General features: G+C 41.1%; 2 protein-coding genes and 3 non-coding genes across 5 annotated transcripts; 1 reads left to right on the top strand and 4 right to left on the bottom strand.

The window, feature by feature from the left end:
• Window positions 1-4,392: 4,392 nt before the first annotated feature.
• On the bottom strand, window positions 4,393-11,760 carry LOC105699520 (phenoloxidase 2). The gene is made up of 9 exons (XM_012425001.1): window positions 11,650-11,760; window positions 10,975-11,167; window positions 10,645-10,868; window positions 10,186-10,388; window positions 9,391-9,808; window positions 8,791-8,919; window positions 8,240-8,567; window positions 7,493-7,725; window positions 4,393-4,638 (listed from the first exon to the last, which is right to left on the bottom strand). The coding sequence occupies exons 1-9, from the start codon at window positions 11,758-11,760 to the stop codon at window positions 4,393-4,395; spliced, it is 2,085 nt and encodes a 694-aa protein (XP_012280424.1).
• A 7,147-nt stretch (window positions 11,761-18,907) lies between these two features.
• On the bottom strand, window positions 18,908-40,859 carry LOC105700186 (somatomedin-B and thrombospondin type-1 domain-containing protein). The gene is made up of 5 exons (XM_012426244.2): window positions 40,552-40,859; window positions 27,006-27,203; window positions 25,693-25,756; window positions 20,489-20,556; window positions 18,908-19,654 (listed from the first exon to the last, which is right to left on the bottom strand). Exons 1-5 carry the CDS (start codon window positions 40,784-40,786, stop codon window positions 19,446-19,448), a joined length of 774 nt encoding a protein of 257 aa, XP_012281667.1. The 5' UTR covers window positions 40,787-40,859; the 3' UTR covers window positions 18,908-19,445.
• A 3,759-nt stretch (window positions 40,860-44,618) lies between these two features.
• On the top strand, window positions 44,619-44,780 carry LOC111673888. Its single transcript, XR_002762144.1, has one exon. It is a non-coding gene; the product is annotated as a U1 spliceosomal RNA (small nuclear RNA).
• Window positions 44,781-45,741: 961 nt separating this feature from the next.
• Window positions 45,742-45,903, bottom strand: LOC111673887. Its single transcript, XR_002762143.1, has one exon. It is a non-coding gene; the product is annotated as a U1 spliceosomal RNA (small nuclear RNA).
• Window positions 45,904-46,673: 770 nt separating this feature from the next.
• On the bottom strand, window positions 46,674-46,835 carry LOC111673886. The gene has a single exon (XR_002762142.1). It is a non-coding gene; the product is annotated as a U1 spliceosomal RNA (small nuclear RNA).
• Between the last annotated feature and the right edge of the window lie 25,254 nt (window positions 46,836-72,089).

Raw genomic sequence — 72,089 nt, forward strand, 5'->3', positions numbered from 1 at the left:
CAGACATGAGGACGATTTTCGATAATGCGGCAGCAATTTTATACCTTGCATTAATTTCGCCCACGTTGTTAGATGGTCCAAAGCAAAGCGGCAACTTCAGTTAGTATTGGCGAAACAAATAAAAAAGCGGAATCCGCGTACCTTTGTTGCACGTACCGAAGGAACGGATAAACCACAGCGATGATACCAAGCAAATGAAAGGAACACAAAGCGAGCGGAGTTTCTTTCATTTTCAAGCACTCTGTTTTCCATTAGTCGATAGAAAAAACAAAAAAAAAACAGAAAAGAAACTTTGATGAAAAAAATCTCCCTGCAAAGGGAACTAATTTCGTAGGCAATATTGTCAGTTAGCCTGGCTTAGCGGTGGATCGTAAAGTGAATTCAAAATGGATTTAATGGATAAGTATTGAGCAATTTGAAAAATCCCATAATCATTGCAATTAGTTTCGTATTCGCTTCCATTAACGAGTTACATTTCGAGCCACATTCGGATCCGCTTAATAACGCATCACTGAAGTCCATGGATATCCATCCACTAGATGCAGTTTCGATGAAGACCGCAGGGCGGCGATCGATCGATCGGCACTGGTTCGGTCGTATAATTCCCTCGAGACAACATAACCTATGCAGGAACTGGATCCTTTGTTCTGGCCGAGCGATTCTGTTCCATTGTACATGAGAGGTTCGTTAACAGGTTATGCGATAATTAGGCAGAAACTTGGTCGAACGTCTTCTTTTGTTAATTTCCTGGATTTCGGGGCGACGCCATCTTGTATTTTGCGCAGTCATACTTCATAATTGCAGACGCTTAATTAGTATCTTTCCAATGCTCGTTGGAGGAGAACAGAATTCTGCCAATCTGGAACTTTGTCTATTTAATTTCTGGATGACGAAATTATGGAACAGTCTATATTGACACGCGTAGTTCTGATTTTAATAGGAATATTATTTAAATAGTTCATTTGTAGCTTGGTTCATGTTTTACCTTTCCGACTTTTTGTCAGTCTTATCGCCTGTGTGGTTGTCCTCCTCAGCCCGTAAGATCATATCGAGGGGGTTCGGAGGAAAGTCGGAATAATTAGCTTCGGTTAATTGGGTCATATCGCGCTTTTGGAGCCACTTTGGTCTTCGAGTCGCCGTTCGAGTGCTTCTTCCCGATCGCAGCGCCTCTCGTGGTGGTCGACGCAGGCTGCGAAATGCGCTCCCATCTTCTTTACTTGTCCGACTCTAAGCTCCGACATGGAAGCAGTGAAAGTTTTGGAAAATTATCCGCGATCTAGGTCGAATCTTATTAATAATTACCTAGGTTAGATTCTGCTGATTTAAAATATTACTATAAACACGCTTTTTAAACTCCCTTAAGTCAATGTACCGAAATAAATTGTACATAAGTCGCCATTGTTATTTCTGGCGGCGGATCGAAGACCCGATGACGTTCTGTTTTCCTCTTTTCTAAACGACAGTATTTTCGACACCTTCCCGCGAATTCGCTTCCGAAGGGCCTGCGCAAAGTCGGAATAATTAGCTCGAGTTCAATTGGGGCACGCCGCGCTTTCGGAGCCACTCTGGTCCTCGAGTCGCCGTTCGAGTGCTTCATCCCGATCGCAGCGCCTCTCGTGGTGGTCGATGCAGGCTGCGAATTAACGCTCCCATCTTCTTTAATTGTCCGACTCTAAAGTCCGACATGGAAGCAGTGAAAGTTTTGGAAAATTATCCGCGATCTAGGTCGAATCTTATTAATAATTACCTAGGTTAAATCCTGCTGATCCAAAATATTACTATAAACACGCTTTTTAAAATCCCTTAAGTCAATATGCCGAAATAAATTGTACATAAGTCGCCATTGTTATTCCCAGCAGCGGATCGAACGTTGTTTTCCTCCTTTCTAAACGACGGTATTTTCGACACCTTCCCGCGAATTCGCTTCCAAGGGGCCTGCGGAAAGTCGGAATAATTAGCTCGAGTTCAATTGGGTCACGCCGCGCTTTCGGAGCCACTCTGGTCCTCGAGTCTTGCCGATCGCAGCGTCACTCGCGGCGAGCCGCAGAAGCCGCGAAGCGACCCGACCTTTCGGCGTCGCTTTTCCGGCTCTTCGGAACGAAAACCCTCGACACCCGGTCGAGCTCGGCTGAAAACCGGCGGGGCGGTTTCGGGGCGGAAAGCTCATTTAAATATAATCTAGCATTTAGCCGGGTCCTTTGATCGCCATTCATTACGCGGCATCGCCTTAGAGGCGTCGCCGACGCTCTGATGTGGATATCCGCACTGTAATGGCGTCCGCGCCCAACTTCACGCTCTAGACCCGATCCTTTAATCGCTTCGCGACTCTATTCAATCCTGCCAACCGGCACCGCTCGAAATAACGAGAGAATAAATAAGTACGTCCGAATATGGAAACCAATGGAAACGAACGATTCCTCTCCCATTTAGCGGCCGTCTCGTGAAAGGAACCAGGTCGCCGACTCGACTCGCTTAATTGACAATTAGTCGTGCTATTAATTATCCCGGAATGTGTTCCGTCACTGGGTCACTTCATTCTGCGATTGTCAAAAGAACTGACCCCCCGGAACGATGGAAAAAGTCAAACGAAACCGAACTCCATCGATTTCGATCCTCGACAAGTGCGCCATTCTGACATTCATCGAGACTCGAGTTTAACACCTTGTTAATCGGCAATTTTAGAACGTTAGTCGTTCCGCCACGAGTTACCTCGTGACTGGTCAACAATGTGTTAACACATTCACGACCGGCAAATTTTTCCCGTTTCAAATTTTGAGTACCGGCGAAAATAATGAAATTCTGAAATTGGTTGCCGCAAACTTTTATCGTGTATCGTCATGGACGTGATTCATGTCAGCGGCACTCAGGAGTAGAACTTGAAAAGACGTGAATTCACGTCAGCGGTAACCAGAAATAGAACTTTAAAACGACGTGAATTCACGTCAACGTCAAAACTGAAAAGACGTGAATTCACGTCAACGTCAAAAACTGAAAAGACGTGAATTCACGTCAACGTCAACCTGAAAAAGACGTGAATTCACGTGAGCAATCGCGAATGTGTTAAGTGACCGGAGGACAATTTAGTAATCGCGATCGGATGTCCATTTTCCGTAAAGAGTCCGTCGCCGCTCGGACATCTCGTGGGCACAATACGGCGCTGGAAATTGAATTTTCTTTCCCCCTCGAAATTGAATCGCTGAGTCCAGTCGCTTAGCGTTTAAAGCGAGGGACTTTTATTTCCTGTTTCTAAGTCGTCAGCTCGGATGAAAAAAGTCGACCATCACCGCTGCCCCTTGGGAGGGAACTTTCATCCGCGGAGAATGTGTACGCGGACGATCAACGTAACGAGATTGTGTCGGGAATAAATTCGCTCGATGGACCGCCTTCCGAGCTGGGGAGGCGCAGAGCAAATATTTTCCGAGAGGACAGTGTCCCCTTTAAGGTACATACGTACACTCGCCCAACGAGCAGTCCTCGAAACATTTGGGAGGGATCCTGCAGAGGGAAAACAGAAATCACGAAGTCGAAAGACATCGTGCCCCACCCTCTGCCCCAGAAACGGTGGAAACGGGAAAAGAAAAGCGCCATTATTGTCATATACGCCATTAATTGTTTACTGACGAACATACAGATAATTTTCGATACAATGAGTAATACAATTTTGTCATCAATCTGAATTCCCATTATTTCCGGGAAGTCCAGTCAAATTCCGCGCCGAGGTCGTTTTCCTGGTCCATAATCAATAACCAATCCCATTAGCCAATTGTAGTGCGTTGCAGGGTCGAAATCGATACACCTGGTCCAGCTGCGTTAATTGCGGCGGTAACAATAATTAACTTCGCTATGTCGCTTCGTTTAAAAAGCTGCTGCTCGGGGAGATACCTTAATAAACAATTATCCTGTAGCAAGGTTCTAAACTAATCGTTACGTTTTAGGACTCTAGACTCCGATGAGACGTTAAGCATGATTAAAAATGACCATTGATGAACTCGCCGTTAAAGGCGCTGATGATTTTGCCGAATCGCCGGTATAAACATTGAAATTGTGGGGTAAACAGAGGTATGCGCGACATAAACAAAGAGATAAACTCAGCTCGATGTTTAACGTGTCCATGGTACTAAAACCGCGAGCGATTAATCAATTCTTTCGAATGAATCCTCTCTTGGTTCTTTCCTCGCGACTTCATGGAGTCTAGGTTATGGCGTCCTATTCTGCGCCACGGAAATGGTAGTAAAATGCAAACCGGAACGTTTCTTCATGCCGTAAAACTAACTGCCGATAAGAAGGGAACCCGTTAAAAGAAGTATCAAGCATAACGCTCTGGCGGATCGAGTTTCGCGGCCAGATTTCGAATCGAATGGCTGGTCGCGGGTTTCGGGATCGATGGGATTTTTATGAGAAGGTGAGGGCGTTGCTGAGGCTCCCGGAACGCGTCCTTGGCATGATGGTGTCGGCAAATCGGATGGAGATTTCGGAGACAGCCATATTCCCCGTGAGGAATTGAGCCAGGGTGTCCACCCCTTGTCGAGGTCGCCGATCGAATGGATATCCCATGGAACGGGCGTCGGGATACTTGCGGTCCCTTAATCCGCAAAAACTGGACGCGTCTTTGCACCCCGACGGCTCGTCCTGCTGGACCTGCGCAGACGAAAGCAAAATGGCGGCGGAAAGCCACCGTTCATTTCCGAAATTACCCCGCGCTAATTTAGGAAATTAACCGTTCCCTAGTAGCATAGAATCATTTATAAATATTTCTTTGTAATCTTTGCTAAATATCTCAAGCGGCAGATTTTTTAAGACTTCTTATAGATTTCATTCGACGATATTTGAAATATTTGTGAAAGAACTCTATGACATATTTAGTTTCAATAATTCATGAACATGTAATAAAAATACATTTTTTACTTCACGACTATTATCGAACACTTCATTTTGGTATCAAAAAACGCGAGAAATATTTCTAATATTTTCGTTCCGCTATTTCATTATGGGAGCGGAACGTGTAATTTTGATTTTAAATATTTTTAAAACGTTTATAATGTATTAGGTAGATAGTATTTAAAAAATACTTGTATTAAAATGAAACGAAATGTTTTGTATATCTGGTAGAAAAATATTATGAAAACACATGGAGGTAATATTATATAAATATTATAGAGATAATATTCTAAAATAAATGTTTTGCAAATATTTCAAATGTCTGTTAAATATTTACAAAATGTACGATATTCGACGATATGTTTTTTTTACTATTGCGAGGTGATTGGCGAGTCGGAGACGAATTGTTTGTTGTTCTGTTCGTCACGTCCTGGTCAAGAGTTAGTGCTTTCGACAACTGTAGGGTTTGACAACAAATAGATATCGGAGTATGTGATTTTTGTCAAATACCCTTTAGGGAATGATTCAGAAAAGAACTGCCATGTCCACTTGACACGCCCGGAAGACATTTCTTTATCGAACAAATTTAATTGTATTTTGTTCATTTTAGAAAGCATTTTGATTGGGTAAATATGGTTCACTTGACCGGTTAAATGGTTCCTTAAATCGTGCTGTTAATTTCAGAAAAGATTTTCGTCAATTAACCTGACATTTTGGTTAAACGTACCAAAGTACTTGACCGGTACGAGATATCGTAATACGTGACATAATCGACCAAACGTAATAAATTAAAGAAACTTATCGCGTCAATAAAATATTCAGTCATTCACGTAATAACCATATTTTATAGTCGTCCCAAGAAAATTATTCTGATGTCTCTTTTATTCCGAATTTCCAATCCTAACGTCACAGTTCTTTCAACTTATGACAGTGAATGAGGAAGTGTCATGACAAGGAGTGATTTCCTCATTTCCCGGGCTCATGATCGTCTCTCGTAGGGGACTCTTCCGTACACCTTGCGGTGTTCAATTTGCGGGTACATTTAATGGTGCAATGAGCCGATCGCAATCGCCCTGGAAACCTGGGAAATCCTGTTCCCGGTGCCGTGGAAGTGTCGAGGGTTTTCCGGCATTACCGGAACGTTCGACGATAATGGCTTCCCACTACGGTGGAGTCGCGTTATTGCTTCCGGTTCCAGAGTCGTCCACGCTCGCTTTCGCGTCTGGCCATCCGTCTGAATGGAAGACCTTCCTGGGCACTGGCCGATGAAATTCAATTTTGACATACGCCGACGTCACTTGCCGAGCAATGAAATTCAATTCTGTGTACCGCCTCCTTCCGAGCGTTCATCCGGGGACCTACTTCTTTTCATCCCAGGACACGTTCGGAGGTATCTCGATGTACCGAGACCAGGAACAGGAATTAGAGTCGGAACGACACCGTTCCGCATCCTTTCGAAGCGGACAATGGAACGGAACTTTGCTAGCAACAAGTTTCGCCGGGGCTCGTAGCTGAGCATCTATGCGACAATGAGAGTTGGAATTGAATAAGGGTACGGAAAGTGGAGTTTAGAAATTCTTTCTCCAAGACTTCATGCTAGAATTAGGGCCCTCGTGCTTCAATTCAAGGAAGAAGAACTTAACAATGTCTACCATGAGAAGAAAAATGTTTCTTTGACTAGTACCAAAGAAATACTTTCGATAATTCAAAGAATAATTATTTGACTTCAATGAACTTGAATGAATTGGACCCAACGTTTCTTCCGAATTAGGACAATTTATTTCAAGTTATTTGAGGGAAATAATAATTCTTTGAATTAACAGTATATTTCTTTGATTCAATGAATTCTTTTTTTCTTTTTTCTTAGTGTGTATTAATTCTCGGGTGCAGTTTTTAAGCTACGGGGTGCATCTCATTAGTGTCTTTCTTAGATGCATACACGGACGCGACTGCACTTTCGGGCTCCTCTAATTATTTCTGTAGATGTGTGGAAATTTCAGGAGTAACGATGATTTAATTAATGCACCGAACATGTAATTTCCCTTCAAAAGCCGTCCATTATCATTCTGGACGATAATTCTATCGTGATCAATATGCACAGCGACGTGGCATACTCTAGACCATGGAACAACGTGCTCCTGGAAAGGCGCATTAATTGGAAACACATCCCTTTCATCTAAATGAGATCATACCTCCGAGTCGATGTCATTTCTCTTATTCGTCGTGAAGTATCGATAAAAATGAACATTTGGTCTTTCCTACATTTCTTAAGAATTTTTCTGTATTAAAGTCTTCGTATTTAAGGTCGGAGATAATCATAGTTGTGATGGGACAATTTATGTTTTGTTATAAATTAATTTCTGAGGCAATTTTACCCTGAGATAAGAAATTCATGGAACCAAAGAGATATTTCTTTGAACGGTACCAAAAAAGTATTTTGTTAATTCATTTCGCTCAAACTCGAATAAATTGGATGCAATGTTTCTTTGGAATGATGACAATTCATTTGTAATTATTTCAGACAAATAATTGTGCTTAGAATTAATTCAAATATTTCTTTGGTTAGATGAATTATTTTTCTTTCAGGGTAGAAATTAGGAAAATTGAAACTTACCGCGTCGTCCTGATAATCGGAGATCATGACGAAGAGATCCATAGGGAACGCTTCTTTGTTTCCTTTGGGAAGAAGCATGTGTTGCGGCCATCCACATCCGCAGAAATTAAACTGCTCCAAAGCGTCGCCCCCAATCGGACGATTTGCATCAAGATTGCGGAAAGTCCGCTCGAATGGGATCGTTAGCGAGGATTCTGTCGATTTTCGCTCGATGACGTTTTGTCCAGGTCTGACTGCAAACGAAGCGGCACGTAAAAGAGATGAATTTTCAAGAGGATACTTCCAAAGCATCGACATTTCCCCTCCCATCTATATTTCATTTGTATTAAACTCCTATAAACGGAATAAAAATTAATTAACATATCTAATACCCCTTTTCCGAAATTTTAGGATGACCATCCGACATATCGATAACACCCACCACCCTCGGATATTCTTCACTCAGGTCGGAAACACGAAACGAAATTGGATGGAAGTAAAAAAAAGAAATATTTCATCCCGGGCACATTATGCCGTAATGGGAATGAAAATGAACACCAGAGATCCCAGAGGCCAGGAGCTGCGATATGTAACGGAAGTGGGAATGCATCAGCGATTTTTTTTTATTACGTGGGAGCGAAATTACCGGCATGAAAAAAATAATTGGAAATGACCTCCCCGGGAATGGGCGAGCCGCGTGCCGTGTAATTTTTCGAAATCTGGGCAGATTTAATTATACGGCATAAAATGGGGAGGAAATATACTCACGTGCCACGGTGAATTTGTCCATTTCGATCATTAGATTTTTCTGGGTCAGGAAATTGAAGGACAGTCCACGCTCGTCTCGTTTCGGCGCTATGAAGATGCGCACCGTTCCCGTTCTCGGTGAGTTATTCCGATTAATCGCAGTGATTCTGTATGAGAATTCCGCGTGATTCAGGTGCGTGAATCTTGCGAGGACTGGACCTCTCGGGGTGAAATCGAGACCTCTTGACATGTCGAGGTCGCTTTGGGTCCAGAAGGTGTGCAAAGAGTTTGGTGCCTGGTTCGGCGTGGCCACCTGGACGCCCGAGATTTCCACTCCAGGGAAATTGAGCTGAAATCGAGTAATAATATCGAATCATAAAACTATTTACTTCCGGACGAGTTAGAAAGAAGATAGAATTAGAAACCGGCGGAAAATGTTCACGTGCGGGATCCTATGAGGCAGGGGAATAAAACATGCAGAGTAACGCAGTTCAAATATGCAGTGACGACAATGGCGACTGGAGTACACTTTAAACCTAACATAAAGATTGTAATTTGTTCCTAATTTTTACCTGATCGACGGTATATTCCTGCAAGGTGTTCTTGTACTCCTGGAAAACGTCATCCACGAATGCATGCCATCTGTAGAAGATGGGGTCTCTCATGGCGGTGGCAGAGTCACCCATGATGCTGAATGATTCCTGAAATTAATTAATTAAACCTCAGTTGAAAATAATTCTTGAATAAAGCTAAGAGCTTAAGTTTCATATCTGCCGGAACCATTGTAAACTTCGAAACGCGTAATCAGGGGAGAGATCGTATCAGTTACCCATTGTAACACGGAATTAATTGTGAATTATAGATACATCGACAGGAGCAGTTTAGTTAGAGAAATGTAGGATTAATAATCGACCGAACATGACCGTCGATGAAATACTCCGCGCAGCTAAAACAGCAATTAATAATCGCGACCATAGAAACCCATCAAAGTATGAATTATTAAACCGCATTAATTACCTGGCATGTTAAATAAATGTGGGCCGAGTAAACGGGGTGACCGGATTAATATATTATTTCTCGTTCGAGTGCATTAGCGAATATTGAATTAACGTTGCGATATAATACCCGGGAAATTGTACGCAATTAAAGAAACGGGGAATTGCAGGATATACCAAATATCGGTGGTCGGGGTCGTGGCAGTAGGAAATGGCCACGTGGCCAAGATTATGCAAATCTCCATAGACGTTGGGGTTGATGGAAAGGATGCTGGACTCCATGATGTTGCCAAGGATGTCGATGCCTGACTTTTCGGTCAGTGGGACTCTTTCTCCCCTGGAGTTAATTACGGATCCTGTATGAATGGCCTCGTAGATCCGATCCCTCCACCTTTCCAGGTCCTGGAGGTCGAAAAGGAGCTGATCGACGGGTCGATTGATGTCTTTTAGGGTGGCTCCACTGGATCGAGCTGGCCAGGATCTACTCGCCACCAAAGAGTCCAGCTTTGGGAAATATCCTTCGGGAATTGGTTCCCGCCAATTGATGAACCTCTTCACGCGGCCAAGGTAATTGCACATACGCTCGCAGTTGTACCTACACGGAAAAAAAAAGACAATTGAACTTTTAGGAAGGGACATAATTGCTAACAAGGATTCGCTCTTCCTGCAGGAATAATCACGCCAACAAGAAAAATATTTGCAATGGTGTCGAAGAGTAGATATAACCATTCGAAAGCTCTCTTTAGAAGGAATACTTGCTAGATTAGGAAATGGAATTAGTTGCAACAACCGAAAGAAATATCGCAACTATGGATAGAATTTCTATTGTCCCATGAAAGTAATTTTCAATAGTACACATTTGTTTTAGCAAGTCAAATTTCTTCTTGTAACTGCGAATTGGTTTTCTCTGGGTATCGATGTTGTCCTTTGATTGGTATTAAATGAAATTAATCCTCGGAAAGTAATCGGTACCTCGCTATGATTTGTTGATGCATGTAGTAGAAGAGTTCTCCACGCCTGTCCTTATTAACGATCCTGAAGTCAGTCTCGAAAGGATAGACGAGATGCCAGTGCCAATGATGAAGATTGATGCCAATATCCTCTCTCCAATAAGCAACTCGGTGCTCCTCGTCAAGATCGGAAGCCGTGTAGTCTCGAGGAATCTCGATTGGTTGCTGATGAAGAAAGGATGTGCCAATTAAGGAGCAGGAAAAATTGAAAGCCGAGAGAACCTCGGAAAACGTCCGCATCGAGACGTCTTCAACATCGACCGAGTAATGAAATATCTATTCACTCTTCAAGTACTTCTTGAAGAAGTTGAGGAAAATATTTCCAGGATATTTAGTCAACTCCTTGTAGTCTCCTAAGTGATTTTCTAAGGTTCATCAAATTCGCACGCGATTTTTCTATTTTATTTTGTGCCATACGTACTCTGGATCCTGTCGGGACGATATTAGCCTCTTCCTTAGCTCTGGAGAAGATCCCGCTGTCCACGTATTTATCCGGAAATACCTCGGAAAGAGGAGGAATCGGCAAATTCTTCGTGTCAGGACGATGAAGAATCGCCACAGAGAGGGCGTAAATAAACATGTTCGGGTTTAGACGATCGCGACAATAAACGGAGACGGAAAGAAAGTCCTCGTAGGTCCTCATGCCTGATGAAGGGAAAAAAAAAGAAAATGTTTTCATGGTACAGAAATATCGGCTTATGTCATGAAGAACACTTTAAATCAGTTTTTATAGTAATCATCAAGAACAAACCCATGAAAATGTCGATGAGTCTTGCAGCCAGTTTTCGATGTTTCGGGATGAACAGAGAAAATGGATCCCGACGACCCAATTGCATCGGAATACTCAAATCGGGAAGACTGATTTGTTTGACGGGTATTTTCGAATCCGTGTCATCATTGAAGCGGTTCAGAACTTGTACGGCGACGGATTTGTATCTCTCAGGCTGGAGAAAAGAATTATTTCAGATTGAAATTATATAGCTATTATTAACCATCGAATTTTCGAATCATGAAGAGGAGAATAATTAATATTTTGAACGTCGGAGTATTTCTCCTTTTATTTCTGCTTAGAGAAAGGTCAGTAACATAAATAATAAGCAAAAATGACCAAGAGGGATCAGCGACTCCTTCAGCAAAATTGCCTTTGATAGAATATTTAACGAATTTTTGCAACATTCCAGGATTTTTACAGAATATTTGATAAAGTGTACTATCTACTACTACTACTTTAGGCGTCGCGGTAACTGGGATATTTGTACACGTTACGAATTTATCTATTTTTGCTATGTTTTCAGTGGTTATATCGTCCCTATTCATGATCGACGCGGTCTGAACGGAAAAATGACCGTCGATCAAACATAATCGAAATGATGCTTGATGTGTTTATTTTTCACAAAAAGAATGGAATACAAATTGGGAAACTTACCAAGTAGTTCGATGGGATGTCAAAGGCGACCTTTTTGTCACCTTTTGGCACGTAAACCGGCTCCGCAGGACGATCGAATAAGTAGAGGATTCCAGAGTTTTGGGCGGCCATCTTGAACTGATCTCCAGAAGATTTCGCGCCGTTCAAAGGGGAAGAAATGGTTAAAACTCCTTCCAGAGATCGTAAAACGAAGATGTGTCGGCGAAAGGGCTCGTATTGAACCCTGGGAGCGAACGAAGAGATCTGGTAAGAGGTTTAGAGTCATCCTTTCATTTTATATAAGTCGCGCAGGATGCGGCGGTTTTTCGATAACCCTGGAAGCAGATTGAAAACATCGCCACAAAGCCTTTCCTGAGCCGCTTTCTTCCTGTTTTTCGGAAAACCACAGAAAGTGTCAGTGAATCGTTTGAAATAATTTGGAGATTATTTCGTGGCGTCTCTTTATCACTTGTGGTCGGAGCATTGTCCCGTCCACGTGTTTATTTCTTTTCGGGAAATAATGCTAATGATGAAATGTAAACATCAGCGTGTCTGGAAATAAATTGATATGGAAGATAAAAAAAAACATACTATCGATTACGGAGTGAGCATCCGATAGGCTAAGTAATGGCAGTAATCGATCAATCTCAGCCATTTCTGGGCAATGCGTCATCCAAATTACGTTGTCAGTAAACAAAACGATTTTCAGATCGACGATGATTGATTCGATTCGATTTACTCGCCGCATCGATGTTCGATAATTGAGCAATGGATCCGATTCCATGTAGGATGATCAACGGTGCTATTTTAATTTATCCCTTTAACCTGCAAACGATTTTCCTAATGTCTGACTATTTCATTCAAATTGTACGATTATTACGGTTACCTGATAATTACGAATAGTAGGTACTGCATTTTTATTAAATTCATATATTTTTATTCTTATCATATCTTAAATGACCTCTAGTTTTTAAATTTACCACTGGATGACTTTCGCTCTGATTTGGCGACATTTAGCAGTGGAGGTGGCGACTTCCTTCGGATAAATCCGGGCCCTGTACAAAATTCTTCCAGTTGTTTCGAAGATCTCCAAGTCTTCAAGTTTAGTCCTCCAGTCGTCTATTTTTCTACTCCGAAATTTCATCGTGCGCGTATTAAATAAATTTTAATTGCTCCCTTCAATCACAAGTAATTCATTTAACAACGAACTAAAAATATATAGGTAATTCATTATAATCCCTCGAGGTAGGCCAAGATTAAATAATTAAAGCTTCGGTAAATAATCACCTGAAAAAAAAAGTGAAAAACGAAATGTCGACTTTAGATTTCACCAACTTCCCCCAGTTTCAGGAACTGTCACTATTTCTGGGACATCCTACATTATATATGAAGAAAACAAGAAATGTAAGCAATTCTTGCCCAGTGTAGAAAATTCTTGTTTCTTCCCACGGTTTTTGTGTTTCGTCATTTGTTCTACATTTTTAGCTAAGGGTTGACGTGCCGGACGTGACGCCACATCCAGATTTTTGAACATGCCAATTCCAATCGCCATCTTGCCCAGAGAGGTACCGAACCAGACAGGAATTTTGGATGGGGTACTTCCAAATAAGCATGAAGAAACTTATGGTGGATTATTAGCTGCGTATTGCGTTCGACAACCTCTTGGGGCCAACGCGATGTACGTGCGTGGAACTAGGGATCGGTACTGTCCTGACTGTTTCGAAGAGTTACTGGAAGAGGATCAGGTTGATTTCTGTAAGATCACCAATTTCCACCATATCCGATCGAGAGAACGTCGCATCATCATCCCGAGGTGCACGCGATGCGACCGCGCGTTATTGTATCGACATTCGGCCGCTCTATGTTTCCATTGTATCTTCGGATATCTCGAATCACTGGAAAATAAAGCTCTCGTGGATGCTGGAGAAGACCTCCTAGTGAGCTCTAGTGAGGTACCGTGCAGATCTTAAAGGTGCATCCTCATGTAAATCCATAAAAAATACGCTGTCTTGCAACCTCATTTTAAAGATGACGATAACACGCAGAGTGAAAAATGTCTTTGTCATATTATATATTGATAGAAATTTGAAGGTTAACAAAATTTAACATGTTTTTTTAATGTTTGTAGCCATGAATGTAAATTTGGACATTTTTACTGTTTATTACTCGTTTCTAATTGGGATTTACCTCCTAGTATGTTCCAGCGAGTTACGGTGTAGATTTTAAAGGCACATTTTTATGTAAACGCGCGAGAAACACGCTTTTTTATAACTTTATTTTACAGGGGGCAATAATACACATGGATACAAATATGCAGAAAATTTGACACTTTTTCATATGATAGATGCACAAAATTTAACTTGTTTTTATGTTTGTAGCATTGAATGTAAATTTGAATATTTTTACTGTTTATTGCACGTTTCTAATTAGGATTTACCTCCCAGTAAGTTCCAGAGAGTTACGGTGTAGATTTTAAAAGCACATTTTTATGTAAACACGTGAGAAACACGCTTTTTTATAACTTTATTTTAGAGAGGCAACAATACATAGTATACAAATATTGTTGGCATTCACTGATACAAATTTGAAGGTAATACAAAATTTCACTATGGTTTTTAGTTACGTTGCCTTGGATGTCAATTGTACGACATTTTTAATTACTCTTTATTACACGTTACTAATAGTAAGGACGATTGGAATGCCAGATATATGTACCAGAGTGCCGCAAAATCTCTAAGATAAGTTTTGACATTTGAGGCGGTTCTAAAAAAATAAAGGAAATTCGTATCTTCAAACTTTCGGTTTAATCCATCCACGGAAATGTACAGGTCTGTTCACAATGGATCCTGGCGTCGCGTTGGGTGGTACATGTGCGGCAAAAATAAATCCTTTTACGCAAAAGTTAACGTATCGGAAGAATAACAAGTTTTCTCAGGGGTGATAGAACTTTCTCATAAATAGCTACACGCATACTGCAAAGTTAAATGGAACTTCTCCAACTTGGCGAGGAACTTTTCTGCAAGCTTTCGCACGGTCGGATGCAGAACTCGATTGCGTTTTGGCACAAATATCCAGATTCTCTTTCACGCGCTTTTTCATCGGTTAGAAGACGTAAGAATTTTTTCAAAATAAATTTCCTGCTATTTAGGGCGGTTTAATCCGTATCACTGGATACCGCTTTTAATACAAACGTACAATGATTGCTCGTTTCTGCGATATTCACGGATGCGTATATGCCGACTTATACATATACATATACATTCATGTATAAATGATCATTGTTAAACGCACTCCCACGTACATGTATATCCTGATGCATTCGTATATTTCCATGTGGAGACTGCAAGTAAATTCATATATGCATGCGCATGTTTGTGGATGTTTCTACCCGACTGCTTACAAGTATGCAAACGTTGCACTTGCATAAACGACGTGTCAACCTTCTCTTTGCAACTGCCGTTCCAGCAGATAGTAATCCATGAAACGAAATTCCTAACTACTAACGATATTCCGACGATGAGATGCGGAAGTATCATTACATTTGCATAAATGATATGTCAAGCTTCCCTTTTATATCTCATTTCTACAGCTTTAACAAATTACAGTCCTGTTACAGTGGCTTTTAATTACGATTAATACCATGACACTGAAGGACGGAGGCAGCAAAATTGAATGATTGAAAATACTTTTGAAAAAGTGGAATCGAGCGAAATAAAAAGGAGAATAAAATTGACCCAGATCCTAAAAAATTGTAACTTTTGTAAAATGGAATCGACAAAAGGGCTTAACGGTCGCGATATACTTTTATGGTAGTCATCCTCATATTATTGGATTTTTGGTTAAATATATATTATTGGACTTACGATTAATATCATGACATTGAAGAACAGAGGCAGCAAATTGAATGATTGAAAATACTTTTGAAAAAGTGGAATCGAGCGAAATAAAAAGGAGAATAAAATTGACCCAGATCATAAAAAATTGTAACTTTTGTAAAATGGAATCGACAAAGGGGCTTAACAGTCGCGATATACTTTTATGGTAGCCATCCCCATATAAATGGACTTTCGGGCAGGGCTATATTAAACTTCCCTTTATATCTCATTTCTACGGTTTAAAAAAATTACAGGGCTATATTAAACTTCCCTTTATATCTCATTTCTACAGTTCAAAAAAATTACAATCCGGTTACAGTAGCTTCGAATTACGATTACTACCATGACATTTAAGAACAGAGGCAGCAAAATTGAATGATTGAAAATACTTTTGAGAAGGTGGTATCGAGCGAAATAAAAAGGGGAAAAAAATTGACCCAGATCCTGAAAAATTGTAGCTTTTGTAAAATGGAATGGACAAAGGGGCTTAACAGTCGCGATATACTTTTATGGTAGCCATCCCCATATTACTGGGCTTTCGGGAAGGGCCAGGTTAATACCTTTCGCTGAGGTCGACGGGGATAGCACGAAATTCGAAAGCCAAATCGAATTCCGGCAGACTTAAGGCTTGACGGATTGGTATTGCACGTGAGGTAAAAGTTCGACCCGAGAGAGGGAGAATCAATGGATAAAATGAGCAAAGGGGAAGGGAGAAAAAGGATCAACGTTGGTCCAGCGAAGTTTAGAGCAAAACGTATGCGGAAATCCGTTCTTTTTCCGGCCGGGGTTTTTAGAGCGATCGTACCGTGGCTTTTAACAATTTACTGTGAGCTTAAAAGCGGCCGGCAGAATTATTGTACGGCCGCCATTTGCAATTACGATCCTACGCCGCATTCCGTTTATGTAATTAGACGCAAAAGGGTAAAAGTCCTTGTTCGCGTGGACCCCCGATAAAACAGAAAAAAGCACACTGTCTTTTGACATTTATTTCATTTTGGCGGTGTTCATGGAATTGCCAAAACAGATTTGCTGATAAATGCTGATCATTTCGTGCGCGCCGAATATGAAGAGTAGAATCTTGTATTCAGATTTGAATTTTTGAAGGATCAATGGTGTATTAGTAATTTCCACGCTTTGAAAATGGTACGTGGAGGGAACGTCGCTCGAAAAATCGGACTACGGAATTTCGGGGAATTCATTCAGTGGTCGATGTACTTATGGCGACGCGATTTGACGAAAGGGCGTCGAAAAACCGTGGCCAACCCTTGAAAATCCAGCTTTTCATCCGTCCCCATGAAATGGCGGTGGCTTTCATCCTTCCGACGAGCAATTCCGGCGATTGCTCAAAAACAAAAGGACCCGATCCGTTTAAAGCATTAGAGGCTTGGCCGGTTGTCTGTCCATCCGTTTCCGGAACAATGCACACCGGCTATTCGCTCGAATTACTTGGGGCGATTCGAAATTTCACGTCAATCCATCATGCGCCACTCTCGCAAGCTAAATTGTTCAAAAACGTGTCTTTTAGCTTTTTACAATTTTGCAAAGGGAAGTATAGCAACGCCACCGAATATTTCGCTAGCTGCTTAATTCTAGGTCTCTTGAAAAGAAGCCTTCCCTCAGACGTTAAGTAACTCTCCACGTATATTCTACGTATAAGAATAGTTTCTATGTCAAGAAAAATTCATTCCACGGGGCATTTTAATTCCAATTCTTTTTTAAATTGAGAATTTCACGTGAATATGTTATTTTAAATCTATATGATAATACTTACATTTCCGTGCCGCATCTATGCGGCGGCCATATTGTTTTTCTGCTCTTGTTGTGGATTATAGCAAATGTTATATATATTCCGAAATGTAACATTTGTGCGGTTATTTTTAAAAGTGGTATAAGTCCATTTATTCATACATCGAGATATCTAAGGGTTTGCGATTGAATTAATTTAAAAATATTGGCAAACGTTAATCGATTCGGGTGATGTCCTTAACCCTATAAACCCGTTAAATTTTATTACGCAATAACACTTATTAAAATTGTTAAAGAAAATAAACGATTATTTAGCTCCAAATGGACCTATTCGACATTCCAAAAAAATATTTTTGGGATAACATTTTATAGTAAAAATCCTTTTGATTACTTTATCAAGAAATCGTGCTCCATTGAATGTATGATTATAAATATAAAAAGAGGATATTTATAACTTACTAAAATTACCAGTAACTCATTTTCTTCCCCAAAAGTGGACTTATACCACTTTCCAAAAAAAGAACCGCTCATTTCCGGGATTGGGATTTTCGGGAAAATGGATTGAATGCCGATTGCAGGAACAATGACTCGATTGTGTTTGGCCTTTTCTCGAAGTGGCCGGGAAGCAAGCAATAGAGGAAATTGGCCGGCGGACTCGCAGGACGGAAAGAGAAGCGGCGGGGGTCGACACACCCGGGTATCGTAAATTTGTCGAGATATCGAACATCGTGGCTGGCAAATCCCCGGTGTGGTGGCGACCATGTTGAAATTACGGGAATGGAGGCGTTGGCGATGCCGGCTTTGGTACCAAGGAAGGGTCGATTCTCCGTTGGTCCCTAGACAAGCTGTATTCTGACAGTGACGTGATGTACAACCACTCGCGTGTTCGTGTACAGATAATCGCTACACGCTTTCTGCTGATTAACTGTGAGAAATTATCTGGGAAAGACGTTAAACAAAAGTTGAGATTATAAATCGCGCTTATAAAATAAACTGGACCCTTAAAATCGCTTCCTTATTCCGGTACTGAAAAAACATCAAACATATGTAAAGCAAAAAATGATTAGATTTCACCACTTTTTAAAATTATCCGGGATGTTTAGCCCGATGTGTCAAACTGGACAGAGAATGTCGTTTGCTGAATTTTTGGAATGAGTAATCTCAACTTTAACCAGGTTATCGAGATTGGACTATTTTTTTTGCGTTGTTTTTTTTCAGCTATGAACGAAACCGATTGGTACATTTAATACCGAGATGTGCAATTTTTAATATTTCACTTCGCTTGGGTTGCTTGACATTTTTCCGTCGTGATATAGTAGTCTATATTCCATTCTGTCCAGTGGGTTGTAAGTGACGAACGACATAAACATGATGTAACTATATAAGCATTGAACGTAAACATAAATACAAGTCTGGTTACCTTGGCGCTTGACTCGTTAAGAGTGGTTAGAATAGAATTGTTGATACCGAGGATGTGATACCTAAGATACGAAGTAATCACTTCCTGGGTAAGGTATCTTCTGACAAGGAAATGGGTATATAGGCATTGAATGTGCGCGTATGTGGTACATAAATGTATACGTACTGGTGCGTGCTCTTTATTGACTAATAGCAACCTCAGCACACAAGGCATTGTCAGTACTGATATGTTTGCGGTCGACATGATAGTCTCAAAGGAGAATGTTTTCTGTTTTCCTCTTTGATACCGATACGCAGTGACGTTCTCCAAGATGGCGGTGACCATCGACGAAAAGATGCTTTACTTAATCCTGTATCCATACTTCTGGTGGTATCTAAACATACGCATGTCGCCGCACAGAGACCGCTTAATGTACGTACATTGTGAATATTTACGTTTTATCACACCAGTATTGTTTTATATATTCGTATATTCATATGTTATATGTACAATCGATCAGGACGAACAAGCAACTGTTGCATCGGGATAACCTAATTCGATCAACTTGTTGATAGGTTCGTTCGCGTATTTACAACCACAGAAACGCCAGAGAGCAATTGACAAGCAATATTGGAATCAGCAATTGTCTTTCCGTGGGAAATAATGGAATGATCGAGTAGCCATCGGCGGAAATCGAAACCTCGCCGACGCGGATTCGTATCAGAGATACTTTTCTGCATCCCTCGTTCTTGTTTATTTCTTATCGAGGAATTTCAATAGATAATTCATCTCCAGTACTAAGCTATCACAAAATCGGTGCCGTTTTGACAAGCTGCCGACCTGCTGTCGTTGGCCATTTTTTCAGTTGACAGCCATTTTCCGTGACAATGGGCTTGCACGGATGTCAAGAGACGCCATCTTCCTATTTCAAATTTCCCGGGGTTCAGCTGGTCTTCGCATTGTGACGTAACTGCTTCATGCCCACATTGCACACACACGTGGGAGCCTAAACAAATGAATTAAAGCGTTCAATCCTCCGATTCGAAATTTTAGTTCCCGCCCACGTGCACCTTGTTGCACGGTTTATAACTATCTTTCGCCATTAGCCGGGGCAGTATTGGGAAACGATCAAGAATAATAAAATTTAACGTATATTGCGAAGCCGGGAAGAATATAGCAGGGGATATCTATGCATCGATAACTACAATTACGATCGCTATTATAAACCTCCACCCAAAGCCCCTTTTTATTTCCAAGATGGCGGCGTTGTATTCGTTATAACGTGGCCACGCTCGAACAGGTTAACTGCACGTACCAAACCTTTCGATTAGTTAAAAAGATAAGTGAACAATAGCAATTATGTGTCTTGTTCTTGTAAAAAGCTAATTATTACGTTTTTCTGGCAACCTTTAGGTAATTTTCTCGATAGAAATGCAAATGTGCGACGGCGAGTCGCGACAAGTGAGGTTAGCGCAAAGAAACGGAACTCGTTTAAGGTAATAATCGTTCTGGTCGGAAGTTTACAAGACGATACGATCGAGCGCACGCGTAGTCAACGCGGTACTTCTAGAAGTTGCATAAACGAGATTAAATTGCACAGAGGCGTAATTAGTTGCAGCGGCGCTTCAATGGATGGTACCAAAGAGAAGATATTCAAGAAGGATAGTTTGGCTTCAAATAAGAAAGTATGATAAGGAAGTACCTCGATACACTGTAGTAGGTAGGTAATTAAGATAAAACAACCTCCTAAGTAATTTTCCCCTTTTCGCATCGGCGAAATGAACGTTGGGTGAGCCATTGTACAATTTTATTGACGATTTCAAATGACTCCATGACTTACCCTCGGTTAATATCAGATGATCTTTACAGGCCTTGGACGCTCGCAAAATAGTGAATTCCGCAGAGTACCTGGGAAATGCAGGAAAATTGAGATTATGGTTAATAGTATGCTGAGTTAATTGTTATTCTAGGTTGTGAGTCATGCCAAGGTAATCTAATATGATTAGATTGATTAGGTGGATGTATTGCCGTAAGTAATGGTGAATTCCGCAGAGTACCTGGGAAATGCAGGAAAATGGAGATTATGGTGAATGGTATGCTGAGTTAATTGTTATTCTAGGTTGTGAGTCATGCCAAGGTAATCTAATATGATTAGATTGATTAGGTGGAGGTAATGCCGTAGGTATTTTGGCTTGTCCCTGCTCGGACGCCATGGTGGTCCTCTGACTACGTTTCACGGTTGCCATGTTTGCAGACATTTCAGCAATTGAAACATGCCACTGGGATTAATCTAGTCCGTTGTACGTCTCGAAATTATGTCACCTTCGCGCAATGCAAATATTGTGTTTTATAAATGAAGAATGCGCTCTTGATGAATTAAAAACATTAATTTTCCACTTTTTCTTGTCACATATTTATATACTACCATCCTCGTCGCGGTTTCTTTCGCGATATGTCAATGGAGAATTTGAAATTTATAAATGTATGTCACTTAATAAATTTTTATATGCAACCCCACTTTGGGGTTGGTTAGGGAACATCCTGAAATTTGTTTTTAGGTATTTATACGCATACTCCTATTAAGTAGAAACAAAGTGAATATCTCAGCGGGCTTCGATGATATTAAGAAATTTGCAAAGACACATTTTACCTCTGTTCATTTTTGTTATGGGCTGAATTTCGAAAATTTCCGTCTTAGTGAGAACCTATGTTACGAAAGGAATATACCCTCCAGATATCACATTTCTTGGCTTAACAGTTTCGGCTGGACGATTATTAGTCAGTTAGTCAGTCAGTCACCTTTTTTATACATCCGTAGATTTTTACATTTATGTATAACGGCTATGTCGTTGAAGAGGATCGATCCTTTTCTCATTCAGGAACTTTAGAACAGAATTCCTGATATTCAGCGGTGATTTTCACGCCGTTAATCAGCTTTAGCGTGGTGCAGCCACGCGTGCAACGAGCAAGTCGATTTTCAGAGTGCGACATTAAGTGCTCCCGGCGTAAATAATCCGCAAACGACCGACACGTGAAAACTCGGCAGACCGTTAACGTGCACGATAAAGGGTATCTCAATGAGAATCTCAAGGAGCACATTCGAGAGATCGAAGGAAGCTTACGTGCTCCATGTACTCGAATTTAAATGGCGGGTTCATGCAGAACCGAACATGCCGAACAGTCGCAGTAAATAATAAAGAACGTTTCACGTCGGCCATTCCTCGGAACTTTCTGGAAGCATCTGCAGAAGTAATGTCTTTAAACAGCCTAATGACTTGCAATAAGTCTCTACGACAGAAATTCCAAAGAAGTTAACATCAGGTGGCGCACTGAAAAGTCCTTAAAACTCCTTCAAAGTACTTGAAGAGTCATTGAAATTAATTTCGAAAACTAGGGAACGTTCTACATATTTTCAACGTCTATATGACATATACTTATGTACTAAAATGTTTCCAAGATTTATAATTTGAGGACGATAGCATGATTACGGAAGGAAATATTAAGCTTCATTGTTCCGAGTCATACTCGAGTCGAAATTTTGATTTTGTGTACGTGTTAGATGGGTTTCTAGACAATATACTTTCATTTTTGTGGTCCTTTTTTTAACCTAAAACAGTGGCGGATATTTCCATATCTTCTGCTTCTAGACATAAAGTAGGACTTCGTCGATATTAACACATTCGCGACCGCTGACGTGAATTCACGTCTTTCGAGGTTTGACGTTGACGTAAATTCACGTCTTTTTGAGGTTTGACGTTGACGTGAATTCACGTCTTTTCAAGGTTGACGTTGACGTGAATTCACGTCTTTTCAAGTTTTGACGTTGACGTGAATTCACGTCTTTCTCCAGATTGACGTTGACGTGAATTCACGTCTTTTTCCAGATGGACGTTGACGTGAATTCACGTCTTTCTCCAGATTGACGTTGACATAAATTCACGTCTTTTCAAAGTTCTATTTCTGGTAACCGCTGACGTGAATTCACGTTGTTTCAAGTTCTATTCCTGTTTGCCGCTGACGTGAATTAACGTCATCTTAAATTCTATTCCTGATCGCCGCTGACGTGAATCACGTCCATAACGATACACGATACAAGTTTGCGGCAACCAGTTTGAGAATTTCATTATTTTCGCCGGTACTCAGTATTTGAAAACGGAAAAAATTTGCCGCTCGCGAATGTGTTAAGTAAGATGTACAAGGTTGAAATTAGGAGCTGAAGAGTGAAATCGTATGAAAAGACGCTTACTTTGGTTAAAAGAGGGGCTAAAATTCCCACTCGGGTGAATTTCTAAAAAAAACCTGTTTTTTAGGTCTACGAGCCTTATATTTTACCACGCAGATGGTATAAACGCAATACGAGGTGCCGGATGTAATGGATAAGCTTGATGCGCGGACAGCTTTTATTTCCGGTGCGCGCGGTCGGTGACAAAATTCTGGATTATTTGGTCCCCGTAGTGACGGAGGATGACCGGCAGTCGATAAATAATTTTCGGGGGAAATAGAAGAGAGAATCCGCACCCTTCGATTCAGGAGGTAGGGGAGCCTCCGATTGATTTACAGTGTGGGTATAAATTTCGCACGAGGCCGCGAAAACTTCGTGGCCACGAAGATATTCCGGTGAAAAATGGCGGCGGACGGGAACACGCGTCGAGAGCGTTCGATCTCATTATTTTAATGGTTTCTCTTGAAAACGTTGAAGAATTTCCGCGCCTCGGGGGTAGCTTTACCTATCCCGAGGAGGAGAATTTGCTAACGTACGTTTCCCACGAGGAGGACGTAACGTTTAAGTCGAATTCTATACGTGCGGTTCCTAACGAAGTGCGGGACGTTGATTGACGGTACGTGATTTGAAACCGGAAAAGAATGGCCGCCACGACGAGGAACTCATTTCCGGAATTCGCTTACAACCAATCAGGGAGAAGCACGTAACGCAAAGGAGTATAATATTCTTAAGCAACCCTAAGAAGAGTTTTTTCTAGTAACGAGAATATTAACTCCTCGATACTTTATCATATTTCACGGATTCTGAAAAACAGATTTTCCATGAAAATCGCCATGAAGAGCCAATAACCACCCTTTATATAAATATCTGGATCTGGGTACGATTGTAGTCTCGTGTAACCAAAAGTGCACAGGGTTCGCAATTTCGCCGACAGGTGGAGGTCGCTCCTCGGCGTCTATACACGCGGTGCATACATTTGTTTAGGTTATGTGAGTACCCGGTGAAAAATACTGACGTCGCGCTTGGAAATTCAGATTTATACTCGAGCCCGGGGCCGTGAGGGTCAGAGGGGGGCAAAAGCGAATGATGGAGATGACCCCACGAGGAAAGGACACGAACCCTGGACGCAAACGTGGCGCCGCCTGGCGGAACTTGGCGAACTACGGCGCTCTCCGTGTACCTATTAGTCTCCGCACAATGTTGACTCGAACTGACGCGATCTGAATTATGGCCTGGTGGAGAAAGAGGACCTTCGATAAGCAGCGATTTGAAAACCAGGGGAATTTTTATTTCTCGAGAGGTGGCTCTATTACTGTGTACGTTTTTTTTTGCAGATTCAACATCTGTGTATTGCCGATCGTGGAAACGGGCGACGAGTGGACTCATTGCATGTCCCCGGGGAAGAAAAATCAACAAAGCGGCCTTGTTTTGGAAATATCGGACACGATGAACGGAACCATCTTATTTTCTCAACTGCTAGGGTAAGCAGAACGCGAGTTGCCGACCGTCTCAAGCTGTTTCCTCGGTTTTAGCACTTGGCTGAATACAGCGTCGGTGAACATGCCCCGATTAGCAAGAGACCTCGGCAAGAGGTGCCCGCCGCCATTGCTCCCTAACAGCCGAGTAGAGCTTCCTGCTGTTGCTGCATACAGCTGTTTCCTGCAGGCGAAAAGGTAACCTAAGTCCTGGGTACGCAACAATAGACAATGACCCCTGAGGAAGCTGTTGTGTGGTGGCTTCCTGCTTGGGAGCAGTTTGGGATGGTATCAACGTTGGATGCTGCACCAGCATCAGCAACGCCATGAAGCTTACAGCGTATATTCGGCTCTGTTGCGAGAAGCATGTACTATTTAAACACAGGAGATCTGGCTTAACGAGTGTACCACAATTACCACATCAGACCGCGTTAAGTTCGGTAGATAGTGTACAGAAACGTAAACTCAAAGTGATATGTAATTTAGAAATAAATGTTGGAAACCTTTGAGTATTTTCATTTTGGTACATACAGAGTGTGTTGGCCAAGTAGTAGGGACTCGTTTTTTTTTCTATAAACGTTTCGTAGTGCTTTGTCTGTTAAAACTGGTTCAAATGAGACAATATCCAGCGTGATATTAAACAATATCTAAATAATAAGCGTACTACTATAACATACTTGCCTAAATTCACCTTCCTCAATTCTCTAATGAAATTAGAGAGAACCATGTGAAACGTAATATTTCCTTAGTTTCTATGTACCACCTGTCTAGTAATTACTTTGAGTTTCTAATTGCTAACGAAAACGTTACAAGCTTTTTAATGACTATAACTAGATAGCTCCTATTGTTTTTCGGAGTATTTAATTACTACTCGGGTAGATATAGACTCGGCTAAAAGAAAGATGTCCGCATCTGCGTCTTGGAACGAACGCTGTTAATTAACGCTGCTTTAACTCGTTTCTAATCCCAACACCTCTCGTGATAAATGGATACGCGGCGGAAATTTCCGCATAATAGCGGAAACAGCTTCGCACTTTCGTCACCACATGTTGCGTACGCGTAATTCCCGGACGTTGACGCGTGCATGCGCAGGAGTCATACGTGCATACATACACTTCATAGCCCCATAGAAACGCGTGAGATCGTTTATGCGGCTGAAGTGCGTTTCCGAGGAAACGTCAAGCGCGATCACTGGGTGTATGCGCTAATGACATTGGGTACCCACCGTAAACCTAACTTTCTGCATCCGTTGGGTCCCTCGATTCACTAACGAATCTCGTACTTTTCAATTTACCCCCAGTACTCCATCTACTCGATATGCATGCACCTCATGCGTGCGATACTTACCCCTCAATGAGTTTCCGCGCGGAGTGTGGGCGAAAACTTTCCGCAGGCATCAGGAGAACCGCGTCTGAAAAATGTTGAACCTGTGTAATTATGCGTGTGTAATTATTCTATAAAATGAATGTAACAACTTCTTTCAAAAATTGTCGAGGATGACTTCTTAAAAGAAATTAATCCAGTGCGTGGAAATTTACTCGGGATTATTTTCGCAGGATGTCTTATCGAGTGGGACATTGCGAGAAATTTGTGTCCGATGTAAATATTGTCCTCTTGCTTTGAAGTTTTTTAACACATTCGCGACCGCTGACGTGAATTCACGTCTTTTCAAGGTTTGACATTGACGTGAATTCACGTCTTTTCAAGGTTTGACATTGACGTGAATGCACGTCTTTCGAGGTTTGACGTTGACGTGAATTCACGTCTTTTCAAGGTTGACGTTGACGTGAATTCACGTCTTTTCAAGGTTTGACGTTGACGTGAATTCACGTCTTTCCAAAGGTTTGACGTTGACGTGAATTCACGTCTTTTCAAGGTTTGACGTTGACGTGAATTCACGTCCTTTCAAGTTTTGATGTTGACGTGAATTCACGTCTTTTTCCAGATTGATGTTGACGTGAATTCACGTCTTTTTCCAGATTGACGTTGACGTGAATTCACGTCTTTTTCCAGACTGACGTTGACGTGAATTCACGTCTTTTCAAAGTTCTTTTTCTGGTAACCGTTGACCGGAATTCACGTTTTTTCAAGTTCTATTCCTGATTGCCGCTGACGTGAATTCACGTCATTTTAAATTCTATTCCTGATTGCCGCTGACGTGAATTCACGTCATTTTAAATTCTATTCCTGGTTGCCGCTGACGTGAATTCACGTCATTTTAAATTCTATTCCTGATTGCCGCTGACGTGAATCACGTTCATGGCGATACACGATACAAGTTTGCGGCAACCAGTTTCAGAATTTCATGATTTTCCCCGGTACTCAGTATTTGAAACGGAAAATATTTGCCGGTCGCGAATGTGTTAATCATTTCTACAGGTATGGCTTCATCGGAAGAATAATTAATTGTGTTGTCAATTTACTACGGATAATTTTCGAAGGATTTTTCATAGAGTAGGGCGTTGTATGTATGAGATATTTGCATTCGATGTAAAGGATATATCCTTTGCGTTGAAGTTTCTTCACAAGTTTTGCTGGATTTTTCATGAATAGAAGTTTATATTTTACGGAAAATAATCGTCTTTGCTATTTATATTGATTTTGTGCAAGGGAATGTCAAAAAAAGGTGTTATTAGGTAAATGTTTTGTGAAAGGGAAACCTTTAGAGCGGTGTGCATGACTTCTGCGTCGACATCCTTCAAAGCCTTGACATATTCTGGACTGCTTGATTTGCGGACAATGTTTTCCGCCATTTTCCTCGGGACCAACAATAGTGCGGCTCCTCCTTTGAATTCCTGCCCCACATTGATTGTCGCAAGCCGACCACGTACTCCACTGAGTAACGCTACAATCGATCACTGAAAGAGAAAATTGCCTGAATTTCATTATGAACCGAGAATAGAAAAAGAAAACTCGATCCATTTTTTCCTCGTCTTTCCATCGCGATATTGTTAATAAAAACCTAATAATACTCGCAAGTATTTTCAGCGGAAAAAATAAGTTTTTATTGTTCTGTATAATTCAGTATCATTTCTTGCAGCCGGAAGTTGATGTTCATAATTCTTGATTGGATCGATAATGGTAAAGCTAGAAAATGGCGGTGATTTCGAGAGAATATTTTATTAAAATATGTTTTAAATCCGATTCTTTCAGCGATCAAGTCGGTGTTGAAATATCTCGGGGTCTGTTAAAGACAACTTCCGGTTGGATTTCAGGGTCAGGATTAGCTGGCAGTTCTCCAGGAAAGCTCCTTTAATTACGAGCTTCGTTACCACCCTTGTTGCGTGTCCCCGACACGGAATTCTGGCTCCTTTTGCTCCCTCCCCGTTACTCGGTTATCCCTTTATCCTTGCTTTCCCCGCGTGTACTTTTATTGTACTCAGCCGAACGTGCCTCGGTTGAGGTGTCTCCAATCCCGCAACTCGGTAACCGAGAAAGAAGTCGTCTTTTCTTTCCGAGGAGGAGGAATAAACGAGGCGTCTCCGCCTCGTTTTCCCGAAATAATGGAAATCCCAGGATTCGCATTTGAAACATTCGGGAATCGCGTGTATGCTCAATGAAAATTGTAACAAAGGAATTATTTAAAATATAGATCATCCATTACTATCGATGAGATGTCTGGTTTAAATTTTTTGAGAAAGAAATTTGCGTCTTCGCCTCGTTTTTCCGAAATAATGGAAATCCCAGGATTCGTATTTGAAAAATTCCGGAATAGCGTGTACGCTTAATGAAAATTGTAACAAAGTAATTATTTAAAATATAGATCATCCATTATTAACGATGAGATGTCTGGTTTAAATTTTTTGAGAAAGAATTTTATGTCTCCACCTCGTTTTTCCGAAATATTGGAAATTCCCGGATTCGCATTTGAGAAATACGGGAATCGCGTGTACGCTCAATGAAAATTGTAACAAAGGAATTATTTAAAATATAGATCATCCATTACTATCGATGAGATGTCTAGTTCAAATTTTTTGAGAAAGAAATTTGCGTCTCCGTCTCGTTTTTCCTAAATAATGGAAACTCCAGGATTCGCATTTGAAAAATTCGGGAATCGCGTGTACGCTCAACGAAAATTGTAGCAAAGTAATTATTTAAAATATAGATCATCCATTATTAATGATGAGATGTCCGGTTTAAATTTTTTGAGATAGAAATTTTTGTCTTCGCCTCGTTTTTCCGAAATAATAGAAACTCCAGGATTCGCATTTGAAAAATTCGGGAATCACGTGTACGCTCAATGAAAATTGTAGCAAAGTAATTATTTTAAATATAAACCATTAATCGTCATTAATAAGATGTCCGGTTCAGATTTTTCAGAATTCTGGTATATTTCCTCAAGAATTAAAGCAGATAAGTTCTAGCAAAATAAAATGTACCTTGATGTCGATGATTCAGTGGATAAATATCCTGCAAAATGGGTGACTCGACCAAATTAGCAATTTAAATGATCAGGATAATTCGCGCCATTTTGAACACGTCCTGCTTACCATCAATACAAAGTTAAACGTTTTGTTCACACAGATCGATGCGCGGAGGTTAATTCGCGAAATCTCGTATATTTTTTACGGATTTTTCTCGGCCTTTCCGTGACCCGATATTTTTATTCCGAATTTTTATCCGCATGTTAATGTTCGATTCGATATCGCTGCGAAAGCTCATACGCGAAACATTGTATCCGGCATCATTGGATTGCATTACACCAGGAAACACATTCCCCACCTTTCTACAGTTCCGCGAATATAATAACATCGTTGTTTAATGTCCAGGTCAAAATGTTTGATTCCATTTACGTTCTCCAAAAGTGTTTTACTGAATAAAATGCATTTTCAAAGGATATTCTTTTTCAATAAATAAATACCGTTCAGATTCATAATTTACTCTCGAAACAGAGTTAGGTCATAAGAGTGAAGTTTAATGGCGAGACCAAGGTGAAACATTTTTCCACTTTTCTATATTTTCGGAAATAAAATAACATCCTTGTTTAACGTCCAGGTCAAAATACTTGATTCCATTTGCGTTCTTCAAAAGAGTTTTACCAAATAAAATGCATTTTCAAAGGATATCCATTTTTAATAAATAAATACCGTTCAGATTCATAATTTACTCTCGAAATAGAGTTAGGTTAGGTCATAAGAGCAAAGTTTAATGACGACACCAAAGTGAAACATTTTTCCACATTTCTATATTTTTGCAAATAAAATAACATCAGTGTTTAACGTCTAAGTCAAACTACCTGATTCCATTTGCGTTCTTTAAAAGTGTTTTATCGAATAAAATGCATGTTTTAAGGATATCCCTTTTTAATTAATAAACGCCATACAGATTCATAATTTACTCTCGGAGCAGAGTTAGGTTAGGTCATAAGAGCGAAGTTTAATGGCGAGACCAAGGTGAAACATTTTTCCACTTTTCTATATTTTCGCAAACAAAATAACATCCTTATTTAACGTCCAGGTCAAACTACTTGATTCCATTTGCGTTCTTCAAAAGTGTTTTATCGAATAAAATGCATTTTAAAAGGATATCCATTTTTAATAAATAAATACCGTACAGATTCATAATTTACTCTCGGAGCAGAGTTAGGTTAGGTCATAAGAGCGAAGTTTAATGGCGAGACCAAGGTGAAACATTTTTCCACATTTCTATATTTTCGCAAATAAATTAACATCCTTGGTTGGGAAATAACGTCCAGGTTGAAATCCACGATTCTATTTCCGTTTGAAAAATATCCTTAATGAAATGGCTTGTAAAAGAGAATTCTTTGCATAGATAACCACTAGATGAGTTTACTCTCGGAGAAGAGTTAGTTCAGGTTACGAGAGCGCAGTTTAATGACTGGAGGGTGATGAAGAGCGAACGAATTAGTACCGTCATTGTCTTCGGATAAAACCCGATCGAACTTCATCGGTCTTCAGGGGTTGGGGTGTGAGAAGAGAGGAGGTCGAGAAGATCTAAGACACCCGAGAGGTGGTCGTTAGGTCTTGCACAAGGTGAGAACCTTGGAACGTTGATCAGGGTGGATGTTGGTACGTTTCGAGGTTCCGAAGGCGAAATGAACGGAGGAATGCGCGGAATTCTCCCAGGAAATCGCGGCGGGGAAGATCCAATCGAGAGGAAATGACGGAAGGCGGATGGAGGACCAGATCTTGACGAGTTCCACCGGAAGTGGGATCAAATTGAGGTTCTTGGCCCGGGAGTCGCGGATCTTCCAGAGATCCTGTGGGATCGAGTCTATTGCAACTTGACGGTTCATTGGACCAATGGAATTGGTTCTTCGGTTGGCTATCAGTGACTGGGAGGAATGTATGGAACTATTTGGACAATGCTTCATGCAGTGAAACGGAATTCGGTGCATGATGAAGGACGAAGTGCGTCTTCTGGGTCCTGACTTAGGTGTAGATCCCATCGAAAGGACCTTATGCAGAATACTGATATCATCTCTTCCCTTATCAACGATGTATATACCGAAATTTCGACAACCAGATCTGATTCTCTGCATCCTTTGTCGTGTAATCAGCACATAAACGGTATTAACTCTGCTCTCTGGATATAAATTGGCAGAAAGATTATCTAATCTCTCACATTTCCCGAAGATGTACTCGGAAATGCGTACCGAGTGAAAATCTTAATTCCGAAATTCCTGAGAAATTTATACGATTTAATTATCACGGATGGAAATCTAAGGACGAAGTGCGAATAACTCAAGAGTTGATTATATTAATCTCTTGAGGATTGCGATGCTTCATTCGAGGTTACCAGGGTGCTTTATAATCAGTGCAATTCGGTGATTAAAAAATAACGATCTAGTTTAAAGTTGATCTAATTTCCCACATTTGCCGAAGATGTACTCGGAAATGCGTACCGAGTGAAAATCTCAATTCCGAAATTTCTGAGAAATTGATACGATTTAATTATCACGGATGGAAAATCATTTTTATGCATACCTTCATGTTAAGTTAGACATGGTTATTGGGGGGGGTGATGAGTTGATTATATTAATCTCTTGAGGATTGCGGTGCTTCATTCGAGGTTACCAGGTTGCTTTATAATCAGTGCAATTCGGTGATTAAAAAATAACGATCTTTACCCTCCGTGCAGGTACACGAGCCATAAGAAATTGATACCATTTAATTAATCCCGACGAATAACTATGGCTGAAACATTATTTTTAAAGACATCTTCATGTTAAGTAAACAGTGTATGGTTATTAGAGGGTGAAGAGTTAATTCTTTTCATTTTTCTCTGTTCATGCTTTGTAATGAGTGCAATCCACTGAATGCAGAATAACGATCCTTACATTCCGTCAACATACACGAATCAACAGAAATTTATATGGTTTAATTAACAGTGAAAAAAAAATTGATTTTACTGATATTTTCAGGTTATGTACAAAAGGTATGAGAGCTTGGAGGGTGAAGCGGTACTTATATTTATTTTTTGAAGATGCGGTATTTCTTCCGAAGTCTCCAAGATGCTTTATAATGAATTCAATCCAGTGGTTGGAAAATTTCGAACTCACCCTCCGTGCACTTATACGAGCTACGGTAAATTAATAATATTGATTTAATAGGGAAGAAAAATAATTTTCAAAGATGCCTCCATGTTATGTAATTAAGTTATCGTTACTAGAGGGTGAAGATTTAATTCTGTTCATTTCTTGAAGATTGTAGCGCTTTTGCCAAGGTACCTACAATGCTTTGTAATGAGTGCAATCCAGTGAATGCAGAATAACGATCCTTACCCCCCGTGTACGTTCTCGAGCCCTCGAATTCAGCTCGGAATGATGATTCCGAGGATGCTGCGCGGTTTTCCGCAGATAGTTAATTTCCGCGGCGTAGTTATGCGCTGAAATAAGGCCGCCTCCGGAAAATTGGGGCAAGAAGAGGGAGTAAATATCCAAGAACACCCCAGGAAGACATTACATTTGCCTCAACGGTTGAGGCAATTTTCCGCAAAACTACCCTAGTAGCACAAAATATTTGTCCTACATTTTCTATATATTCAACGAATATCGTACATCTATAAAATATTTAGCAGATATTTGAAATATTTGCGAAACGNATATCTTCGACTGAAATCTACAAGAAATCTTAAAAAATCTGTCGCTTGAGATATTTAGCAAAGATTACAAAGGAATATTTCGAAATTATTCTATACTACTAGGGTTGTTTCATTTGTTCAGTTCGCTCACCGAGGAATAATTCCGTCCCTGTGCGCCCCCACTTTCCATGGCGATTCGAGGCAACAGAGGATTTAACAACTCTTTATATTTCAGATGTGGGAGAGGACTGCTTTCTCGGCAATTTGTCGCGCTAGAGAAACCTTTCCACTTATTTTCTCGGGTTTCTCTTCCGACCAAAAGTAGTCCTCCGCGGCACGCCTGCCGAGTGCTCTTCGGCCCTCCCCTGCCTCATCCAGGGTTGCAACCCTCTGGGCTGAAATTCACGAGTGCTCTTCAATTTCCACCCCGTTGACACATGAAGTGGCCGCTTCGGGTGGGAAAAGTCTTCCGAAAAATTTAACGAAGGTCCCCAGGTGGACCTCGACACGGATGCGGTGGCGGCGAATTTTCTCATCCCTAGAGGGAAAAATCACCCCTATTCGTCTCGACTTGACTGAATTCACTCTCATAAAATTCAGTTTCGAAGTCACCACATACAGGCAGATCCACTCCACCTTGTACGTGTAGATTCCTCGTACGAACTCAAATAAAAAAAAAAATAAAAAATGTTGCATTATCAATTATGTTCCCTAGAGGGAAAAATCACCCCTATTCGTCTCGACTTGACTGAATTCACTCTCATAAAATTCAGTTTCGAAGTCACCACATACAGGCAGATCCACGACTCCACCTTGTACGTGTAGATTCCTCGTACGAACTCAAATAAAAAAAAAATAAAAAATGTTGCATTATCAATTATGTTCCCTAGAGGGAAAAATCACCCCTATTCGTCTCGACTTGACTGAATTCACTCTCATAAAATTCAGTTTCGAAGTCACTAGATACAGGCAGATCCACGACTTCACCTTGTATGTGTAGATTCCTCGTACGAACCCAAATAAAAAATAAAAAAATAAAAAGTGTTGCATTATCAAGTATATATTTTACATCAAATCAACTTCTGTGGAAAAATGTAAGCGACTTTAAAATGATTGTACCGACGTCTTGAATAATATGCAAATTTCGATTCCGGAGAAACAATATATAAATGAGTAACTTTTTATGTTTTATGGGCGCGCGAAAATAATGAACTTCCATTGGTCGTTTTTAATGCTCGATAGTTTGAACATGATTAATTTTATATTTTGTCACACGACATTTTTTTATGGGAGTTCCTCGATTTAACGAATTCTTTTCCCGCCTGTGACTTCAAGTTGCAATTCTTGCTTGTCCCTCTCATTGTCTGTCTCAGCTTGGATAAATTATCCAGAGATGTGACATAAAATGGGAGAGGTAGAGCGCCAAAGAGAGGAATCCAATTTTCACTTCGTTGACTCACGAAGTGGCCACTTCGGGCGGGAAAAGCCTTCAGAAAAATTCAACGAAGATCCCAAGAGAACGGGCGGTGGTGGAATTTTATCGTCTAAGAAGGGAAACTACCCCTCTTCACTTAAATTTAACAAAATCCAAATTAATGGCAAATCAATTTCTCATTCCATTTACAGTGTACACGTATTTATACACGTAGAAAAATGATTGGTTAAATTAGTAACCGGACAACCAAATATTTGGTTGATATGATTAATTTCGTTGGTTAATAACATTTCATTGATCACGCCAAATATTAAAGTGGTCTGATCCACTCGAAACTATTTTAATCTCGCTGCACATTCTTCGAGAAGAATATTATTTATAAAAATGTATAAAAATGTATCATTTATAAAAATTTTCCCGGTAAAGGAGAAACATTGTTTCCTCAAAAATGTGTTATCACAGCATCCTTCGCCCGCGATATGAGCGACATATCGACAAAAGATTACGACTTCACTGGGGACAGAGGCTCCATATCTACTGATACTCTAGAAACATCGTTAACTAAAATATTTCATAAAATTAACAAAACTATTTAACCCGAATAATTTTAGTTGATCGAAACAAACGAGTTTGGTCAAGTGAACTAAAATTCGGTTCACACAACCAAACTGTATTCTGAACTGAACCAAATGCGCTCGATCAAACGATTTTTTTTTCAAACAAATCAACATTTTTCTTAGGTGTATACATATAAAAATTATTCAATTTGAAAATGTTTACAAGTATCAGCGGCCGTATTTTGCAAGGGACTTTCATAAGAGTACTTTTTGGGATCCTACAATTAAGTTCGTCCGCTTATCGCCTCCGTTTTCAAGATAGACCCTCTTGCTGTTTGTTCCAGCTTGAGTAAATTATGCAAAGAATGCGACATCAAGTGGGAAAGGTAGAGTACCAAGGAGAGAAATTCAAGACGGCAGAGGTGAGTCCTGAAGAAAAGGAATCGTTTTCCGCCCTTTCTTCCCCTCTCCGACGTAATCGGACGTAATTCCAAGTGTCCCGTTTCCGGTCCCGGGCGAGTGACTCTTTCTCTCCATTTCCTACTTCCTTTCTTTTCCTCGCTTTTACTCTCCTTTTCTTCCCTTTTCCTTTCTTTACCCCCTTTCCAGTCCTTTTTTCTCCCTCGTCGCATTATTTCCCGAGTACCTTGTGTCACGTGAACTCTTATCGACCGAAAGCCTATCCAGAGGCCTAAAAGTTCCCGATAAAAAGAGAAAGTCTTGTCACGAGGAAGCGATAACTCTAATCGTCGCCAAGGGTCTTGTAAATCTGCCAGATTTACATTTTTCTGCTTAATCTCTTTCTCTCTCAAACGTCACTTTACATGCACTTTTTGCCGCATTTCTGGTTTTTGCACTTTGCAAACTGACGACGTACTCGCTGTTAGTTGTTATTAATTTATTCTCGATTAATTGAAGTGCCTCATATATTGAAATATAGATACGTCATATGGTACGGAAATCTATGATTGCATGTTATGTTACAGAAATTCAATGAATTTTTAAGGATTAAGGCATTATTTCCGCGGAATGAAATTACGAAAATTTTTAATTTTTTCAACAGTTTTTCTTTTCTTTTATCCCTTGGATTTAATTGCTTTCGCGCTTTCGTTGGAATTCGTTTCATTTTATGAAGAGATTGGACGAAAGTTCGACTGCTGGGCTTTGGTGTGAAATTTTAACGTTGCTGTTATTTGTTCAAAAACACCTGGATTGGCTATTGTTTGCAGGAGAATTTACATAATAATTAATTAATGAACTCGAAAAGGCGCATTTGTCATATTATGCTGCCCGGAGGAATGCGAAAAATATTCCAGACAATTAACTCGAAAATGTGCATAACGAATTTGAAACAATGGCGGTACAATTTTAAATGTTCCCCGTGGAAAATATTTTCCAAAAGTCGGATCGGGAATTTTCTCATTCGGGAAAGCGCACTGATATTAAGCTAATTGCAGTCTCCTATTCGGAATTCATGAAGGGTTTACTTTGTGACAAAGTCCGCCGAGGGTCATTGAGTTATTAAAACGTCATCGATACTGCATTCACTAATGATCCGCCAGAAAATTCGGCCACTCGGAAACCTTCATACCGAGGAAAATTGAAGAATTTATTTTCAACAATCTGAAGGATTCTACAAGAAAAGTCTTTACATGGATCCTTTAAATTTCTTACAGAAAACGTCCAAGGCAGATATTTTTCTACGTCTTTAAATTTAACAATTTTGCAACATTTTCGAATAAGACATTTTTCATCCCCCTAGACTGGAGGCAAATAAACTCCTTGTACTTTTCCTCTTGAGTTACTTGGCGAGTAATTCGAGATCAAGGATTCCGAAGAAGATAATGAAATTCTCTGCAGGAGGAAATCCGGAATGCAAAGATGCGAAACCCCGCAAGTATATCCTACTAGAAAATTTATGTCGACCGGTCTCGGGGCGACGTGAAAACGGCTTTGGACGAGTCCTGCGGAATATTTTGAGCAAGTCCTGGATCGGGCATTTTCCAGGAGAGCTTTGTATCCTCGAGATACTCCGGCGCTGATCCTTGCGCGCTTTATTTCTCCGGTCGGCGGTGATCCACCTTTTCCTCGAAGGAGAGCCATAAATAAACTGAACTTTTCCACGTCTGGCTCAACCCGCCGTAAGAATTCCCTTCGTCTGGAATAATTCTGGAGAAGGCAGGCTTCCGTAGGTAGGTCCTTTGGAGGTCCTTTGCGCTCTTTCGGGGAAGTTCACGCCCGAACGGCCAATCCTGGCGTCGCCGAGTGCGAAAAAGGAGTCGTCCTACTCTCTGTCTTCCCTTCTCCTTCCATTCGGGATTAACTTCCCTCAGGTGAGAACTTTCCCTGATCGATAAGACTCCCGAGCGAGTTCGATCTCGAAAAGGAAGAATCCTTTAAAAGTTCCCCTCGCCTTTCCGGGCGCGAAGAAACCTTCCGCGGATTGACTCGATGAGTAAAAGCTCGAGAACTTGTCAAAGTGCAACTTTTTATACGGAAAAAGAACTCGTCAAAGTGCTACTTTATTTACGGTAAATCGTTCGCATGAAATTTGTTTGAAAAATTCTTTTTTTCACGGCTCTCTGAAACTCCACGTCGCTACTCGATCGTTATTAATTATTGACGTCTATGTTCCGCGGATTGACTCGATAAGTAAAAGCTCAAGAACTTGTCAAAATGCAACTTTATATACTGAAAAAGAACTCGTCAAAGTGCTACTTTATTTACGGTAAATCGTTCGCATGAAATTTGTTTGGAAAATTCTTTTTTTCACGGCTCTCTGAAGCACCACGTCGCTAATCGATCGTTATTAACTATTGACGTCTATCTTCCGCGGATTAACTCGATGAGTAAAAGCTCGAGAACTTGTCAAAGTGCAACTTTTTATACGGTAAAAGAACTCGTCAAAGTGCTACTTTATTTACGGTAAATCGTTCGCATGAAATTTGTTTGGAAAATTCTTTTTTTCACGGCTCTCTGAAACTCCACGTCGCTACTCGATCGTTATTAATTATTGATGTCTATCTTCCGCGGATTGACCCGATGAGTTTTTACTCATAGCTCGAGAACTTGTCCAAGTGCAACTTTTTATACGGTAAAAGAACTCGTCAAAGTGCTACTTTATTTACGGTAAATCGTTCGCATGAAATTTGTTTGGAATATTATTTTTTTCAGGGCTCTTAGAAACACCACGTCGCTAATCGATCGTTATTAATTATTGACGTCTATGTTCCGCGGATTGACTCGATAAGTAAAAGCTCAAGAACTTGTCAAAGTGTAACTTTATATACGGAGAAAGAACTCGTCAAAGTGCTACTTTATTTACGGTAAATCGTTCGCATGAAATTTGTTTCGAATATTATTTTTTTTCATGGCTCTTTGAAACTCCACGTCGCTAATCGATCGTTATTAATTATTGACGTCTATCTTCTTCGGATTGACCCGATGAGTTTTTACTCATAGCTCGAGAACTTGTCAAAGTGCAACTTTATATACGGAAAGAGAACTCGTTAAAGTGCTACTTTATTTACGGTAAATCGTTCGCATAAAATTTGTTTGGAAATTACTTTTTTTACGGCTCTCTGAAACGCTACGTCGCTAATCGATCGTTATTAATTATTGACGTCTATCTTCCTCGGATTGATACGATGAGTTTTTACTCATAGCTCGAGAACTTGTCAAAGTGCAACTTAATATACGGAAAAAGAACTCGTCAAAGTGCTACTCTATTTACGGTAAATCGTTCGCATGAAATTTGTTTCGAATATTATTTTTTTCATGGCTCTTTGAAACTCCACGTCGCTAATCGATCGTTATTAATTATTGACGTCTATCATCCTCGGATTGATACGATGAGTTTTTACTCATAGCTCAAGAACTTGTCAAAGTGTAACTTTATATACGGAGAAAGAACTCGTCAAAGTGATACTTTATTTACGGTAAATCGTTCGCATGAAATTTGTTTCGAATATTATTTTTTTTCATGGCTCTTTGAAACTCCACGTCGCTAATCGATCGTTATTAATTATTGACGTCTATCTTCCTCGGATTGACCCGATGAGTTTTTACTCATAGCTCGAGAACTTGTCAAAGTGCAACTTTATACACGGTAAAAGAACTCGTCAAAGTACTACTTTATTTATGGTAATTCGGGCGTATGAAATTTGTTTCGAATATTCTTTTTTTCACGGCTCTCCGAAACGCCACGTCGCTAATCGATCGTTATTAATTATTGAGGCCTGGATACACTCCAGTACCGGTAAAACAATTTTAACATCGTGATGTAAACAGTACTGCCCTGTGTTTTACATTAAGTGCATTTTGAATTTTCAGTTTGATCATTGCGTTTGTTTTTCGACGATCTTGGTTCATGAATTGTATGCTATAAATATGGGTTTGGGTTATATTAAAATGTATTTATTTTCTACATTTATATCGTTGATCTTAAAATGAGTAAATTATTTGTTTTAAAATTTTCAATTTACATTGTACTTCTCCGTTGTTCTCATATTGCGGCTTGCTTGTTTCGCCGAGCGCAAGGCATCAAAAATGTGCAATGTGCTGCACGTGTTACATTCCGCAACACTGCAGGTTGGATATTTATACATACCCATGGTCATGTTTTGCAATTTCGTAGGTACTCTTTTACGCTCTACTTCGCCCGATACACTGTAAATAATCTTTTTTTTTTTTTCGTTATTTCGTGGGAAAGTTTCGAGTGGACAACTCGAACGGCGCAACTCAGAATTCCGGCGCGTGAATTTGGATCGCGTTTCCACCCGAGTCCAAAATGGAATAAAAAAGAGAAAATGAACTCCATATGAAGCAAAAATGTGTGTAGAGCAAATTCCTTATTTGTAATTCCCCTATACAGTGTAGAGGAAAAATTACCGTACAACGCTTTACCTTAAAACATTCGAACGTTCGTATAGGAATTTTTTTTTACCCAATTAAAAGCGAAACTCAAACATCTCTTCAAGGCAAAATTAAAAACTTGACTCGTACACCTCGGTTCAAAATCGAGTATTTTCCTTCGACTTCCTATATAATTTCACGCGGCAAATTCAAAAAGAAGGAAATGTATCACGGTTCAACTTCAAGGGCCACTCGTCATGTCACAGTCGCGTTTTTCCTCTCTTATGAATACTTAAAAAATCGAAAATCTCAAAGAGCGCGAGGGAACTTGGTTTCCAATGAAAACCATGTTTACTTCAGTTACTGCACATGCCCTGTGAAAACTGGAAAAAATTCATCTTTCGAGCCACTTTTTGCGTTTTTATTACTCCGTATTTCCAGGATCGGCGTTCTCCAAAAGAGACCACCTCAATCGTACACGTAAAAAAATATTTGGTTGAATAATAAAAATTCATGTTGTTACAGCCATAGAATATGGTTTTTATACGGACAACCAAATATTTGATTGACGTAACTAAATTCTTTTGCTAATAACGTTTGGTTGATCACATAAAATATTAAAGTGATTTTGGTACATTCAAAACCATTTTTACTCTTCCTGCATATTTTTCAAGAAAAATGTTTCTTTTTTAAAAATAATCAGGGTAAAAAAGAAACTTGGTTTCGTGTAAAAAAGTGTTACCATGGGCAACGTATCAACAAAAGATCCCAACTTCACTTGTGAGAGAGGCTCCATGGCCACTCGCCACCAAGCGGATACGCAGGGAACTTAATATTGTTTTCTTAATTTTATTTAATATCTTATTGTTAATCGATTAAGATATTAAATAAAATGAACAAAACAGTATGACCCAAACACTTTACTTGATCGAAACAAATGAATTTGGCCAAGTGAACCACAACGTTCTCTGAAATGATCCAAATGCAGTCAATCAACTGATTTTGTTAAATGAACCAATTTTTTATGCGTGCAGAAAGATCTTCACCGCAGAACAAATTCATTTGTGAGAGAGGCTCCACGGCCACTCGCCACCAAGCGGATACGCTGGGAACTTAATTGACAAATATATTAAATAAAATTAAGAAAACAATACGACCCAAGCACATTACTTGATTGAAACAAACAAATTTGGTCAAGTGAACTAAATCGGTTCGCTCAAGCAAAACCTTCTCTGAAATGATCCAATTGCAGTCAATCGACCAATTTTATTAAATAAACCAATTTTTTAATGCGTGCAGAGAGATCTCCGCAAGTACCTCCGCAAGTCTGCCGGAAGTCGTCGCAGCAGTCGCCGAGCTTAAGACAGGCGTGATCGCAGTAACAAGGTTTATCTTTGGGGCCCTCGATAATGGCATTCGGAGAAGCCTTCTGGATGACACATCCAGAGTCCCTGCCTTGACAGCAGAGCTTGGCAGCGCGACAGCTGCCAGCGGAAGTGGGCCCGACCAGCCAAGCCGCCATCATGATAAGAGCCTTGATAACATCCCACATGATCCGTCGATTTCGCTTCTTTCTCGATTCCACTGGTCCCTCCTGTCTCTCCTGCTTCCCTTTCTGTCCCTCGAGGAGCTTTCACGAGCTGTGTCGGCGCAATGTACCCGTCGCAGCTTCCGGCAGAGTCTGCATCATGTCGCACGTCATCCGGAAGTAAGCCGGCGGCGTCATCTCTTCGCCCGAAGACGTGACCTCGAGGATTCCCTTTTGACACTTCCTTCCCCCAGAAATCCCTGTAAACCTGCACGACCGACGAAAACCGAGCCCTCTATTATGAAATCCAAGGGGAAATTTCGACGCAGGAAGCGTCAAATGTTCAGCATATTTATTTCATATATCCCACTCGACTCTGTACCATGATATCGATACGTTCTACAAATCTCCCATGATGTGTAAAAGCGTCACTCACTACACGGGACTAAAACCAAAATACTGTGGATTAATCTTTGGGTAACGGTTTAGCGTGTTTTACTGCTTTTGAAGTTTACCTTAATCTTGATTACGGGCCACCATTAATTATGTAATATCTTGTATTATCGGGCAGATATTTCCCTATCTTTCGTTTTCTCGGAGTCGGGAATTTTCTGTATTTCTATCCCTGGGTTATTGAGATCTTGGGAGATGTAGGGTGGCTTGGTGGGGTTGGGCGCGATTTTTCGGAAGTCGGGGGATTTTAAATTCGCGAATGTTGGAGGTCGTCGCGAGATGCACCGGAGGCTCCTCCGAGCGATCGCACCGACGTGGACGTACTAAACCGCGGCAAGGTTTGGCGCCGCTCTAACGGCGGCACAACATTTGTGGCGCATGCCCTAAATTCGACACCAAACCGTCCTGTAAATTTAATGCCGTTTTATTGTCAGTACCTTGAACACACTTCAATATGATAAGAAAACCTAATTGCATCGTAAATCTACCCTGTTAGAAATATTGGTTGGAAATATAGTATACATGTAAGCGAAATTTTTTGAAAATATTGGGTTGGCAACTAAGTGAATGTGGATTTTTTAATATCATCATCGACAAAATCCGCAATCGTTTAGTTGTCAACGCAATACAATATTTCTGTATTTTTGGTACAGTTGTATTCGAGATTTTACGGATATACGAGTTTCAGAGAATAAGTATATTAAATTTTGAAATCTTTTGTGTACTCGATCAAATCTTTGGGAATTTATAGGCATACAACATTTGTGGTGCACGCCCTAAATTCGACACGAAATCATTCTGTAAATTTAATGCCGTTTTATTGTCAGTGCCTTGAGTACGCGTCAATATGATAAGAAAACCTAATTGCATCGTAAATCTACCCTGTTAATAATATCGGTTCGAAATATAGTATATGTTAGCATATATGAGCATTACAAAACAAAAATTCTTCAATGTTTGCAGAAGACGGGTGAAGGGATGTTTTTCAGTCAGATTTTGCTGGTTTGAAAAACATATACTGGTATAATATCAGGAAGCAAAGGTCTTTCCAAATTGGACACGGGACTGAAACCGTAAATGTAATACCACTTAGTTACGACGTTCGGCTCTTTGAATATTCCTTTAAATGACAGTAAGAAGATTTGCGAAAGCCTCGAAAAGGAAATCCGTACGTCAAAGAGATGTCTTTGCATGCTGAGATAAAAATCGGAGATGAAAAAGATGTGGGAAAGGTGGTTTCAGAATTTTCCTTCCTATACCTATTTATTTGTGTGGGTTATTTTTAAGCCCTCCTAAAATGTTACGTCTCAATATTTCCATGCCGCAGATTAATAATTTCAAAGCACCATAACAACGGAATACTAAGAATTGCAACTGCCCCACTTTGTTGGACAGTCCTCGTCACCTAACTCTATTTATAAAGTGCAACTGTCAAAGAAATAATTTTCTCTCTATTTCAATTTACATACAGTTTTCCACTGCTTAAAACTTGTAAGCTCCCCGTGAGGGTCGTTTAATAAAGACAGATTATTAAAAATAGCAATTTCTCGACAGTGTTAGTCAGCTTTTTACGCGGATGTCGGTTTACAGAGTGCAAAAGCGAAAGAAAAAATGTCTCCATTTCGTTTCACGTAAACTGTTCTATTACTTAAAGCTTGTAAGCTCGCCGCGAATGTCGTACAGTAATTAATCGTGTCCAGCTCCGTTCTGGAGCTTAACATCCCGAAACCGGTGCTTCTGAAACAGGGGCGGGAAAGCTCGGGGTGCAGGAAGGCGTGTCAATAAAGCGACTGTAAACTCGACAAAATATCCTGGGAGAGTTGAAAAGCTAGGCTAAGAGACAAAGGGGGAGGGGTGCGACAGAGAGGGAGAAGGTTAATTTGACCGACCCCGACAAGGTGGTACGTGGGAAACCACAATGCGGCGTGAATCCTCCTCGCAAACGTTACTTGTTTCAAAACCTTGGCAACTAGTCGCTGGCAAACGGATAAACTTTGCCTTGACGAATCGTGTCTCTCGGAGTTTGGCCTGGAACGTTTTGCCGAAGACATTTAGCGCTAAATCGACCAAACGTGTCGTACCTGCAAGATAAGGCATTCAGTTTCTAAAATACTTTTCCAACCGACAATTTACATCGGTTATATTGCTATTATAACGTTCTTTTGTCTTAATGTGGTAACAAATAGTAACCTTTATATTTCACATGTCTCTTAAGAAATCGAAATTAGATTATGGCGCGACAAATTAAACTAATACGCGCGGTAGGGTCGCAATGAAAGAATGAAATCGGGCTATAGCGATATAAAATGCTCTACATAAATCCTAATGATTTAAATCGCAATATGGTGGAATATAGATCGATAGATTCGACTGGTCTCAATTCAGAGTATTCGATGTAGTCGGTGCAGGCGATCGATGGAAGGCTGCTCCGTCGATGAGCGGTAACAAACGTCACCCAATTGTTGCTCAAATTTTGGATCCTTGGATCGTGAAGTCCTTCGTGATGCGTCCTGGACGAAGGTTGCGGGTCGACAGAGCGAGCGCGGGCCTTCCGATCCCTCCGAAGTTGTCGCACCAGAGAGACTACGCGGCAACCCTGTAGAGGCCTCACAAATCGGTTACAGGCGATTGCGCGAATATTCAAAATGAAAATACCGTTACATTATACACGTAGTGTTTGAATAAATACACGTAAAAATATATTTGGTTGTGTCAATAAAATTTTTGTTCATTCAGTCATATTACATGGTCATTATAGGACAACCAATATTTTTTTTTTCATGTGGCAAAATTCTTTCACTAGTAATAGTTGATAATATCGAATATTACACCCAGTTTGGAGAAAGGTTTAATAAATATTTCGACGTTTTGATGTACATAGAATGACTTTTTCATGACACATTAAAAAGAGCAAGTATATAATATCGCTGTATAAAATTGACGTGCCAGTGTCATCGGTTACATATCAACTACAGTTCTTGTACTTTACAAACGTTATTTAGAACTTGGTTCGATATTTTGACTGAGTTGCAAAATTGAACATTCAACTCATGTAGAAAGTAAATCCAATGGTGATTAATCTGTTAGAAAATATCGAGGTGAAGGTAGAAGATAACAAAAGTGTACAAATTTGATTAAATAGTGATATTTCCTTTTTTGATGTGGAGTTATTCAAGCACCTTGTTCTGAAAGGGTTGAACAAAGAGTTAAGATGATTTACCAAGTTCGAAAACAATGTTGCTCGGCGGTCTGTGAATGGATTTTGGTTTTGCTATTTGGGGTGGAACGGTCTATTGGCTTTCTTAACTGGCATCGCTTTCGCCAGGGTGCGCAGGGCGCAGGGTTTCCCGCAAGCGAGGCGCCAGCTGGAGGCTTTAAGTATCAGCGAGTCACGGCGGAAAGCATACTTACCTGGCGCAGAGGTTACCGTGATCATGAAGGCGGTTCCTCCAGGGCGAGGCTCCTCCATTGCACCACGGTCGAGCTGACCCTTGCGAATATCCCTAATGTGGATATCTCGGGCGTATAATTTTTGTTAGTCGGGACTGCGTTCGCGCTATCCCGGATAATATATATAAACATACTTACCTTTAGTATTTTTGAATTTGAACATATTTCTGTCTACTTCAATTGTAGAAATACTGTTCAAGAAATAGTTCATAAGTATGTCGAATCCCCGAGTGACTTTGTAATGGGAGCTAAACTTAGAATTATGTTCGATTCCGTCCACTTTTGTCAACTCCATTTTCAGAAATAAACTATTATTTCGGTGTACTTGATATAAAAGTTAGAAATTATGTTTCAGGGTTGAACGCTTGTAAGATGAGCACTATTCGGATAAGCATTTGTTATTTTTACTTAATTATCTCAATGGAGAGTGTAACTCAGCATTTCATTCTCGGATCACGTTCTTACACCGAGAAAAAAATTCATTTAGTTGAAATAAATTGTCGTCATTCTGAGGAAACGTTGCACCCGATTTATTCAAGTAAAATAGTTGTTCTTTGAATTAACAAAATATTTCTTTCGTACTATTTCAAGAAATATTCATTTTGTTCAATGAATCTTTTTTTCTCAGTATCCGTACGCGAATTTTTTTCAATGTTAATTCTTTGACGTCTATGTTTAGTCTAAGTTCGATCATTCCATATAGACAATGCACACTAGTCATGCGATCGATTCATGTGGTACATTCGAGTATACCCCTTGCGAGGCCTAGATCTAATTCTACGAAGGCGCTTCTAACCGCTTTTCGCAGTTAAATGTTGAAACATGTAAAATTATTTTAGATGCTACTTTCATTCTAAGTTGACTTCGGATACATTAAAATCTATGGTGGGAATTTAGTAAGAAATTGTGAGAACTTACTTTTTCTGTAAACAAAACGATTATGAAGCCCCCTTTACAAATAAGAAAACAGTGTAGAGAAGTTGTAATTAGAAAATTCAGTCAAATATTTCTAGATTTCGTACGAGTTCTGAGCTTCTAAAAATAACTATTCAGGGAGTCTATGGTTAGTTTATTGTCCGGGATAGCGCGAACGCAGTCCCGACTATCAAAAATTATACGCCCGAGATATCCACATTAGGGATATTCGCAAGGGTCAGCTCGACCGTGGTGCAATGGAGGAGCCTCGCCCTGGAGGAACCGCCTTCATGATCACGGTAACCTCTGCGCCAGGTAAGTATGCTTTTCGCCGCGGCTCGCTGATACTTAAAGCCGCGGAGCACGCAGATGCTTGCGGGAAACTCGGCTCCATCCTGCGCGCTCTGCCGGCAGCGCGCGAAACTAGCAGCGCCGCAGCTTCGAGCGCACGTGGTAGCAAGTACAGTCGCTATTACAAGTATTCGACCTACAGACCTCCCCTCAGAACGAACATATTTCCTTTATTGAAAATTCGTAGAATTTGTAACTACCGCGGAAAATAATAATTCTTGCAGAATATTTGTTGGTTTAATTTCCTTAACGAACTTTTTCAAACATTTTCTATGTAACGTATAAACATTCGAATGAGCAGGAGGGCGCAATTTGAATTTTCCTTTTATTGTGCTTGTAGTCTCACCATGACTATGATGACTAACATGATATAATGGTATCAAGGCCTAGAGCCCGTATGCAATTATCAGTTGCACGACAGTTTAGTCACGTGAGTGACTACACGTGTCTGCACGATACACGCTTACGTGCAACTGATCCGCAACTGCAAGTTTTTGTATTTTGATGCATTTAGTTCCAACATAATGATTGGTAGATGTTTATTTTTTAGATCAGTATTAAACTAGGGAATTATTTCAGCTACTTGACGATGGTCAGCCATTATTATTAGTAAGATCGTAATATGAACATAAGATCTAAAATTCTTGGTACACATAAAAACTCATTTAAGTAAGAACGGATATAATCGTACAAAGTGTTTGTACAATACCCGGATGATAGGTACTATTTTTCTAATAATTATCCGGGATAGCGCGAACGCAGTCCCGACTAACAAAAATTATACGCCCGAGATATCCACATTAGGGATATTCGCAAGGGTCAGCTCAACCGTGGTGCAATGGAAGAGCCTCGCCCTGGAGGAACCGCCTTCATGATCACGGTAACCTCTGCGCCAGGTAAGTATGATTTCCGCCGCGTTTCGCTTATACTTAAAGGCTCGCTCTGTCATAGTCGCCTGCGGGAAACGAGGAGAGACGCCGCCGCGCAGCGGCGGATTTGGGAACTAGGGCTACTCAATATTAGAGCGCCAGTTCGCCTAGGAGCCAGGTGGACCCGAGCCGGTATTCAACTTCCATGATGTGCATCATAATGAAGAACATATTGTTACATTATTATAAATATTACACGTCTCGTTTGAGCAAGTACAATTTGATTTTAAATACGATGTATCATGTTATTCTTGCATAAATATTTCAGGCTCTGAGGCAAAGCTTTATGAATGGAATCTACTAAGGCAGTTGAGAATGACAAATGAATATCCACTTCAACTGTTGCAATCATAATCAACAATTGTTTCTTCCGAATGCACTGCAGGGGGATAATCCGTTTGTGATGGAGGATACATTTCCGGAAAAATTTTCATTATCAAGGACTATTTAATTTCATATACCGGATTCTGAATTTTTAGATATTTGAATTAACGAACTTATCAGCGAAAGTCTTTTCTTAAACCTCAAGATTTCTTAAGAGCCCGTTAAAACCGTTGTAAACGGATTTTGCGATCGGCTGCAAGGGCGTGCGATAAAGATAGTCTGACGATGGGAAGATGGATGTGCTCTCAGCTGCGAAATAAGAAAAGTAGAAGTGGATTTCTTCAATGTTCCACTTATCAACACGGCGGTGCCTTCCATACCGACCGTCGGTCGCAACGCAGGTACCTAGTATCGATAACTCGCGTCGAATTTACGCGCCTCGGCCGGCCCAGTTCCCCGCGTCGTCTCCTTGCTCTCGGTCTTGTTCACGAATATTTATTCGGTGATTCCTAACCGTCGTACAAGGGGAGCCGATAAATCCCCAAGATGCATCCACCGCGAAACAAATATCTCGCGCCGGGCGAGGATTTATTTCGCTTCTTCGGCCGCGTGTTTTTCCCTCCCAATGGCGGGCACCATGCGGAGATTAACGAACGTCGCCGTTTAATCCAGGGAAATCGTTTAAGAAATTGATACCACCGTCTTTTCGATACACTTTGCGCCTGGAATTTCCGAAATTCTCGCAAATTAAGTCTATATCGCGCGGAAAGGAGCATACGGAAAGGATGAAATACAAAATTTGCATCGGCCGGAAGTTTTGGCGAGGTTTAATCATTGCGAGCGCCACGGACGGACAACGCGCAAAATGGCGGCTTACGCAGGGGATGTCATGAAGAAATTTATATCGGATCTTTTCGGTATACATCTCACGTAATCTTCCCAAAATTTTCCCTAATTAATCTTGAATCCTGCGGAAATGAAAGTATGGGACGAGAAATTCTCATCAGCTGGCAGTTTTAGCGAAGACTCATCGTCGCGAGCGCCGCGGACGGACGACTCGCACAATGACGGCCTTCACAGTGAACGCGTTTTTAAAATAACATCGCCATCATTCCGATGTACTTAACATCTAAAATTTTCGACATTTTCGCTAATTAAGTCTAAATCCTGCGAAAAGGAGGACGTGGAGTTGATGGAACGAGAAATTTCGATCGATCGGTAGTTCCAGCGAGGATTAATCGTCACGAGCGCCGCGGACGGACGACGTGCGAAATAGCGGCCTCGTTGGGGCCTTCATGGCGGCCTTCACAGTGGACGCGTTTTTAAATAAATATCGCCATCTTTCCGGTGTACTTTATGTCTAAAATTTTCGACATTTTCGCTAATTAAGCCTAAATCCTGGGAAAAGGAGGACGTGGAGTTGGTGGAACGAGAAATTTCGATCGATCGGTAGTTCCAGCGAGGATTAATCGTAGCGAGCGCCGCGGACGGACGACGCGCGAAATAGCGGCCTTCGTTGGGGCTTTTATGTCGGCCTTCGCAGTGGACGCGTTTTTAAATAAATATCGCCATCATTCCGGTGTACTTAACGTCCAAAATTTTCGACATTTTCGCTAATTAAGCCTAAATCCTGCGAAAAGGAGTACGTGGAGTTGGTGGAACGAGAAATTTCGATCGATCGGTAGTTCCAGCGAGGATTAATCGTCGCGAGCGCCGCGGACGGACGACGCGCGAAATAGCGGCCTTCGTTGGGGGCGCGTTGCGCGTCGAACGACCAGTCACCGTTATCCACCCAGATATCCTGCGCGCTTTATTCTCTGATAAATTCACCGGGCTCAACCTTGAATGTCACCCTCGGGGCGGTAACTCTTGAAATTACTGTCAGCCGGGGCTGTGCGCTCGCGACCAATAGCCGGTCACTGGCTCGTTACCGTTCATCGTCCTTTTATTGCGAACCGATTGTACGGCCGCGGACTGCTGGAGTCTGCGATGGCAGCGCTTTCATCGATATCCAGGAAAACGGGCCTCTATGCCCTGAAAAAGTCGACTTAGCCTACATTTTCTAGTTTCTTTTTTTTACAGGACTTTTAATTTTACACTTATAACAATTTTTTTCTTTGCAGTGTCGATGTTAACTGGCGGGAGAATCATGATTGAAGAACGTGGCTAACCTTCATCACTCACAAGGCCAAACCATGCAAGGTGAGTAAGGAGGTACTTTATAATAAAATGAATATATAAAAACGTACTGAAATGTTAGAAACTTTGTTAACTATTCAATAAAAAATGTCGAAAGTATAATTGGAATTTATTTCGCCTCGCCAGTTTTACGAAGCAAGCTCCTTTGGATTGTGGAAACGAGTATAAAATTTATGATTTAGTGTTCGGAACATGGAAAGAATTTTTCATCCACTGTGAAAGCGGGTGTATCCTAGGTATGTCAGCTTAGGGTGCACTTCATCCACCCAAAATATTTTGATTCCGGCCCAACGTTATGCTGCTCCAATCTGAGTGCTTTTGCCTCTTCCCCACATTCAGCATGCCATCCCCTGTTTCATTCTCCTAAAATGGAGCTCAAGCATCTCCTTTGCGCGGGAATTTCAAAGAGCTTGCGTTTTCTGAAGCGCATCCGAGTGCGCAAGAGCCACAGCCGCTAGGAAAACGCAAAAGTTTCGCAATATCCGAAGTTGCCGTTTCCACTTTCGCGGCCCCGCTACGGGGAAGAACTTCTTTTAACTTCTTACGTATTCATGAACGCTCCAGCGGTCCCGCAGATTTTCCGGTTTAATGGTAAACACGGGTTAAACCTCTTGCGTGTACACGTAGCACACCCCGGCGGAACTTTAAGAACGGAGAAGAGGAGCAGATGGAGGGAAAAAATCGAAAACGGATACGACAAAGAGGACTGCTTAGCAAGAAGTTGAGTGGAAATCTACATTCTATGCATAGGGGGCCTCGAGAGGAGTTTCCAATTCTGGATGTTGGAAAGCTCCGAGATGGATCGCCTCCTTCCGGACATCAGCGACACGTGCCGACTGCTTCTGGAAAGGGATTAAACAGGACTTAGAGTGATTTCACTCTTGTCGCCATTGGTCCTGTTGTTTCGAAATTGTCTCCCCCGCAACGTGCCTTCTGGCACCGACGAAAAGGATACCGAAGATTTGCGACAAAGTTGAAGGACGTTCCTGCGGAGGAAAAGTGGAATTCGAGGAAGTGCTGGAATCAACTGAAGACTAATTCAGTTAAACATTAAATTGATTAATGGAAGGTCCGGACGTAGGAAGGATGAGAATCCAAGTGGTGCAACGCCTCGATTTTTATTACTCAAATATTTAACTTACGGTTTGCGATTTTCTCGGGATCCTATCGAGGAATTAAACAGGATTTAGAGTGAATTCGCTTCTAGTGCCGTTGTCCTGTTGTTCCGAAATTCTCCCGCTCGCAATGTGCCTTTTGACATCCATAAAAAAAAATCGATGACGCGGTGAAGTTGAAGGATGTTCTTGCGAGCAAAAAGTGGAATTCAAGGAAGTGGTGACTGGAGACTGATCGAATTAAACGTTACATCGATAAATGGCAGATCCTGGGTTAGGAAGGAAAATGAAAACCCGATTTGTATGCGACGTCTCGATTATAATAAAAGGAGACTGATCGAATTAAACGTTAAATCGATAAATGGCAGGTCCTAGGTTAGGAAGGAAAATGAAAACCCGAGTTGTTGCGACGTCTCGATTATAATAAAAGGAGACTGATCGAATTAAACGTTAAATCGATAAATGGCAGGTAGGAAGGAAAATGAAAACCCGAGTTGTCGCGACGTCTCGATTATAATAAAAGGAGACTGATCGAATTAAACGTTAAATCGATAAATGGCAGGTCATGGGTTAGGAAGAAAAATGAAAACCCGAGTTGTCGCTACGTCTCGATTATAATAAAAGGAGACTTGTCGAATTAAACGCTAAATCGACAAATGGCAGGTCTTGGGTTAGGAAGGAAAATGAAAACCTGAGTTGTCGCGACGTCTCGATTATAATAAAAAGAGACTGATCAAACTAAACGTTAAATCGATAAATGGCAGGTCCTAGGTTAGGAAGGAAAATGAAAACCCGAGTTGTCGCAACGTCTCGATTATAATAAATGGAGACTGATCGAATTAAACCTTAAATCGATAAATGGCAGGTCATGGGTTAGGAAGGAAAATGAAAACCCGAGTTGTCGCGACGTCTCGATTATAATAAAACAAACATTTAGCTTGCAGTATACGATTTTCTCGGCGGATGACTAAAGTAAGAGACTACGAGAAGGATCATCTTCCGAGCATCAGCGACACGTGCTTCCCGCTTCTGGGAAGGGATTAAACAAGACTTAGAGCGATTTAAGTCCTGCAGGGTTCCGCTGCTTCGGAACTACCCAACACTTTACCTGCCTTGCAGCGTCGTCGAAAAGAAAACCCAGGACGACCCGCGGCATACTTAAACACTGCTTAATGGGAAAACGAAGTTTAAGGGAAAACTGCTTGTTTTCATTCTTCCACTTGAGCAATCTCGCGGGAAAGAGTTTCTTGGGCTGGGGTAGATTCCGTTCAAAAACAAGGGTTCATCAATCCGTCCGTGTCCCGGCTTGAAGCTCTGCAGAGGACGGTACTTACTTAGCTGAAAGATGCAGGGAAAAAGAAAGAAAAACAGAAAAAACAACGAAGAAAAATCCCGCTATCGCAAAATAACTCCTGCAAGCCATGCCGAGGCTTCCGGGGACAGAAGTGCCGGGAACCGGGGCATCCTTCACATCGACCTGGGCGAAACGAGCGCGACATCATCTTTACGATGTGTATTTGCTTGGCCGGTGACTTCTCGAGAAACGGCGCCGCGGCGCTACGATAACTCACCGAGGAGATTCCCAGTTTCTATTTGTATTTCCCGCCCGTCGGCGTAATTCGATGAATGCGCAGATTTACGAGAGCCGATTCCTCTCCGCCAGGAGTGCGTTCCAAAACCTTAGCCGGGGGTAACTCGAGCGTCGTTTTGTCTTCATCATTTGAAGATAGAAACGAAAGAGGCGATCTCCGAGTCGCTCCTACATTCGGATTCGTGGTGATTAACGGCACTCGCCGTTAACACTAACCGTACCGACAATTTATGACCCCATACCTAATACGTTTAAAAAGGATCATTTGACCGGTCGGTGGGACGATTAGTGTTAACACATTCGCGACCGGCAAATTTTTTCCGTTTCAAATACTGAATACCGGCGAAAATCACGAAATTCTGAAATTGGTTGCCGCAAACTTCTATCGTGTATCCTCATGGACGTGATTCACGTCAGCGGCAATCAGGAATAGAATTTAAAATGACGTGAATTCACGTCAGCGGTCGCGAATGTGTTAAAATAATTTAAATGATACATTTACCCCTGTGAATACGAAGCCATTTCGACATGTGGGCGAAATTCGTATGACCGTGGAAGCAATTTTGGACCAAACGTCGGGCGCCTTTAGGCGCTCTTAGTAACCGAAAGGTTAACTTCCCTGCAAAAATCCCTTCGTCCACTTTTTTTCCTCCGCGAATTATGGGTATATAGGTGCAAAAAATTGGCCAGAAATCTATCGGTAATACTCCTCCACCTCTCCACTTCGATGTAATCATCGAATAAAGGGAAACGACACTCGGGCTTACCATTTTTTATGCGTTCCTCATATATGACGCACTACTGACCTTCAATTTTATATTAACACATTCGCGACCAGCAAATTTTTTCCGTTTCAAATACTGAGTACCGGCGAAAATTATGAAATTTTGAAACTGGTTACCGCTAACTTGTATCGTGTATCGTGATGGACGTGATTCACGTCTGCGGCTACCAGGAATAGAACTTGAAAAGACGTGAATTCACGTCTTTTGCAAATATGTTAAATACGGCGTCACGCCCAGAAATTGAACTGGCAGTGGAGTCCTTTGATGGCACCTTTTTGCAAGAAAGAAGGAAAAAAGAGAGACCTCCCCCGTTCTTACTTCGACAATTAATTGCTCTTGGGAGGAGCCAATTAATTGTCCCGCCTCGGTAAACTTTGAAGAATCCTTCGCCAACTTCGAAAATCGAAGTATCGATGAGGATTCCATGAAGCAGAAAACCTCCCGCTAATTGAAAGAGAACCTGCGTCGTCCTTTGGGATTCATTTTCTACGCACTCTATATGCGACACAAAGGGTCCTTCAAAAGTGCCCTATCAAAGTGTCCTTTCAAAAATCCGAGCCCTCTACGAAGATCATTAATCAAGATCACGTTTCCAGTGCTCTTAAACGGGGGAAAAAAATCGACATATCGTTAGGAGATAGTCGAGTTCTCGTATAAAAATACTCATGAAAATATCATAGATGATGAAGATCCGGTTTATTCGAGCATTATATCGATCTAACGCGGCTGATGCGCAGCCTGACGCGTAATTGACTTTGAAATTAATTTTTTTCTCCGCGCAGATGCAACGAGGCTCAATGTGCACATCCGGTTCCTGCTCCTCTCTTTAACGAGGTGCCGGAGGAAAATCCGGGGAAGCGTCGCGACGTATTAATCGGAAAAATCGACGCCCGCGGCGGAGCAAATAAACGGCGGCGAAGGTGCGTCGCAGGAAAGAAATTAAATGCTCGGATTTCGCCGCACCGGAAGCGGGACAAATGCGTAAATATACCGAGGACGTACCAACGGGTGGAGAGAAATGGCTCCTATGCAGCCAGCAAATCCCCTGACGACGGATGGACGCCGTATTGCAGGGACGAGGGGCGATTTTGAATTGCAATTCACCCGGTCGAGGAGCACGGAAAACAAGGGGTAGGTATATCGAAAATAACGAAAAAATGGACCGATGAAATAGCAGCACGCTTTTTTTTGTTTTTTTTTCCTCGAGTTCGAGGGAGCCGAGCGGCTTGATTGCGACGTATCGACGTTTATTTGAAGGGCTGGTCTCTTCCAATCGCTTTCGTCGATAATTGCCGACGCACTCTGTGGTTGGGTCACTCTCGTTCCCAGGCACCACCCAAAGTACTCTCCTGACTGCAATTAATACGCAATAATCGGAGGGAAAACCTCCCAAATGACTGAAATTCTGATTCTCACCTGCAGGGGAACTTTATATCATTTGTAAAGAGGATCTTTAAGGGCGCTCACCACTCCAACGATTTTGCAGGGCCTCACGGGGACAACGATTTCGAACGTATTTCTGAACCGATCGAGCTTAACGAGTGCTCATATCGAAGACGAAATGTTGACCTGTGTTTATTTGGGAGCGATTTTCGATAAGTGGTCATCTTCATATAAAAAAGTGCAACGATATAATTTCAATGCCCTTTTAACTAGGAAGGAGATGCTTGATCGAAAATCGCTCCCATATAAACACACGTCAACATTTTATCTTTAAAACGAGCACTCGTTGAGCTCGATCGGTTGAGAAATACGCTCAAAATCGTTGTCCGCGTGGAGCAGGATTTTTCAGGATTTACGAGTTTCTCGCGAGGAATTTGGGCATTCCTTAGCAACCGTTGCCGGCTCTAGGTGGAGCAATCAACTGGCGTGTGCGGGCGGCCGGGGGTCACACACGTTTCGGCACCTAGTCCAGAGGTGTCTAGCCGTTGCGTGAGTCCTATACGTGCAAAATACGAACACATTTTTCGCCCGTTGCTAAACACCGTCTATTATGCGTCGCGTCTCCCTCATCCGAGCGAGAAAGTACGTTTTGGTTACCTCCCACCGAATTCTATGCTAATGCCATCTAGCGGTGGAAGTCATCATCCCCACTTTGACGGTGAACGCCGTTAAGGGAACCACGAAGAACCGAGAGGGTGGCGACGCTTAAAACGTACGTTCTTCCCGAACATCCCTGATCTCGGCTTTGTGGAAGGCATCGCAGGACGCAGCAAAATGTTCCTGCAGCCTGGAAAAGGGAACATCCTGGAGGACATCCCTTATGCAGCCGCACTTGCTTACATCCGTAAAGGATAAACCATCCCGCATTCAGGGCGAAATGAGTACGCCGTTCTTCCGGGTCTTTGAGTTGGCAACGACCTTCTTCAGGGTCTTCTTCGAGGTCTTCTTCAGGGACGCTTGTCGCGAAAATGCCTGGACGCTCGGTTTAGAGCCCTCGCGACGTCCTCGGTAACTTATCCCTGACAGTTCGGCGTCTTTGGGCGGGATCTCATTAAACCGTAACACGGAATGGCAGTCTCATCAACGGCATCTTCCCCTGAATTACTCGGGGTATTTCGCGAAATTAATCCCCGGCTGGGGTGGAAGTGGAACGACGCGGTGGGCCCCTCGTCCGCCACTTCGCCATTTTACTGTCGTAATCTTGGCACGCTACCGGTGTCGGGTCGTTAGACATGGCGGCGTGAAAAGCGGCCGTTTCGAGATGCCGTGCATTTTTCCGCGGCAATAAATAACGACCGGCCGCACGCAACGAGCGCGGAAGTCGCCTCCACGATTCTCCGCACATTGCGGAAAGGACAGGAAACCATCTTATCGACGACAAGTGGACTTGTATCTCGGAAATGTTGGGGTGATATCCATAGGGTATTCGGACTTTGTTATAGGGAGTTCTAGATTTATCGCTGGTGCGCGGAGACAGGTCTTTTTGGCTCCGAAATGACATTAATTGGAAAAATGAGAAATTTCAGCACATTTTTCATATCGAAATAATTTCAGCGCGTTTATAAAATTGTGTACGATATTTAGTGATGGCGATATCCATGGGGTATCCGGACTTTGATATAGGGAGTTCTAAATTTATCGCTGGTGCGCGGGGACAGGTCTTCTTAGCTCCGAAATGACATTGACTGAAAAAAATGAGCAATTTCAGCATATTTTTCTATCGAAATAATTTCAGCATGTTTATAAAATTATGTACAATATTTAGTACAGGTGATATCCATGGGGTATACGGACTTTGTTATAGGGAGTTCTAGATTTATCGCTGGTGCGCGGGGACAGGTTTTTTTAGCTCCGAAATGACATTGATTGAAAAAATGAGAAATTTCAACACATTTTTCATATCGAAATAATTTCAGCGCGTTTATAAAATTGTGTACGATATTTAGTACAGGCGATATCCATGGGGTATCCGGACTTCGTTATAGGGACTTCTAGATTTATCGCTGATGCGCGGGGACAGGTCTTTTTAGCTCCGAAATGACATTGATTGAAAAAATGAGAAATTTCAGCACATTTTTCTTATCGAAATAATTTCAGCGCGTTTATAAAATTGTGTATAATATTTAGGGCAAGTCGCATTATTCTTGTAAAGACGTGAAGAAAAATAAAGAGCGTCGTTAGATAGGAAAATGTGAATTAAGGACGGAATTGACATTTGAGATCAAGTTCGTTTGGAATAAATTTATGGATTTTCAGGTTAATGTTTCTCTTCAGGGAGTTGTGCAGAAATTTATTCTGCTTAAGATGCGGCCGTTTGTGCCGTGTTTTAATCACATCATTCATGATGTAATCTCGAATGTAGTCACGCACGTTTTCCAGTGTTTTGACGCTAGACTCGTTATGGTGATGACGGTCTATTGCGGCTTTAATGCTCCTCGGAATGTCGAATTTTGAGTTTTGCAGGGAAGGTCGGGCACTTTTCCTCAAGATATTCGAAAAATTCAACGGGCAACTCGTTAAAAAGCGATTACGCGGTTTCATCGTCTCCTTAGCGTCCATTAATACTCCCCGTCTTCGGAATTTAATAAGAAAGTACTGAGTGAATTAATGTCGATAATTAGAACCGGCGATAATTGATGCAATCCATTTATTAAAGTTCCTCTTAATTCCACTTGGAGTTATATCCTTCGATAGTAGTAAATTCCCTTTTCTTAAGTTCACCGATAATGAAAAATAAAAAGGAGCTAATTCCCCCTTTCCCATAATCTAGCATACAGAGGACAATTCAATATCATTACTATTCTTATATTATCATTACCCGTTCTGAAATTCACATTCTCGTCGCTTAATATTTCTATAACATTTCCTAACCTTCAAAATTACCCATTACCTGAAATCACGACATTTTAACGACATTTATCACGACACGATAAAATCATAATTTAAAACACTAGCTTATTAAATTCCATTTAATTGTAATGTATTTCTACCCATATTCTACATCTCGCGAGCGCGATAAATTACTGACATTTTCATGCTGTAAAAAATGAACATTTTTTAGAGTACCGGAAAATTACATATTAAAATATTACCGTATTAAATGCTACCTAATTGTGGGGTACTTTTATCCATGTTAGATAAGTTGTGAGTGAAAGAAAACAATTTGTATAAAATAGGGAGGACATGTTATTCCGGTGAAAATGGTTGACCATCATGGCGGTCATCGCGGTAACAGTGACCAGCACCTGGCCACAAAAAAGTCCTGACCAAGGACGGAAAAACAAAAGTAGATATACTTGTCCACTGCAGTAACAGTGCTCGGTGTCCGGCAACAGTAAAAGGTCCTCACAGGAGGAGAGAGAAGCAAAAGTGGACTCCTTTTGTCCCGATCAAAGAAAGGACCTCGGGGTCCCGGGGGAACGGAAAAGCGCCACTTCGGTGAGCCTTCGCGAGGTGAACGTCACTGCCGTTAAATCGTTGAAGTGTCGATAGCGAGAGGGCAGGTTAATTAATAGTTTGTTAATTAAACCTCTCTCCTCTCTTTTTATCCCGAGCGACCAGGGCAGTGCCATCCCTGTTATTCCAGCCCTGGCGATCCCTGGGGAACCGTACAAGTTCCTGCTTCATGGGGATCGATCGATCCATAAAGTCGACGTTGCGATCCCCGATCGGTCCTAGTTCTCGATCGATCAATGTCCCCTATAAATGGGGAATTAATTAAAATTACTCCACGCTGTGATCTTCGCGGTCCAGCGAGCCTGACAGATTTTAGGGGCGATTTTAAGCCTCAAAGAGATACCCAAAGAGGAAGATTTAAAAGAGAAATTCTGAATCGAAGAAGAATGGTTTCGATAAAATTTCATTGTGTTGAATCTGATCGATTGGTTTGCATGATATCGGAATTCCCATTCTTTTCCTTTGGGTTTTTTGAGCTTCGAAGTTCTGAATCTTACCCGGAGAAAGGATCTTTCTGAGGATTAGGAGTTTCTTTACTTAATCGAGGTAATCATGAGTTAATCCAGCGAGAAGGTGAATTTTGATGAAATTTCGATTTTTCGATGAAATTTCATTATGTTGAATCTGATCGATTGGTTTGCATGATATCGGGATTCCAATTCTTTTCCTTTGGGTTTTTTGAGCTTCGAAGTTCTGAAGCTTACCCGGAGAAAGGGTCTTTCTGAAGATTTGGAGTTTCTTTACTTAATCGAAGTAATCAACAGTTAATCCAGCGAGAAGGTAAATTTTGATGAAATTTCGATTTTTCGATGAAATTTCATTATGTTGAATCTGATCGATTGGTTTGCATGATATCGGAATTCCTATTCTTTTCCTTTGGGTTTTTTGAGCTTCGAAGTTCTGAATCTTACGCGGAGAAAGGGTCTTTTCGAAGATTAGGAGTTTCTTTACTTAATCGAGGTAATCATGAGTTAATCCAGCGAGAAGGTGAATTTTGATGAAATTTCGATTTTTCGATGAAATTTCATTATGTTGAATCTGATCGATTGGTTTGTATGATATCGGGATTCCAATTCTTTTCCTTTGGGTTTTTTGAGCTTCGAAGTTCTGAAGCTTACCCGGAGAAAAGGTCTTTCGGAGGATTAGGAGTTTCTTTACTTAATCGAGGTAATCGAGAGTTAATCGAGCGAGAAGGTATTGTGTTCGGGTCGTGGAAATTTTCGAAAATTACTCCACGAGGGAATTGCCCTGGTCTAATTTTGCCGGGCGGATTCGCCCTATGATTTCAACTTCCACCATTTTCGTTTCCGATGGAACTTAAATACCGGGATTCGAGCTAAATAATAGCTCCCCTCTGCAAATTTACCGGGGAATGGCGACAACTCCGGAGAGCTCATTCCCTGAAATTTCATAAAAAGTATCATACCTGACAGTCGCACAGTTGGGATATTACTTTGCAACGTGATGTCAAATGGGAAAATCGGGAATGGTCGTCATTTCTATTCCCATGTAATTCATTCCTACGCCTTTGCACCACATTATGAGTATTAAAGTGTACCTATAGATATTACATTTGTGGGTAAATGTATCGTTTAAAAAATGTTCACATACATCCATCGACGGATATAAATTATTAGACATCCATTAAGGCCGTCCTGGGTCTTTTTTGCGCAACCCCGGATCCGCATCGCATACCACTTGCACATTAACGCCGGTTTTGTAATCCTCTCGTCCAATCCATCTCCGGAGTAGCTTTCTCGACTTATGGAGCTCTCGCGTAGAATATTGGAATTTTTATCTGAACCGGAAACGAAGGTCGATAACTATTACCGTATTTCTCAGAGGTACATGGCCGAATATAGGGACCCCTCTTATCTTCGTGTTCCTCGTCGCTTTCCTCAGTCGGGCTTCCTTCCTTCGGGAATATCATCGGTAACATATGCTTCCAGCATTATTCCTGGACACCGGCCAAATTCCCAGGACAAAGAAACGCCGGCCTTAATCTCAGATGCGATAGGAAGTGTCGAAAACTGCCATTGGGCGCAAATCTCGCGGGACCATTACGCTCGTTTTTGCCATGAAGGGAATAATCGCCGCAATGTTTCATAAATAATCGCCTTGACCGAACCACTGTCCAAGTTATCCAGAATTGACCGAACTTCCTAGGAATTTATTAAATCACTTCCAATAAGTATTCATCGGTCATCTGTAATTTGAGGTTAAGGTGATGTGAAAGTGGTAATCCTTTATGAAACTTTTCTGTAAACTTGATGTACCGAATCGTTTGACATTTTATCACGTATACGCGGAGACCCCCAAGGAAAATCCTGACACCCGTGAAAATTCAGTTTATTAATACAACATTTAAAAAGAGTCTAAACATGTTTTTGCAAAAGTTGAAATTTGATGGGTGTTAGGACCTTCCTTCCTGCCTCCATATTCACGTGGTAAAGTTTGAAACGATTCCGTACACCCAGTTTGAAGAAAAGTTTCATAAAACGAGACTTCTTTGAGGCCACTTTCACATTGCCTTAAGTGAAACTTTTTTTATCTCGCATTCACGTCGCTCAGAAACATTTGTACAGATTGTGCGCGGCTTCTGAGCTTAATTTCCGGGGTTTGTAGGAATTATCTGGAATTTACAGAATTTTCTGGGAATTTATTATATCATGCCCGATAGGTGTTCACGGGTCATTCGCAATTTCAAGTTAAGTGTAACTTTTTTTATCTCGCATTGACGTCACTCAGAAACATTTTTACAGATTTTCCGCGGTTTCCGAGCTTAATTTCCGGGGTTTGTAGGAATTATCTGGAATTTATAGAATTTTCTGGGAATTTCTTATATCACGCTCGATAGGTGTTCACGGGTCATTCGCAATTTCAGGTTAAGTGTAATTTTTTTTATCTCGCATTGACGTGTTTCATGAACATTAGTACAGCCTTTGCTCGGTCTCCGAGCTTAATTTCCGGAATTCGTATGAAAATACAGATTACTCGGGGTAGGAGATTCAGAGCGCAAACATCAAAGTAGCTCCGTTTCATGGCGTATGATCCTACTCGATATGTACACGCACATTAGTCCTCAGAAACCAAGCATTACTGGAGACATATCCACGCGTGGGAGTATTTCGAAAATCGGTATCCTAATCCAACACTTTAACAGAGTCTCGTTAGTATCCTAGTCAATTAGCATTAATTACGAAGCCTGCGAACGAAATCCTGGTAATTACTGTCGGGGAGTAGAAATCCTGTTATTGGTAAAGTAACAAGTGTAGTAAAAGTATACTATGTATCAACGGACGTCACATTTTCAAAAATGAATCATTAGTAAATTCGGAAGATATGTACCGGAATTTTTATCGAGATACCCTAAATTTACCGAATTAAATTGATGAAAGGGGCCAAATTTAATGCAAATTAACAAGCTGTTTCAACAAATTTCCGATAAAATGTCGTTAACATCGAAACTTGTCTATAAATTTATATCAGGGCATAACGCGAGATGACGAATTAACTTTTTCTCCCAGAATCGAGGAAGATTTCCGTCGCTGTACTTATTGAGGATTATTTCTAGTATAATTTTTATGCAAAATTTCAAAAGCGTTTATTGGTGGAAAGTGCACTTTACGTCATAAAATCTTTCCCGCCCTAGGTGATGACCTTTTATTGGCTGCACATCAATTGGGTTGATGTCAATCGGTGCTCGCTGTTAATACTAATGCAATTACTTCTACCTGTTTGATTGAACACCAATTGCAGTGAAATAACGCGCCCCAGTGGCTGTATTTCTATGAGGACACGTCGATGCACCAGTGATCGCTTTCATTGATTAGCTGACGTATTGATTGGACTCGCAAGTCAAGATTGAAAATTATTTACCTCCCCTATCTGTCCAATTTGAGTATAATTTTTGGTTAATTAAGTACCTACCGTAACGTAATATTCGTTTCATTAATTCCTCCTCTCGGGAATATATTCCCTGATTTTCATGGAATTTCGAGAAATTTTCTAACGCGAATTAGGACGTTCTAATGAATTGAGCAATTTTTTGTCGATGGGGATACGATTGCGCGGAATAAAACCAGCCCCTGGAGTTCAAGGCATCGGCGTGCTTTTGCATATATTTACATGAAAATGTGCGAAATTATTTCGAGGCACAAAATATTCCTTCCTGTGCATTTACCGGGTCTTGCTCGGTGAATCAACACTTCCGTAGTCGAGGAAGACGGAATTACAGACGATTAATTTAATTCCTAGTTTTTCATAAGCATTCATAGAAAAATTACTACCGCATGTCCGCGTCTTTGTCTAACTTCTTTAATAACCGTGGATATCATATATTTTTATGAGGTATTTTTCGAGGGACTGTTCCCGAGGGTTTGCGTTACCCACCTCAAACACGGAAATTCTGTGTTGACTTAGGATTAAGCAAGTTACTTGGCTCTGTTTAATCTGGGAACCTATATGATATTATACATTAACGTTAACGATCGTCACTCTCCCGCATTAACTTCACTTACTGCGTTGGAGTGTATAGAAAGTAATAAAAGTTGCGCTTGATTTTTATTTCCTCCAAGGTACCAATATTCGTCGTGTCTCAAAAATATTTTGAAAAAAAAAATGGAAGAAGATTATTCGCTATTTTAGAACGAAGATTCTGTAAAATAATTAAGAAGAGAGGCGTCGCAAAGTCAGGAAACCTTGAAAAGTCTCGAAGCCGCTTTCTGGGGTGAAAATCGTCTTTTCGATGTTTCTTCATATTCGATTTCAGCCGAGAAGACTGATGACGTATCAGCCGATGACACGGCTCTCCCGGTGGATTCCCTGCTTTCCTCGGCGAAGGGAATTCTAGGGATATTTCCCGACAGGGATCCCCCAGAGACGCTGCCTCCCTGTGGCGCATAATCTAACCCACGTATTCCTGCAGGACTCTCGGTTCGTTGTTAACCGACATTAATCTTTCAATCGGGCTGCCTAACTCGTGCTATCGAGACTCCCCCATGGAAACCTTCAACAAGTCTACCGAGAGTTTTTTTACAGTAAAAACGAACGTATACAAAACGAGGTTGTCACTTTCCGACGAAGAGGCTGCAGTAGACTTTTGCAAGCATTTCCATGTACCGGAATTTCATGTCGAAATTTGTATAAAATAATTAAGACGATAAATGGATACTTCTCATTTTTTAAATCCGATCGTGGAGATAACTAAATGTATGGAATAATTTTAGGTTACGAGGAGATGAGGGTTTCTAATCGTCAGAATTTCCTGTGGAGATTTTCCCGAGCGGTGCAATATGGCGCGAATATTGGAACTTTACATCGAAGTTTTTATAAAATAATTAAGACGATAAATGGATGCTTCTCATTTTTTAAATCCGATCGTGGAGATAACTAAATGTATGGAATAATTTTAGGTTACGAGGAGACGAGGGTTTCTAGTAGTCAGAATTTTCTCTGGAGATTTTTCCGTGCGGTGCAATATGGCGCGAATATTAGAACTTTACATCGAAGTTAGTATAAAATATTTTATACGATAAATAGATGCTTCTCATTTTTTAAATCCGATCGTGGAGATAACTAGGTGTATGGAATAATTTTAGGTTATGAGGAGACGAGGGTTTCTAGTCGTCAGAATTTTCTCTGGAGATTTTCCCGCGAGGTGAAATATGGCGCGCCTGCATCGCCGCAGATGCTCAGAAATCTCAATAACTCCGGCGTCGGGGAAATAAAAAAAAAAAGGGGGACGGAAAATAAAAAGTGATAAGAATCGCGACACGTTGCCGAGGGAAGAATCCCGTGAGAGTTCTAGAGATCGGAGCTTTCTCTCGGGTTTCGCGGAGCGATCAGCTTTTCTGAATCAGATCGACGCGACAGGCCGCTTGAATATGCAAAGCGAGTCGAGGCGAACGCGAAATTGTAATTTACCGACGATCGGGGTATCGGCCGTTTCCCCTTTTTCTTTTGTCCTGTCCACCAAAGCCACCCCCTCGGTATCTCCCGAGCCCTCCGAATCGGAAGCGAAAGCTTTTCCCGGATTCTTTCACCGCAGCTTTTCCGATTTCCAACATGGCGGCGCATATGGAGAGGCGGAGGTGGCGGTGCCAATGGGTTTTCGCTGCTCTTTCTGTTCCGTCAAATTAAACTTACGGAGCCTGAGAAAGCAACGGGATTTTGGATGTGGCGACGTAACTTTTAACGATTTGGAGGATGCCATAAAATATATTTTTTAAATACTTCGAGTGATTTTAAGATTACCCTTGTTTCCTCGATTTTCAATATGGCGTCTTTTAGATGAGACGATGACTTGAGAAACCAACAAATTTTCCCTGCTTTTCTAGCTTCATCAAACTATACCTACAATATCCACGAATTAAATGAAACTTGAAATACGGTAATTTATTAATTAACATTTCCTCTGAAACAATTGTAACGATTAACGGTGTAAAACATTCTTTTAACATTTCTTGCCGTGGTTCCAGGACACTTCACGAGAAACTGGAGTTTTCAATCGGATGAAATCTCATTCTATTCCCTACCTTAGCAAGTAACACTTAATAATTACATAGAAAATTCAATCTAAGATAACATCCCCACAATTTACATTTTCACAATTTATCATTTTAAAAAATCATTGATATAAAGCATACTTTCAAAGATACTTTCTATGATTTCCGAACACCCTTTCTCTTTCGATATTCAATTTTTCTTTCGATATTATAAAGCATACTTTCAATGATTCTTTCTATGATTTCCCTTTCTCTTTCGATATTCAATATGGCGTCTTCTTCACGAAGAGGTGGAGATTCGAGAAGTGGAATCCTCGGTTTTTCTGGCGAGCAGGAAGCTTCGTATACGGATGTACAAGCCTATGGATTGTTGGAGCTGCGATTACGTGAAAACGGGGCTGTAAAGAGACAGTAACCTTCTGGGGTGTATTCACTATCCGCAGCCATTCATCCCTTGGGCCTGGATACCGTATCCACGGTTTAACGTGTATAATGCCTCGTTCTATAGGTTCGGGTCGCATAAAGCCCGTCGTATATGCCGTATATCGCCCTCGGTTTCGGTATTGTCGGCTAGGCTTCCGTATAAAATATTGCGGCTTGGTCCTGTAATTGATAGGAAGTGCTGTTGGTGCACTAGAGTTCATTCTGCAGCTTGCAGAGAGTATTTCGAGCTCGGCGTTGTCCATGAATGAAGCGGCGCCAGAGATGCTCGCTTAATTCATCTTGTCATCATGAACAGTGATTTTTGAGGCTGCAAGATTTTTTTCTTATCAAGATTAAATAATTTAACAGTTTCAGAATTATTCTCTAATGGTAATTCATCACCGAAACGAGTCTCCTTCCTTGATCTTAGGATTGACAGTGATTATTTCATGAAAGTATGTTTTGTCATTTGTAGTATATCATTTAATGGGTTTAGGATAATTTTAGAGTACATTTGTGTTTTAATTTCCGTAGCATTTCCTGTCTCTGGTTAGGAGTACTTGATAAGCATTATTACAAATTTTTCTGGACAACGTCGAATTTTATATATCAGGGTACATCCGTATTATTAATAATTTGCCTGCGAATATATACTAGGAGAAGAGTCGATATATCATTCTTAAGGTATTACTTCCCTAGTAATCGGACTCAAAAGCTGACGCGTTCGGGGGTGTATTGACAATTGAGTTCCTCCTATACCTCAAAGCGAACTTTTTGTTCGTGCCTGTACATCTTGGGCGCTACGCACACATGTATTCCGTGAACGGATCGACTCGCACACAAGCCTAGGTTGGCGCGCAGAGATGTGGCAGCGTTGTTTTGGGGCATCAGTAGTCCATAGAGTGAAAAATTCTGTCAAATATGCGGGCGGTTATATGCACTGCCGCGAACATGGTTGCCACATCTGAGCCGCCCGCCCCACTCTCTGCGACGTGCAAAAAAATTCGGAATTTTTCTGATAGCCCTATCTCCGTTTCCCGATGGACCAACAATTTTCTTTATATTGTCACGATTTTAAAAAAAATTGGTAAGAGTCGTTTCACCGTAAAAATTGAAAATGTAACGCAGCGTCCCATGTACGTGTTACATATTGAGACATGCTGCAAAATAAGCAATATTCAAATTCCATGATCTTCCGATCTAGATAGACGATTTTGTCCGAATGGGCTTGTTTAGTAGATAAAAATCTAAACAATACCCTGAAAAAGTCTAAAAAAATGGTAAGAAAAGTGCACTTAGGGAAGTAATACCCTAAGCGAGAAAGGTGAATATTCGATTATTACTTCCATCGCCAGGAATTCCCTGAGCGAAGGGGTAAATTCCCCTAGGGGTCCAGAGCCGTTCCTCCCCCGAATTAAGCGCGGCGGAAATGAAAATTTAGTATGCAATGTAATAATTTCAGAGAAATACGACGCCACCCCTTCGAAACAGGAACACCCCACTTGTTCGTCTGTCACCTCCCAGAATAAATTCTGCAAAAAATGGTCTTGTTACCCCTACCATAGAGAGGCACTTTCCAAGGAACATTTGCAGAATGACTTTCCTGAAAATTCTAGAAAACAGTTCTAATTTCCATTTTCGTTGAAATGACGCTAAACAGGTCGATGAAGTTCGCCCCGAAATGGGGCAAGCAAGGGGTGCATCGAGTCGCGTTTTGGGAGGTAAATTTCGCCGGGCGGAAAAGACCATTCGTCACCAGATCTATTTTTCAGAGAGGAGGGAATCTGCGTTCGGAATTTGTTATCCTTCGAATCGAGCACCGTTGTTTAAACAACCGGATGAACTATTTATTGCGCGGCCTGAAAACAGGAGTGGCAGGCGGGGTGTGTGCCTTGCGGTCGGCGCAGCAGGACCTGCTGGAATCGCTGCAGGAGGAAGCAATAAAAGGATTAATTGCCAATCCGACAATTACTCGTACGTTTGCGCCTCCCTTCATCGGCCTGCCGTGCCCAAGGCAAATTTACACGTTCGTCCTGACTCGGGGGTTGTTTTGAGCAACGCCACTTGACCCCGTGTTTTTGCGACCCATGAGCTTCCAAATCGCTCCATGGTTCGAGACATGATAAAAAAGAGAGAATGGAGGAGCAACACGGACCGGTGACAGACCCAGTAAAGAGAAGGACCTCGGTATATGGAGAAAAATTTGACTGTACCTCATTTTTATATATAATATACGTATTTTATATATATTCTCGTGTAAATGTACTGTTGCAATCTAATAAGTAAGTGCAATGTAATGAAAAATATAAAATTATAAAATAATGCATGTAACATGACCACCGTTCTTGTATCCGCAACTGCAGTTGTGTGCTACTTAAGGTGAAGTGAAACACGTCAAGGAACTTGATCGACGTCGGTAAAAGTTTTTCTAAATACAGTTCAATTTTATATTCACAGCTGTGTTGAATTATGTTGGGTATTGTAATAAGTGACATATTCGACCTGTCGGTCTCGTAAAATAATTATAAAGAAATCGTCGTAATACTTAAGAAATCCTCCGGATTCATGGTTTCTAATGCCTTAATTGACTGCAAAGGGACACCCTGCGCCATCTGTGATTTTCGTGTCAACTAAAGTTTCACTCTGAGACCTCGTATTACCATCGTTTTAGCATAGAAACATACAAGACACGTTTTCGTCTTTATCCCGTTCAAATGCGAGTTTATCGATTACCAGCGGTGATTACGAAATTGTAGTAGACATTTTGCGATTCCATCTTGATTTTCGATGTTGCACTTACGGCATCGGTAAGTAAAAATCACGGAAAAAGGCGTGCGATTTACAAGTGCAACTTCTTAAGAAAGAATATAATTTTCCAAATGACAAGTTCATTAAGGAAAAATTACAAAGTTTGTTGAACACTGTTATATAGTGTATATTTGAAATTAAGTGATAATTTGTGGAATGGTAAGTAGAGGAGAAGGGCCAATTTTGAACATGTCGCAGCGGTTCTCGGCCGTGCTTAGAAATCAATTAACAAAGAGGCTGCTGAGTCTCGCGGTGGCGGCCATTAATCTCGCGTTGGCCGACACCTCCGATTTCTCGGGTGGCTCGCCATCGAGGAACGTTAATTGAATTTTGGCCGTGTTTCCACCAAGGCGAATGCCGTGGGTGTCAATATGTATCCACGTGTAGATTAAGCGGTCCACGCCCGTGCGTATCGACGCGGTCGATGGGCCGTAAACCGGAAGGCGTCGCAAACGAAGCGTCGACTCTGCACTTTGGCTCCATAGTTATAATCAATTTCGAGGGGATTATTTAACCCGAACTGCCAGAAACATCGATTTCACCATTCCTTGCCTCAAGGTGAAGCGAAAATGGCGTCAAATAGGTCTCGTTTATGAAATTTTCCTTTAAACCACGTGTATCGAATCGTTTCGAACATCACAATGTGAATATGGATGCTACAGGGAAAGTCTCGAATCCCACAAAATTTCAATTTAAAAAAATTTTTTTTAAATTTTTTTTTAAATCCACGTCTTTTCAAGGTTTGACGTTGACGTGAATTCACGTCTTTTCAGGTTGACGTTGACGTGAATTCACGTCTTTTTCAAGGTTGACGTTGACGTGAATTCACGTCATTTTAAAGTTCTATTTCTGGTTACCGCTGACGTGAATTCACGTCTTTTTAAGTTCTATTCCTGATTGCCACTGACGTGAATCACGTCCATAACGATACACGACACAAGTTTGCGGCAACTAGTTTCAGAATTTCATGATCTTTGCCGGTACTCAGTATTTGAAAGGAAAAAAATTTGCCGGTCGCTAATGTGTTAATGAACCAAAAGAATATCGAATGTTGAGATAACCGTAACATGAAAGTTCACTCATGTGATCTGGGAAAAAATGAAAAATGGAGGACACTTCATCGGCATCTAGGCGGCTTGCATTGTGTGTGCTGACGTGATCCATTGCAACAATCGTGTAATGGTAACCACCGACTTGGTACTTTGCTTTACGCGTTCGCCAATACAGCGTGACAAATTCGGCTCTTCGCGCTAAAAGGTTTGCGCCATCGCAGGGTGTTAAGCTAATGGGCAGGAAATTGACATAGTACTGCCTATGTTTACCTTACATCGAGGGGAAATATTGGCGAGTCCTATCATTCTACCCCGACAGGATTTCTGACCCGAAGGGAAAAAATGTTCACCCAAAAATTCCATTCCTCCAGGCAAATAAAAATTTTTTACTATTGGACAAAAATTCAATCAGTCAATTACTAAACACTTTATAATTGCGGGATACAAGGGGCGTGGATTAAGTAGACTTGGTCATTTATTTGAAGGGTTAATTTTCATTCCTTGCGGGCACGTAAAAATTATTTGCCGGTGGAATTAATTGCTACAGTCAATTCCGAGGGAACCCTTTTAAGAGATCTCGCGAAAGTGGGGGAGAATGAGCTGCAACTATGAGAAGTCTAGGGACTTATTAGCTCACTATGTTTCCTCTCCATCCCTGTTGAGAATACCAAGGACCTCACGTTCCCGAGAAAAGGCTCCTCGCAGTCGCTCGGTTCATTTAATGCTCCTACGTAGGGGACTCTAATCGATGGCCTGGGTCTTTGGGGAAGTCGTGCTCGGAGGAATCTCGGATCTTTTTCCCTTTTTCGCTGTCCATGCCGCTCTACATTCCCCTCGTTAAACATCCCCATAATGCTGACGGCTCTATGAAATATTCCCAGTACTAAACCCTCTCGCGGTGGCTGCCAGAATTATGACATGACATAATGCAACGACGATGTACTAATTTACGAATATCAGAATATCAATATAATTAACTGTAATTCAAAATGAAGACTGGAACATTTATTTTTAATTTTATCTCCAATTTTCTGGACCGAATACGCTGGGCTAGTCGCCGGTAACGAGATGGCGGCCATTTTGAATTAATAAATCATTTTAAGGAAAGTAGTTATCTTTTCATGGTGTATAAAAACAAAGAGAGAGAAAAGTAATAGTACAGAGCCTTGCCAGTGAAGGTAAATTTTCCAGCGGACCTTCAAAGTGGAATATTCGCAGAGAGCCCTATTTTGACCGAGCTTTGATTTTTTTTCAATCGATTGGCAGGGATGATTGGAAAATTTGTGAATCCCTTTTTGCAGTTCCAATTCGTTGAGTCACTTTTTATGAACTCTTTTTTCTGCCGGTATGGGTATGTGGTGGGATGTGTACGTGTAGTTGTTAGTTTTTTACGGTGCTTTGAGCTTTTCAGGGCATTGTCCAAGATGGCGCTGCTATCGCTCTTCGAAGCTGCAGAGTTCATTTTTCAGGCGTCCAGCTTCGTCCGGACCTCGGATGTGGTTCTGTCCTCCCTCATAACAAGCTAAAAAACGATCCTTCTTCAGCGCCATATTTGCGAGGGCCATTATTTCCGCCGCTATGCAAGGGACGTCATTAAGTACAGGACAACTCTTTTTTTTTCTTCCTTTTATTGCGCCAACGGGTCAACGGGAATCTGCCCTGCGAGGGAATAATTAAGGAGGTTTCGCGTACCTTCATTCGTACATATTTGTATTGTTTAAGGACTGTTACCACCCGAAATGAAAACACTGCGACCCAATGTCGGTCTTTTTTAAATAGAGTGACTTTAAGGGCGCTCACCACTCCAGCGATTTTGCAGGGCCTCACGGGGACAACGATTCCGAACGTATTTCTAAACCGATCGAGCTTAACGAGTGCTCATATCGAAGATGAAATGTTGACCTGTGTTTATATGGGAGCGATTTTCGATAAGTGGTCATCTTCATATAAAAAAGTGCAACGACATAATTTCAATGCCCTTTTAACTAGGAAGGAGGTGCTTGATCGAAAATCGCTCCCATATAAACACACGTCAACATTTTATCTTTAAAACGAGCACACGTTGAGCTCAATCGGTCGAGAAATACGCTCAAAATCGTTGTCCCCGTGGAGCACCTTTTTCAGGATTTTCGAGTTTCTCGCGAGGAATTTGGGCATTCCTTAGCAACCGTTGCCGACTCTAGGCGGAGCGTCCAACTTGCGTGTGCGTGCGGCCGAGTGTCACACGTTTCGGCGCCTAGTCCAGAGGCGTCTAACCGTTGTGTGAGTTGTATACGTGTAAAACACGCACACATTTTTCGCTCGTTGCTAAACACTGCGCATTATGCGTCGCGTCTCTCTCATCCGAGCGAGAAAGTACGTTTTGGTTACCTCCCACTGAATTCGATGCTAATGCCATCTAGCGGTGGAAGTCATCGTCCCCACTTGGTGGTGAACGCCGTTAACCACTCGTCCAATTCGAAGGAATCCCGTAAACAGAGTTTTGAATCCAGCTACGTGGTCATACTGAAAGAAAAAAAAAAAATATATAAATATATAAATTACATAAATACATATTTGGTAGTTTAGAAGGAGAAATGGAAATTTTTCTTCAGTGGAAGGTGAGGTCAATTTAAGGTGCACTTGTTTTTTTTTTTTAGATTTATATATATTGTAGGTCGAGCCGATTTTAATATTCCCTATACATTATTAGTGCTTTCGTGATAGTTAAAAACCTCAAGTTGGTATGTCTTTCGTCCATGGCTCAGTGATACCAAAGATGCACTCTCTGCTCATTATTTATGCAGCGGCCCTCTGGGTCCTCTGCGTCCTCTGCACGTCCATCGGGTCCCTAGAGAAGAAGTCCCTCAGATGACAGGATTTTTTTAAGCCAACGAGGTCGCTCATATCTCTCTACCAGCCAGCAGTCTTCATTAATTACGGAGCCTGGACTACCTAAACCCACCACCCCATGTCTCGTTTCCAAGGATCATTTAAATTCGTTTCCGTTCCTCGAGTCAGTCGACGAATGCGCCAGAAACTGCAGAAAATTACGAAAATCAAAGATGCCCGAAACTCCTCGCGATATAAATTATATGAACTTGTTACTTAGATATAAAATCGCTCGCATTGATTGTCTTCATTACTTACATTTTCAATAATCCCAAAATTTACGATTTTACAATTAAACATAAAATGAACCCATATCATTCTTTAATCTTTCAATTTTTATTTAAATATCTGTACATATGAAACATAAATATGAACGTATTCCTTACATATAAAATCGCTCGCATTGATTATCTCCATTACTTACATTTTCAATCATCCCAAAATTCACGATTTAAAAATTAAACATAAAATGAACACACATCATGCTTTGATCATTCTATTTTTATTTCAATATCCGCACTTATGAAACATAAATATGACCTTATTCCTTAGATGTAAAATCGCTCGCATTGATAATCTTCATTACTTACATCATTAAATATCCGCACCACTTAGTAGCTCAGAAAACTATGAAAAAGGCGATATTTGTGAGGTTA

Source organism: Orussus abietinus, unplaced genomic scaffold (assembly GCF_000612105.2).
Source record: "Orussus abietinus isolate OABI.00-Male unplaced genomic scaffold, Oabi_2.0 scaffold186, whole genome shotgun sequence".
In the NCBI taxonomy this organism is placed as follows: domain Eukaryota; kingdom Metazoa; phylum Arthropoda; class Insecta; order Hymenoptera; family Orussidae; genus Orussus; species Orussus abietinus.

Coding starts and splice junctions, on each gene's coding strand:
- LOC105699520 (XM_012425001.1), bottom strand. CDS start 11,760: ATGGCCGCCCAAAACTCTGGAATCCTCTACTTATTCGATCGTCCTGCG. Junction 8,568..8,790: donor AGGAATATACCGTCGATCAG/GTAAAAATTAGG, acceptor ACTCGATTTCAG/CTCAATTTCCCTGGAGTGGA. Junction 4,639..7,492: donor CCGATTATCAGGACGACGCG/GTAAGTTTCAAT, acceptor TCGTCTGCGCAG/GTCCAGCAGGACGAGCCGTC.
- LOC105700186 (XM_012426244.2), bottom strand. CDS start 40,786: ATGTGGGATGTTATCAAGGCTCTTATCATGATGGCGGCTTGGCTGGTC. Junction 27,204..40,551: donor CTTCCGGCAGACTTGCGGAG/GTACTTGCGGAG, acceptor TTTCTCTTTCAG/TGATCGATTGTAGCGTTACT. Junction 20,557..25,692: donor GCGCGGAAACTCATTGAGGG/GTAAGTATCGCA, acceptor TGCATTTCCCAG/GTACTCTGCGGAATTCACTA.